The sequence below is a fragment of the Papaver somniferum genome, chromosome 3 (assembly GCF_003573695.1).
Source record: "Papaver somniferum cultivar HN1 chromosome 3, ASM357369v1, whole genome shotgun sequence".
Taxonomy (NCBI): Eukaryota; Viridiplantae; Streptophyta; class Magnoliopsida; order Ranunculales; family Papaveraceae; genus Papaver; species Papaver somniferum.
The window spans coordinates 92425585-92478304 of NC_039360.1; the positions used below are offsets into that span (position 1 = coordinate 92425585).

Genomic DNA, 52720 nt, shown 5'->3' on the forward strand with positions numbered 1-52720 from the left:
CAACCAAGTGTACACGTTTAAGTACGGTTACTCAAACCTAAATGAAACACATTTCATTTGTGTATGACAAGCTAAGTTTCGATCTAACGGTTGAAAGATATTAGCTTGGAGACATCAGGTTTTTCATCTAATGGTGAATTTTTAATGCTTTGTTACCAAGGTAACTTAGATTGCAAACCCTGATTTGAAAACTATATAAAGGAGACATCTAGAAACTGGAAAAACTAATCCCCACACCTCCTGTGTGATACTAGTTGGTTTTGCTAGAGTCGGTTCTCCTTTAACCTTAGGTTTCTTCCGAGACTCTGTAGGTTAAGGACTGAAAGACTTCATTGGGATTGTGAAGCCAGACGAAACTACATCTCTTGTAGTTGAGCGATCTGATCGCCATTTTCTATCATACGAGTTCAATTGAATAATTGGCTTGAGATTTATCTCCGATAGGGCAAGATAAAAAGAAATCACAAACATCTTCGTCTCATCGTTTGTGATTCCGCAACATCTTGTTTCGCTACCATACTATTAAGATTGTTGCGAGGTGATTGATATTTATAGGCTGTTCTTTGGGAATATAAGTCGGGATTATCAATTAGTTCCTGTTCACCTTGATTTATTAAAATACGAAACAAAAACTCTTAGGTCTATCTGTGGAAGAAAGATTTACCTATCATAGAATTTTCTGTGTGATACAAATTTGTTTATTAAAGTTTTCGACTTTGGGTCGTAGCAACTCTTGGTTGTGAGTGAGATCAGCTAAGGGAATTAAGTGCGTAGTATCCTGCTAGGATCAGGGACGTAAGGAGCGCAACTGTACCTTGAATCAGTGTGATATTTATTAGCATTCAACTACAGTCCAGAAAGAAGTTAGTTTTTAGTAGGCTAGTGTCTGTAGCGGCTTAATACAGTGTGGTGTTCAATCTGGACTAGGTCCCGGGGTTTTTCCTGCATTTGTGGTTTCCTGGTTATACAAAATTGTGGTGTCTGTGTTATTTTTATTCCGCATTATATTTTGTTATATAATTGAAATATCACAGGTTGTGCGTTAAGATCAATCAATTAGAATATTCAACCTTTGGTTGTTCATTTAAATTGATTGACACTTGGATATTGGTCTTTGGTAGCATCCAAGTTATTATCCTTGTATTTGATAAAGACTCGCAGATTTCTATTTGCTTGAGTAAAGATCAAATCAAGTGAGAGAGATATTAACTCCTTGATATATTTTTTCTCTAGATTGAGTCTAACTATCTAGTTGATTCTCTAGAAAGTATATTGGAGTTAGTCCATACAGATTGCTAATCGAAATATTGGGTGTGGTTGTTATACCCCGACTTTTTCAAAACGCTTAGTGGATTTTTCAAACAAAGAAAGGGCTTTTGCTAAGCAGAATTCAGATGGTTTGAATGCTATTATTCATGCTGTAAGCCGTGGATTTACAACATCATGTATCAACATGTCAAACTTCGAAAGAAGCTTGGGATAATCTTCAGATCGTATTCGAAGGAAACACATCAGAGAAATAAGCTAGACTTAAAACTCTTATGTCCGACTGGGAAAATCTTCAAATGGATGACAACGACACTTTTGAGGAGTTTCATATTAAACTCTCTGAGATAATCAATGCTTCTTCTCTCTTGGAAAGACTATTTCTGAAAAGTATATAGTATGCAAAATTCTCAGATTGTTGCCATCTAGATACGATTCTAAAATGATGCAATGATAGAAGCTAATGATCTTTCTTATCTATCTAAAAGTTCCCTAGTTGGAAAACTGAAGATATTTGATCAGGAGAATCTGTCTAAACAAAGAGACTATCTGGCCTACAAAGCCATAAAAGGGGTTCCAACTCAATATTCTTAAAACTTCAAAGATCAGGAAGATCGAACCGCTGAAGATGAAGCTGAACTAAATCAGCATTTGTCTCTTATTACTCAACCATTCAATAAACTGTTGAGACATCGAAAAATAAATCGCTTGTGTCAAAAGGAAAAAAATGTTCCTTCACAAAAACGTGAAGAAACCTAGGATGATGACGACATTGTTCCTCAATGCTACAAGTGCAGAGGGTTTGGTCATATTTCTCCAGATTGTCCAACTAAGGATACACAGTGGAAAATAAATGCTTACACTACGATACTTGATTATTGTCCCAATGAGAATGGTCAAGTCGATGTGATAGATCATGTTGCAACCATTGCAAAAGTCTATGAATCTAAAAGTCTTCCAAGTCTAGATACTCAAGAGGAGTTTACCCCTTCGTTTTTCAAAGAAATATTTCCATGTAAAGATAAAAGAACTCACCTTCTTGAATCTGACAACATTGAAATAAAATTATCGCTTGATCAACTCGAACAGAGTTTTTTGAATGATAAAGAAAAATTTAACAAGAGACTGAAGAAAATCGAGGTTACTCAATGTGCCGAAAATGTACAAATATTTAAACTCATTCTCGACATTAAATGTTGTCAAGATGAGATAAGGAAGTTAAAGGCAGAAAATCAGAAACTGAGAGATAGACTCAATTACTTTGAAAAGTCATCACCTGGTATGAATGTATCAAGTGACAAGGGTAAGGCTAAATAAATTTGTGGAATATAGATCCAGAAAGCGTAATACTTCTGGTGTTTTCTTCTTGTGCAAACAAAGAGGTCATTATCAAAGGCAATGCCCTGATACTAAACAGAGAGAGAGACTGTATAAAACCGGGAAATCAAGATCTAAGTATCGATCAAAGATCTCTTCTAAAAAGGAGAATAAGTTGTTCGAATATCAAGATCTTACATCTAAAGGCTGAACCTAAAAATGTAAGAATGTTGAAATCTTCAAAGGAAGAAAATTCAACAACCAAAAAGGTGACAACCTAACTGATTATCATGGATCCTTACTTGTTACCCTCAAAAGTTTACAGTAAGGATATAAATATAAATATTTGGATAAAAATATTCCTAAAAAATTGATTTTTCGGTTAAGAATTTAATCGAAATAATATTCTCAAAGATTTTGAGAAAAAGTTCTAGAACTTATAAGAAGGAAGATCTCTTACTTTATTTCCATAGAGATTTGACAGAATGTCTACCTCTAGATGCAACTCTCGCAAAACCGAAAAACTCTGGACTATATTGTTTCCTAATAAGAAACTTCTTCTCGAGTCTTCTGATGGCGATTCTGATTCTTCTCCAGAACTTCAGCAAGATGTTCCTAATGAATAGATCTTTTCTCTCAACGATAATCTTCTCAAGAATCTTTCACTGAAATTATATCTAATCTCTTGTGAAGTAAGGAACATGTAAAGGGATTTGCGAAAGGAAGTTAAGGAAGTCAATGACAATGTTGTTAGTCTTGAATCAAGACTAGTAATCATAGAAGATGATTGGAATCCGGTAAAATATTCTGATCCGGCTTCAACATTGAAGTAAACTCTATAAGGTTGAAATTGGAGTTTCAAAAATGAGAAAATAGACTTCAATTTTTGATTTCTTTCAATAATTGTATTAGGTATATTATGAATAAAACTATCTTATTATTATGAATAAAATTATTTGATTTATAACTTTTCTTGTGATAGATTTTGATTTACATAGCATGTGCTTGAATGCTTTATGTTATTGCTATGTATGTTTATGGGATGTTTGTTTTCGATTTTACTACCTTGATATTCGATCTCATAATGTTGTGAACCCTTATGGTTCGGGTGACTTTTTGGTTTAGCAGGATTAAGTTCTAGCCCATATTGGTAGGATTTATCAAAAGATCATGAGGAGTCTGATAGAAACTGAAAAAAGCGGGGGTCTAACAACACCACCCAATAATTCGATTAGCAATATGTATGTACTAATTCCGAAATACTTTGCTAGAGAATCAACTAGACAGTCAGACTCAATCTAGATAAAAAGTATCTCAAGGAGTTATTATCTCTCACTTGTTTTAATTTACTCAAGCTAAAACAATAGTGAGTCTTTTAATCAAACACAAGGAATACATGGACGGTACCAAAGACCAATTTCCAAGGATGAATCAATATCAATCAACAACCAAAGGTTGGATTTCCAATTGATGATCTTAACGCACAACCTATATTATTTCAATTATATAAAATATAATGAGGAAAAGAAATAACACAGACACCAGAATTTTGTTAACGAGGAAAACCACAAATGCAGAAAAACCCCGGGACCTAGTCCAGATTGAATTCACACTATATTAAGCCGCTACATACACTAGCCTACTACAAGCTAACTTCGAACTGGACCGTAGTTGAACCCCTATCAGTCTCCCACCAATTCAAGGTACAGTTGCACTCCTACGCCTCTGATCCTTGCAGGATACTACACACTTGATTCCCTTAGCTGATCTCACACACAACTAAGAGTTGCTACGACCCAAAATCGCAGGCTTAAACAATAAACAAATCTGTCTCACACAGACAAGTATATCAAAGGATAAATCTGTCTCCCATAGATAAACCCTAAAAGAGTTTGTTCCGTCTTTTGATAATAATCAAGGTGAACATGAACCAATTGATAATCCGGTCTTATATTCCCGGAGAACAGCCTAAATTAATTAATCACCTCACAACAATCTTAATCGTATTGTAGCGAAACAAGATGTCGTGGAATCAAAAACAATGAGACGAAGGTGTTTGCGATTACTTTTAATATCTTGCCTATCGGAGAACTCACGATCTCAAGCCAATCAATAAGATTTTACTCGAACGATAGAAGATGCAAGATCAGATCACACAACTACGATAAAAGTAGTATCAGTCTGGATTCACAATCCCAATGAAGTCTTTAAGTCGTTAACCTGGTTTTAGAAGAAGAAAACCAAAGGTTAAAGGAGAATCGACTCTAGCGAGCGCACTAGTATCACACAGACGTGTGGGGATTAGTTTTGCCCAATGCTAGATGTCTCCTATATATAGTCTTCAAATCAGGGTTTTGCCTTAGTTACAAAGCAATCCATATTCACCGTTAGATGAAAACCTGATTTAGATTCAAACTAATATTTCTCAACCGTTAGATCGAAAACTTAGCTTGTCACACACACTTGAGGTATACGTTTACTTGGTTTGTGAAAACCGTGCCCAAACGTGTACGTGTATGTTGGTTCAACATAGTAACCCAAAAGGTTAACCATATGATCATTTAATATTAACCTTGTTCTTCTTCACCATAACTAGTTCAATTGACTTCAATATGAACTAGTTAGATAGTTGTTCAAGTGCTATGAGATCTTATGTAACTACACAATACACAATTGAAACAAAGATGATTCGATTGAATCGGCTCATGAACTTTAGCCATGGTTTGCATAAAGCATTCCTTAGTAATTTAAGTTTCATGTTCAGAGCACATCTTTAGATCATTACCACTTAAGCTCACAAACAAGTTCGCAGACTTAAGATAACCGGTAGAGTTTTCCAAACTCAGCAGAAAATCTCGGCAAGGAGACTTTTGCCAGTTCGTGGACTAGGTTCACCGACTGAGTTCGCGGACTAAACACGCAAACGAGTTTTTGGAAATCCCAGCAGAAATTCTCGGTAAGAGAACTTCCGACAGTTCGCGGACTTGGCAAAGCCAATTCCTCCGGTTTCTCTCAATTAACAAAGTTCGAAAACTTCGGATTAAGGAATACATGGTTATGTAATCTAAACTCTAATTCCAACCATTGAGACATTCTCAGAGGACGTTATATAGCCGTTATTCACAGACCGTTTCCCGTCAGAGAAATTCTCAAAGTGATTGAAACTTTTTATGACTTTCGTCACTAGGTGAAGATAAACTTGATCAAAGCGAAACGCTTTACCAACACATGATTTCGAGATATAGATATGCGAGATATACTCAGCTCGATATATCAAATGTGTATGATCCAGTCTATATAGCATACGAATTTTTGTCTCATAAGAAGTAGGAGATAGAGTAGATAGACTTTTGAGTGACAAATAAGATTCAAGTCTCCACATACCTTTTTGTTGATGAAATTCCACGGTTCCTTGAGTAGATCTTCGTCGTTGTATGATGAATCTCCATGAAGTCCTTGAGCTCAACTACACTTTTATATCCTAGTCCGAGACTTAGCTATAATAGACTAGAAATCAAGACTTACAGTTTTGATCACTAACATTGACAAACATGCTTGATATAGCAACGCATGCGAGGTCGACCGAGTTATGCTCTAACAATACCCCCCTTTGTCAATTTTAGTGACAAAACTATTAATACATATGGAATACAAAAAAGATAAACTTTAGTGGCTCCTATTCCATGGTCTAATCTTCAGCGTTCCTTGAAATCTTCGTCCTTCCAAGTACTCCAATGATCCCAAAGGTTGTAAATTTAGCACCATCGTTGTCGAAGATCCGTAGCTATAACAATGAGATAAATCGAGATTCTCGATCATTATTATACACTGTCATAATATCAAAGTCCAATTGCATCACGACTTTAACAACAATACTATGGTGATATGTATCACTCCCCCTTAGTCAATACTCCATCTCGATCATGGAAACCACTTCCCCTTACACAATGATCCGAAAACCATATGTATTTGTAGTGTGAACTACATTATTTCTCCCCCTTTTTGTCAATAAAATTGGCAAAGGTAAAAGAACGGGATCATAGTGAAATTTCCACAAGAGACATTTCATAGACTTAGAATAAAAATACATACCAACTTAATTTAGATGCAATCTTATATCCGAAGCTAAGAGCATTCATCAAGGAGTTTTAAGATACAAGATAACCGCTATAAAATTCCACAGCCACACACCCCGCTAGATATTACCATTAAGCACAAGTTCAAAAGAACTCTCCCCCATTTGATGTCATTCTCGAGAGAACAACAAGAGCGACCTTAATTTCGAAAGAAAAGAAGGATTTTTAATTGGACACCAAAAACCATAGGAATGATTTTCTATATCCAAAGTTCAACCAAATTAATCACAAGTAAACCCATGATTAATTTAATTGGAATATGCAACTAAATCAAACCACAAAAGTGGTCAATTTAATTGATTGTGCTCAACATAAGTAAACTTACATAGCTACGACTAAGCTAATCACACGGAGATAATTAACTTAACCGTTCATATACTCAACATAAGGAAAACCTTACGCAATATACGACTACATTAACCAATAGAACATGATTAGTATATCCGTTCATATACTCAACACAAGAACTTGTGGAATATATGAAAACTCAATTAGATTAATTACAAGAGAACCTATAATTAATCTAATTGGAATACACAACCAAACTAATCACCAGAGTAATCAATTTAATTGTCAATTGTTTTGCTCGAAAAAAGAAGACTTTCGGAGCAAATAACTAAATAACCAAGAAAGATGATTAATTTAGTTCAAGATTGCTCAACATATAGCATCTCACGGAACAACCAAAAAAGCCAAAATTAATCGACTTAGTTGTATCGTGCTTAACATGAGACACATAATGGAGCCTTCATGGTAAAAAAGAAAGAAAGGATCAATGAAGATCAATACCGTGGATAACATACAAGGATCTATTATATATTTCCATCACTATATGTATAATGACATAATAGACTTTATCCTTGCCAACAAAAGATTTCATCCTATTTTCCATCAAATAAATGACTGCATAGGCATAACTTTTGTATTTGTCAAAAGTCCATTCGTCCTTTCATCAATACGAATACCAATTCATGAACGACTTTACTTTTGACAATATATGGGACCTTCAAGTTCACGGACGCAAACAATACATATCCCATAAAAATATTGCAATACTTCAAAATCAAACAGATTAATACTGCAATAACCATCATCCTCCAAATATTTGTAGAATTTAAAACAAATAAACCTAATAAATCACATAAGAAGATGAACACAAAAATAGCTATGTGTAGTCACAATCATCGCTATTCAAAGAACTAGTTATTCTTCCAACTAAACCAAAAGGAAGACATACTATGAAACAAGCTAAGGAAAACAGTTCCAGCCCTAGTCTGAACACGAACAACAATTAAGAGGACGGTTCAGGAACATCATGAGGCATAGTGTCTTCGAACTTTTGATCAACAACTTCCATTGCATCATCGGAGAGATGATTCTCTTTACGAAGATCCTTGATTTGAGATTTTATGAGACCAAGGTCAGACACAACCTTTTCCAACTCAGTTTTCACCTTATCAAGACCTTTTAGAGTATCGACAAGCTGTTTTTTTGCTTCCCCAAAGTATTTAAGAAAGTCATGAACAACTTCAGCAGAGATCATATCATTCTTCTCAATATCTTCATGAGTATAAGCAAAGAAACATGAAGCATTGGGATGATCTTCATCTACAAGTGTTTTCTTCCTCTTAGATCAACCTCAACACCTTTGTCAAGAAATCTTTTTGCGAAACCACCATAGCAAGAATAGGAGGAAGACATTCTTGAAAAACCAAAACCACCAGGAGTACACATACGTGACTTGTAACCCTAAGAAGGTTGGATATTTATTCTTGGGGACAACTATTTAGGGTTTTCTTTAAAAAAGTTGACTCGGGTCAGAACAAAATCCTTTCAAGTACAACAAATACCCATTAAAAGTAAAGTCCTTAAAGCAATTGAAAACAAGACCTAAAAATAAATTTTAAAACCATATGCAACATTTTCTTTTAACTTAATCAATACTTGATCTTAGTGAATCTGTCAACACAAGTTTAGCTATGGACGATAAGAAGATAGCTCCACTTTAACAGATACAAGCAACAAGTATACCTGTTTTTAACACAACTTACTCAACATGACTTTTCATGAGTAAGTTCTCGAACCTTGTGATTAATTAGCACAAGTACGAGCCACAGGCTCATTAAGAGGTTTGTATTTTTGGTGAAGTTTGTTTTTCCTCTTAGTTTTAGAGAGGGATCCTGTTTGACATGAGAAATTATCATAAAATTTACTGTCATCAAAATAAGAGACATAGTTAGAGTTCTTACCAGAAGTGCCTTGACATGAGGAAGAAGATAATCTGTTGACAAGCTCTTTGTACCTTATAATTATCTCTTTAATATCTTTTCTCATATCATCAATTTTACTTTCTTCTGGGATGACTTTCTCAACATGAACAATGTTGCTTTTTGAGACAAGACGTTGAACTTCCTTTGGACGATGTTTATTAAGACGTCTATTCTGCCCTTCAACATTGAAGGAACTCACTGTACTGACTTTCCTGGTTGCATACACATGATAGGTACGAAAACCAATTGGCTCAATCATATGGATGTCAGTCACACCTTTGAGAATCAAATCTAGGGTGTGTTTCAGTTGAACTAAGGAGTATTTATTCAACTTAGAGTTTTTCTTTTGTATACCAGAACTCTTGGTCTCACAAAAAAGACATACCTTTTGATCATCGGAATGATTGGAGGATGTTGTCTTAATATCATCATCAGGAGATTTGTCTCTATTACAGAATGTCCCAAGTTCATTATTGGTGGAAACAATAGGAACATCTGTATTACTTCTGAATGTAAAGCATCAGAAGTTCTTGGCACATTAGATTGCTTTGAACATCCTTGAATGGAGAGTTTATTCAAACGACATTCAATATCCAAGGCATCCTTTCTGAGGATGACCTCAAGAGTCAAGCATGAAGGCTGATCTTCAGCGTTTCCATGGACTTTGCAATCTCTTACAATACCAAGAAGAACATTGACATGGTGTTTTAACTGATTCAATCTAACATCTTGAATTCTAACAAGATTTAGAATCAATTTACTCTCTTCAGTTGTATCCCATTCATGAGAAGATAAGGTTTCTTTTGAAGGGTAATCATGAACACACATGCCATTGTTTGTCTGTCTCGTCGAACCACAAGGTTTCTCTATATATAAGATTGAATAGCTTTTCTCTTTAATAGATTTAGACGAGAGGGACTCTTTATCACTGGTGACGCGTTTATCAGAGATAGTACTCTTGTCCATAGAGTCAGATCGCCACAAACACGGACTTGTTAGGTCTTAAACGTGTTTGCCTGATATGATACCAATTGAAAAGCGGGGGTCTAACAACACCACCCAATAATTTGATTATCAATATTTATGGACTAACTCTGAAATACTTTGCTAGAGAATCAACTAGACAGTCAGACTCAATCGAGATAAAAAGTATCTCAAGGAGTTATTATCTCTCACTTGTTTTGATTTACTCAAGCTAAAACAATAGCGAGTCTTTTAATCAAACACAAGGACAGTACTAAAGACCAATGTCCAAGGATCAATCAATATCAATCAACAACTAAAGGTTGGATTTCCAATTGATGATCTTAACGCACAACCTATATTATTTCAATTATATAAAATATAATGAGGAAAAGAAATAACACAGACACCAGAATTTTGTTAACGAGGAAAACCACAAATGCAGAAAAACCCCGGGACCTAGTCCAGATTGAATTCACACTATATTAATCCGCTACATACACTAGCCTACTACAAGCTAACTTCGAACTGGACCGTAGTTGAACCCCTATCAGTCTCCCACCAATTCAAGGTACAGTTGCACTCTTACGCCTCTGATCCTTGCAGGATACTACACACTTGATTCCCTTAGCTGATCTCACACACAACTAAGAGTTGCTACGACCCAAAATCGCAGGCTTAAACAATAAACAAATCTGTCTCACACAGACAAGTCTATCAAAGGATAAATCTGTCTCCCACAGATAAACCCTAAAAGAGTTTGTTCCGTCTTTTGATAATAATCAAGGTGAACATGAACCAATTGATAATACGGTCTTATATTCCCTAAGAACAGCCTAGATTAATCAATCACCTCACAAAACTCTTAATCATATGGTAGCGAAACAAGATGTCGTGGAATCACAAACAATGAGACGAAGGTGTTTGCGATTACTTTTTATATCTTGCTTATCGGAGAACTCTCACGATCTCAAGCCAATCAATAAGATTGTACTCGTACGATGGAAGATGCAAGATCTGATCACACAACTACGATAAAAGTAGTATCGGTCTGGCTTCACAATACCAATGAAGTCTTTAAGTCATTAACCTGCTTTTAGAAGAAGAAAACAAAAGGTTAAAGGAGAATTGACTCTAGCGAGCGCACTAGTATCACACAGACGTGTGGGGATTATTTTTTCCCGATGCTAGATATCTCTTATATATAGTCTTCAAGTCAGGGTTTTGCCTTAGTTACAAAGCAATCCATATTCAGCGTTAGATGAAAACCTGATTTAGGTTCAAGCTAATATTTCTCAACCGTTAGATCAAAAACTTAGCTTGTCACACACACTTGAGGTATACGTTTACTGGGTTTGTGAAAACCGTGCCCAAACGTGTACGTGTATGTTGGTTCAACATAGTAACCCAAAAGGTTAACCATATGAGCATTTCATATTAACCTTGTTCTTCTTCACCATAACTAGTTCAATTGACTTCAATATGAACTAGTTAGAGAGTTTGAAAAAGCGGGGGGTCTAACAACACCACCCAATATTTCGATTAGCAATCTGTATGGACAAACTCCGAAACACTTTACTAGAGAAACAACTAGACAGTTAGACTCAATCTAGATAAGAAGTATCTCAAGGAGTTATTATCTCAATCTCTCGATATGATTTTCACTCAAGCTAAAAACAATAGCGAGTCTTTATCAAAGAGAGATAACTTGGACGGTATCAACAACCAATATCCAAGTGTTAATCAATGAAATCAACAATCACAAGATTGGATCTCCAATTGATTAAGCTTCAACGCACAACCTGTATTATTTCAATTATATAAAATATAATGTGTAAAAGAAATAACACAGACACCAGAAATTTTGTTAATGAGGAAACCGCAAATGCAGAAAAACCCCAGGACCTAGTCCATATTAGATACACACTGTATTAAGCCGCTACAGATACTAGCCTACTACCAATTAACTTCGGACTGGAATATAGTTGAACCCCTATCAGTCTCTCGCTGATAAAAGGTAAAGTTGCACCCCTCCGCCTCTGATCCCAGCAGGATACTACGTGCTTGATTCCCTTTGCTGATCTCACCCACAACAAAGAGTTGCTACGACCCAAAATCGCAGGCTTTGATAATAAACAAATATGTATCACACAGAAAAGTCTATCAAAGAATAAATCTGTCTCCCACAGATAAACCCTAGTTTTGTTCCGGTTTTTGATATGATCAAGGTGGCACAGGAACCAATTGATTAATCCGGTCTTATATTCCCGAAGAACAACCTAGATAAATCAATCACCTCTCGATACTCAATTCCTGAATACACAAGAAGAATATCGAGGAATCACGAACGATGAGACGAAGAACGTTCGTGACTTCTTTATCTTACCTATCGGAGAACTCAAACGTTCTCAAGCCAATCAATTGATTGTACTCGTACGATAGAAAAGTAAGATCAGATCACACAACTACGATAAAAGTAGTATCGGTCTGGCTTCACAATCCCAATGAAGTCTATAAGTCGTTAACCCGAATTTAGAGAAGAAACTCAAGGGTTGATGGAGATCGACTCTAGCGAGCGCACTAGTATCACACAAGAAAGGTGTGTGGGGATTAAGTTTTGCACTAGCTAGATGTCTCATATATATAGCCTTTCAAATCAGGGTTTTTTCTTAGATATATAGATGTCTCACCGTTAGATGAAACCTTATTTAGATTCAAGCTAATATTTCTCAACCGTTAGATCGAAAAACAAAGCTTGTCAAACACACATGGTAAATGTGAACTAGGTGTGTGAAACACAAGCTCAAACGTGTATGTGCACGTTGGTTCAATACATTCACCAAAAGGCAAACCATATGAGCTTCTCATATTGACCTGGTCCCTCATTCATCATAACTAGTTCACTTGACTTCAAACAAACTAGTTAGAGATTCATTCAATTTCTATGAGATCTTATGTAACTACACAAGACACAATTGAACTCAAGATGATTTCGATTCGATTGAATCGGCTCAATGAACATTATAGCCACGGTTTGCATTAAGCATTCCTTAGTAATTTAATGTTTATGTTCAGAGCACATCTTTAGATCATAACTTCTTAAGTACACAAACAAGTTCGCGGACTTAAGCATCGGTTTGAGTTTTCCAAAACTCAGCAGAAATTCTCGGGTCGAGAAATTCCGCCATCTCGCGGACTGGGTCTGCGGACTGAGTTCGCGGACTTGGTCACACAAACGAGTTTAGGAAATCCCAGCAGAATTTCTCGGTCGAGAATTTCCAACAGTTCGCGGACTGAGTCTGCGGATTGGGTTCGCGGACTTGGCAAGACAATTCCACAATCCTACCGATTTCTCTTGCTCAACAAAGTTCAAAGAACTTCGGATCAAGGAATACATGGTTATGTAATATAACTCTCATTTCAATCATTGAGACTTTCTCAGAGGGCGCTATCCCAACCGTTATTCACGGATTATATTCACGTCAGAGCAATTCTCAACTTAGTGATTGAAAGATGAAGATAAACCTGATCAAAGCAAAAAGCTTTACCAACACATGAATTTCGAGAAAAAGATAAGCATTGAATACCCAGATCGAAATATCAAATGTGTTTGATTTAGTCTATATAACATACAACTTTTGTCTCATAAGAAGTAGGAGATAGAATAAATAGACTTTTGAGTGATAAATAAGTTCAAGTCTTCACATACCTTTTTGTTGATAAAGTTCAACGGTTCCTTGTGTAAATCTTCGTCCTTGTCGTTGAATCGCCATGAAGTTCTTGAGCTCAACTACACTTTTCCTATTCTAGTCTGAGACTTAGCTAATAGGCTAGAAATCAAGACTTTATAGTTTTGATCACTAACATTGACAAACATGCTTGATATAGCAACGCATGCGAGGTTGACCGAGCTATGCTCTAACATAGTTGTTCAATTGCTATGAGATCTTATGTAACTACACAAGACACAATTGAAACAAAGATGATTTGATTTGATTGAATCGGCTCATGAACTTTAGCCACGGTTTGTATAAAGCATTCCTTAGTAATTTAAGTTTCATGTTCAGAGCACATCTTTAGATCATAACCACTTAATTTCACAAACAAGTTCGCGGACTTAAGATAACCGGTAGAGTTTTCCAAACTCAGCAGAAAATCTCGGCAAGGAGACTTTCGCCAGTTCGCAGACTAGGATCGCGGACTGAGTTCCCGGACGAGTTTTTGGAAATCCCAGAAGAAATCCTCGGTAAGAGAACTTCCGACAGTTCGCGGACTGGGTTCGCGGACTTGGCAAAGCCAATTCCTCCGGTTTCTCTCAATCAACAAAGTTCGAAAACTTCGGATTAAGGAATACATGGTTATGTAATCTAAACTCTAATTCCAACCATTGAGACATTCTCAGAGGACGTTATATAGCCGTTATCACAGACCGTTTCCCGTCGGAGCAATTCTCAAAGTGATTGAAACTTTTCATGACTTTCGTCACTAGGTGAAGATAAACTTGATCAAAGCGAAACGCTTTACCAAAACATGATTTCGAGATATAGATATGCGAGATATACTCGGCTCGAAATATCGAATGTGTATGATCCAGTCTATATATTATACGACTTTTTGTCTCATAAGAAGTAAGAGATAGAGTAGATAGACTTTTGAGTGACAAATAAGATTCAAGTCTCCACATACCTTTTTGTTGATGAAATTCCACGGTTCCTTGAGTAGATCTTCGTCGTTGTATGATGAATCGCCATGAAGTCCTTGAGCTCAACTACACTTTTTTATCCTAGTCCGAGACTTATCTATAATAGACTAGAAATCAAGACTTACAGTTTTGATCACTAACATTGACAAACATGCTTGATATAGCAACGCATGCGAGGTCGACCGAGCTATGCTCTAACAGAAACAATATGTGAAAAAGTCACAATATGTTGAATCGTTTGGTTTACCATAAAAGCATATGTGTTTCGGGGTTTTTAACTTTTACTTGCAATAGTTAAAAACCGGTTTTCAACCTTTCTCTGGTAAAGGTTGGTTGTTGTTATTATTTTGTTTTGCACAAGGATGACAACATAATGATATTTCGATATCAATTCTCCCTGGAAGAAGATGCAAACATATTGGAGAAGAGGATGCAAAATTTGAGGTAACGAGTTTGTTAGTTAATCGTTTTCCTATTTAAGAAAAGCCTGATTTTATTCGTATATTTATTGCTTTTGCTTAACAAAATTTCGGTGCAATTGATGTTTTATTCCATTATTTGTGTATGGATGTGTGTGTGATTCAATTGGTTCCGGTTAAGAAAAACTATTGTTATCTTACTTTATTTTTTGGTATCAATCGTTTAGGCTTACAAAATTTCGGTGCAATTGCGGAGCTTTAATGTCTATGTTGTTTCAATTACTTCCAGTTGAGGTGAATAATTATGCAAGTTGATTTATTTGGTTTGTATGAATTGTTTATGGCTTAACGAAAGAAAAGGTTTACGGGATGAATTGTTTAGTCCAATTCGATTCCGGATAAGAGAAACTAAGTTAATTCTGATCTTAGTTAAACTTATCAAAGTGGAGGTTTCGGTTATTCAAGTCTAATCGAATATCTTAACAAGAAATGCTAGTTAACTAACCTAGTACCTGTCTTGTTTAAAATTTAAAGGTCTAAGTTATATGGATAATTAGAACCTGATGAGAAAAATAGAGTTATCTTTATTTTGGTCTTATCGAATAAGCGATTGTATTTGTACAACCGGTTTAGCAAAGGAACTAAGGTTTTAGTCGATTTTTGATTTGCTAAAATACTAGGGAAAATTGCTTCGGGCAATTTTTTTCTTGGTAACATATCAAAATAAAATTACTTTGTAGTTTCGGTTTTGATATTGGTTATCAAAAATGGTGTGTGGAACCCTCGTGCTTAACTCTATAGGTTGCAAGTCTATTAAGATTTGTAATATCCTTTCGGTTTGTCCTTTATTTTTTCGTTTCTTTGTCATTTTGTGACAAAAAGGGGGAGAAATATATGCAGTAAACAAGTGATACTGTTATTGATTTATATTGATTGGTATCACTAAGGGAAAGGACATTGGTGCTTAAACGTTTATCTAACGAGAGAGTAAAAGCATAGACTAAGGGGGAGTAGCATATCATATGATACTTGTAGTTATATGGACTACAAAGGGAATAATAAAGACGTGCGGATTGATAAAATCTACATATCTTACCTTTAGGGGGAGTATTAGCTTTGTTATTATAATGTCAACAACGGCATTTATGGATTGAATGTATACAGATTATTGTGTTGTTGAATTCGGGAATCAAGTGTATGTGTAATGAATTCTTGTAATTTGTTTATCCATATGATGTAAGAGTTTTGTCAATAAAATTGACAAAGGTGGAGATTGTTAGAGCATAGATCGGTTAAACCCACCAAGCGTTGGTATGTCAAGTTTGGTTGCCATATTTTAGTGAGCCAAAACTCGTTTAAAGAGTCGCTTGATTATGTACTAGAGTCAATTTCGTATAGGTTAGCTTGAAAGTATTAGGATATGAGACATTACAAGTATTGCGAATACTTGAAGAAGTGAAGAATCAAGGAGCTACAACGACAACATCATCCTTCCACTTGAGGTTAGTGATATTTTACTTGAATTGTTTCATTCCCTAACGTATCTTTCAAGTTGTGCATATTGAAAACAAAACTGCGAAGCATGAATGATTATACTCTAGTTAGACATAGTATTAAGGAATACAATACGAGGTTTATTGCCTAACCATTAAACTTTGTAGATAAGACATCGACATAATCGTTTGAATGCTATTGTAATTATGTATAGGTATAAGGTGAAGATTTCATCCTAGGAAACAAGGTTTTACATTTGTTTTAAGGAAGTAAATTCATGAACTTGTTTTGTGAATCGAAAGAGAAATCGCCATGAATTATTGGTATTGTTATTCATTGCATATCTTTTGAACTACCAATATCTGTGATTAGTATAACCGCTCATGACTTGTTTATGTTCTTGGTAAAACTATTCACAAAGGCCTGACTTTTGTATTTGTATGACTTTTATTAGTGAAACCGATCTTAAGTAATCACCTGAGATGGTATGATCGATTTAGTGTTATTGGTATGACCGGCTCTGGGTAAAGGGGAACCGATCCTAGTAAGAGGTTCAACCTATCACAAAGGGGAATCGATCCTTGTATGAGGTGCATCAAGTATTTAGCATAAAGGGGAACCGATCCTATGGACATGTGCAACACGTTTTTAGGCAAAGGGGAACCAATCATATGGAAATGTGCAACAAGTACAAGTTAGATAACATATATATATATGGGGAACCGATCCTAGTACCTAGTCAACCGAATTATGGTAACTAGCGTGACTATGCAAAGTACTCACATGGAGGTAGAACCGAAACTTTTTTTGGTAGAACCGTGAAACCCATGTTTGGTGATTGAGTGTTCTTGATCAATCACGTAGTTCTTGAAAGTCAGATGAACCAATTCTAAACTTGTTTGGAAGTGTGGCAAATCGGTTTCAAGATTGTAAGTACGAAAGAGGACTTACAAAGTAAATATGTCGACATACTTTGAACATGTGCAGTAATGCTTATCTTTAATTGTTCAAAGTTATTCCTTAATAGCTAAAGGAAGAAAATCCCGGATCGAATAAAATAAATTGAGAATATTTTATTTAAGGTTTTTAATTTTATTTTTGGAAAATGAAAAATTAGTAATGTGCATTTGCTAGTTGGAGATTTTCTAAGAGATTTTCGGTCATTATCTGGACAAAGCATTTCCAGGAATTATGAAAACCGAATCTGGAATATATTGCATATCTTGAGAGCATTTCCGGTTTTGGAAACTCCTTGGTGTCCAAACTTCTTTGGTCTATAAATATCAAAGTTCGCATTTTGAGAAAACTGATCCTCAGAGACATCAAAACTATCTCAGTTGTGCTGTTACTGGTGAAGCCGCCTATTCAGAGAGGAGTGTAACCTAATTAGGCGAAATCTCTTACGACCGCTCAGTTTAAAGACTTCTTTGGGATTGAGAAGCTCTATTAGTATTGTTGGCGGAAAACTAGATAATTGCGGTTTATCTTTTTTTTTCGATTGATTTGATTGACTAACGGTGGTTGAACTTTGATTGCACCTAGTGTGTTTATGCTTGGGAATCTTCTCTTCTGATATAAGATTCACTCAAACTAGATCAAAGTTTCGACGGGGATCTTTAAAATGTTTGTAGATCTAAAGACATCTTGTGATAATCCATTGTTAACAGACTCCGTTCTGTGCGTGACTGGCCACAAGAGATTCAAGTTGATTGTGTGCAGGTGTTTATTGAAGATCTAAGAAGAGTTGAAGACAAAGAAGACTTTGAAGATTTCTGATTTGGGTTCATAATCTTTGGTGTGCACAATACTTGTTTGATTAAAAGAGGATCCAACTATAATCGGTTTATCCTTGTGGTAGATTAGATTGATTAGTTGTGTAGATCGGCATCAATACAATTCTTTGTGATTAAAATTAGTGATTGCAAGATATTAACAATTACTTTGGTAGTTGATAATAAGATAAATCTAAGAACCTGACAAAGGAGTTTATTGAGATAAACAGAAGAGCCTTTTGTCGAACTCACATCACTTGGTTGAAAAGAGTTGATACCAAATAGATTTGTTGTTCCTTTACTGTTTGGAATACGAACCAAAGGAATTGTTCCAACTACGTGACTTATTACAGGTCGAAGGCGTGGGAATACAGACGGAACTAGGTGAACTGTAGGTTTAGTTGCTTGGTATCAACTATACGAAGTTGGTTTGATTTTGTATAGCGGCTTAATCCTGAGAGTATTCAGTTCTGGACAAGGTCCCAGGGTTTTTCTGCATTTGCAGTTTCCTCGTTAACAAAACCTTACTGTGTCATTTACTTTTATTTTCCCTAATTATAATTGTTTTTATTATAATTTAAAGTAAATTACACAAACGTTAATTCCTATTTACTTGATAGTAATCCTATTTGTGTTTGGTTAAGCCCGAACCATTTATCAAGTAAACATACTTCGTTGTTGCATTGTCTCGATCTTGTATCCATAGTCAATCACACAAGTTATCTTGTTGTCGTATTGTCTCGATCTCGTATCCATAGACGATCACACGAAGTGTGAATCGGTTAGTTGTATTGTATTGACTCAGTCCATAGACAATCACTTTCGGAGAAAGGACTTATAGGTGGAAAAGTTTTAGTTTGAGGTATATTTGGGTACCCTCGTCTTTTCAACACCAATAGAGAAAACGGAGTGAACATCACTAGGGATAACGCATGGTTTCAAAGATATTAAACCGTATGATCTCCTTAACAAATTCCATAGTGAGTGTACCACTATCAACATCAATCTTCGTCTTTGCAGTTTTCATAAACGGTCTCCCAAGAAGTAACAAAGTAGATGAAAAACTATCTCCATAGTGCATATCCATAATGTAGAAATCAACCAGAAAATTAACTGATTCACTTGAACTAACACGTCCTCCACGACTCCCTTAGGATATATATTGGACTTGTTAGCCAATTGAATAATGATTTTTGCCTCTTTTAGAGGTCCGAGATTCAAAGAATCATAAACATCGGCTGACATAACACTTATGGAAGCTCTTAAATCAAGCAAAGAACGCTCACATCGTCGGTTACCAATGGTAACGGGAACTGTGAAGCCGCCAGGATCTTCACACTTTGTAGGCATCTTCTTTAGTAACATAGTTGTAGCACTTTCGCCACCTGAGTAATGTTATTAGCAATCAACCTATCCTTCCTTGTACACAAATCCTTCAAAACCTTGGCATACCTGGGCACGGTTCTGATGGCCTCAATAAATGGAATGTTGATATGTATCTTGCTGAAAATGTCCATGATCTCCTTGTCTTAAGCTTGCTTATTTTACTTGGCAAAACGACTAGGGAAAGGAGGTGGTACGGTAAAAGTGGGAACTGTGTCCTTAGGTTGGCCGTTTGAGGTTGGCTTTTCCTTTGGGACGGCTTCCTCCTCTACTTCCTTTTCTATGTCGTTACTAACCTATTTTTATTGATGTGGCTATTCAGTTTGTCTCCCACTTCTTAGAGTGACTGCATTAACTTGCTCTCTTGGGTTCACAAAAGGTTGAGATGGTAGTTTCCCAGCCGCCCGTGCTTCTAACTTACCTATGGAAGTGGCTAATTGACCCATTTGTGTCTTAATGTTCTTAATCGCCATATCCTGTCTTTGCAAAATTGTATCTTGTTTCTGTATGTAGGTTTTTAGAAAATCTTCAAAATTGGATCTTTGATTTCGAGGTTATTGAGGCTGCTGGGATTGTTGTTGTTGAAATCCATTTTGTCTCGCATAAGGATTAGGAACTGCAGCTTGCTTGTTAGCATAACTAAAATTTGGGTGGTCTTTCCAACCCGGATTATAAGTATTAGAGTAGGGATCATACCTTGTCCTCTGATTAAGAAATATGGCATTTACCTCGGCTTCATCTTTGTATGATGGAATAATCACTGCTGTCATCCTTTGTACTACCTTCTCTATATTGTTCATCCGTTGCTCTGACTGTGAAGTTTACCCCATATTGCTAACTCTTCTAACATTTGAGTCATTTCTGGTATAAAATTGTTGAGCATTCGAAGCCATGCTCTCAATCAAAGTGGTTGCCTGCGAGATTGTCTTTTCAGTAAGTGAACCACCAGCGGCTGCATCAATCAAGTTCGTTTGCTCTGGAAGTAACCCTTTATAGAAGTATTTTGGGATATGTTGTGATGGGGGCAGCTTGCCACTAACTTTCTGTACCTATCCCAGTATTCATAGAGAGACTCCCCAGTAATCTGAAGAACACCACTAATCTCCTTACAAACAGAGGCTGCTTTTGAAGCAGAAAAATATGTCTCTAAAAATAGCCTTTTCATCTCATTCCATGTTGTAATACTCCCTGGAGGAAGGTAATACAACCATTCTTCCGCTAAATCTATTAAAGAGAATTGAAAAGCTTGTAGCATTGTCGTATCACTGTCTTCGGTACTTTTCCTAAGACTTGTCATCTTCTGTTGAAATTTTCGGAAATGACGATTCGGATCTTCACCTGGAAGTCCCTTGAACTTTGGTAGATGATGAAGTAGATTCAATTTCATCTCTATTGGGTTAGTGATTGTAATACACAGTGGTTGCGAATCTAAGCATGGAGATGTCAAATCTCGCAACTTCCTCTCCTCAGGCGGAGGAGGAGGTGGATTTGTACCGTCATCTCTTCTGAAGGAGGTTCTTGTTGCGTTTGTTGACGTGCCTGTAGTATTTGAATACCACACCTATGATAATCTCAATCTTTCGGTGCCAGAGATTAAGTACCTGAAAATAAAAATATAGAAAACGAAATTAAAAACTAACAAGAAATTCTAAAAACAATAATAAAAATAATAAAAATAATAACTAAAGCTACCGACTGCTCCCGCCAGCGGCGCCAAATTTTGATGGCTGTCGTAAGTGCAATCAAATTAATAATCTTATTTTCACACAATTAACTGGTAATATAATGGAAGTAAGGATCTTTCCCACGAAGATCAGTGAGTTTTAGTTGTCAAAGTGTCACAAAGGGGGTTTTGTTTTAGATTTTCAAGCAAATAAAATAATCAAAGCAAATAAAGTTGAATTGTAATCAAGAGAGAGAGAGAGAGATGATCGAGGAATCCTTCTTCGTTAGTGAACCGTCAATGAGTTATTATAGTTTCCTACTTGTCGTTAATCATAGATTATCACCAACCGTAGAATAACAACTAGATCCTCGCTATCCCCTAATTCCTTATATCACTGGATACAAAAGTTCTCGCCTACCAGATTCTATTCAATGAACAACCAAGTAGTAGATCACTCAAGGTGTAATGCAATCGAATACTTTATCTTTTGTGAATTTATTGATTGATCATACTAGTTAGACTCTTAGATCAAGGTCCACTTTTTAATGTTGTTTATACACACAATCGCTCCACGGAATCCCTTTGCAAGGTTTTGTGTTTTCTACTTGTGTACAAGTTATTCGACGATTACTTATTTCCTAACTCAATACTAGCAATAGATTGAATCAACAAATCAATTTAGTTGGCCACCTAAACATATGAAGAACTTCAAAGTAGATTAATATAATAACTCAAATCTTGTTTACAACTTAGAATTCATCCCCCCCAATCATTAGGTGTTTAGCTACTCATGGATGTAGAAACATCCATGATATACATATGAGAAAGTTTAGAGATATCGTTAAGATTGAAGAACCGCTCTGAAACCCTAACTTTCGATCCGTGTGATGTTTCTCCTCTACAAGACTTACAATTTCGTGATCTTATGATGATGTTTCATTCATGACCTATTACCTCCTTTTATAGGTTTACATTGCCTGGCCTTCACATATTTAGTTCGGTTCAAGAACCCGACCCAAAAATATGAAATAACGACCCCAAACGTGACTTAGGCCTTCCAAGGTGTGAATACACGTTTTCCTACTTGGTAAGTATGCGTACCAGTACGCATACTAAAAAATCCAGCAGAAATTTTCGGAATTAAAGTATGCGTACCCGTTTGCATACTTTATTGTCTTTGGTATTCGATGAAAAGCTTGTTTTGTCCACAATTTCTTCATCCAAACTCGGAATGACCTCATTCTTTTTGAATTTTTTTCCTCTTTCAATTATCTTCAAGATGATGATGAGAAATCCTTAATTTGAACCAGTTAAGATCGGTCTTTGGCCCTTCTCTTGATTTTGAGTGTTTTGCTCTTTTTCGTCGCACTTCTGCCACTTCTCTTGGACTTGGGCACTTGGATACTTGGAATACGTCTCTTCCTATCTCTTTTCAGCACTTTGTAGCTCCTTTTTGGATGATTCACCTAATAGAGGCAAATAAGAGCAAACAAGAGTAATAATGCAATAATATGCAAGAATAATAGCTAAAACAAGTATGGAATGGACACTAAAATTATATGAATTATGCACTTATCAACATGCAAGTGGGCTTTAATATAGTGACATTTAAACCCATATCATTCATAGGCATAAAGGGTTAGCAAGCAGAGAACCCCAACTTACTTATTGCACATACTCAGTATCCTTACCATTCAACAAGTCTTATGATGGAAGAATTCCATCTTCCATGCCACCTTAGCATTTGGAATTGTTCATGAAATCTCAATTCTTGTGATGAAATCATCGAAAAGCTAAAAAGAACAGTGTTTGACTTGGTCAATGGTACTTGACTAGAATATATTTGCATGGTTGAAATTAAAAGTGGCTTTTATGTGTTTGACTTAACTAAAAGACAAAAAAAAAACTATTTTGAGTAGCGTTTTTTTTACGCTATTCAGAATAGTATTTCTCGTCTTTTAACATGTTATTCAGAATAGTGTTTCTTTGGATTCCACATACCATTACAAAACCATGAAACATATCCTGGAAAAAGTGTGGATGACACCAACTTGGAATCCATTAGAATTGACATTCCAAACTTTTTCCAAGCTTGGATTCCACCAGAAGACTAGCTCTAATTGACTTTTGTTAATCGTTCAATCCAAACTCGAATTTATACGTGTTTGAATTGTGCTTGATTTGAAATCGTTCTTGCAGATGCATTATTTTCCGTTCGGTCTCGTATATATTTTCTTCATATCCTTTTATTTGTTCTTTAGATGCATGGTTTGGTAAAAGTTTTCTTGATCTTCATTCTCGATATAGTTTTTCGGGTTTAGTGTCTTCTGACCCACTAAACCCGACACTCTTCTGTTCGACCATATAAACCTATCCCTACCTGAATCTTCTTAAACAGTTTCCTAATATAATTAAACCCCTAACCCAACTGTCTAACTCTACCACTGTCAATTAAACAAGAGAAAATTGGATATGGATGTCAAGCTATTCTGGGGTGATTCCGTGCTCTCCATATGATTTTATTTATCTTGCGGTCTCTTGCTTTCTTTCTTCTCATGGACACACCGCCGACTTTATTCTTTCTCATGGATACACCACCGAAATTGGGGATATTCTATTGCCTCCATGATCCCATTCTTGTTTGTTCCCATTGAACCCTTGTTCAATTGTTGTTGGTGAATTTAGGTCATGCATATAAGAACATCGTATAAAGAGAAAATTATACATGTATATTTGACCGTCCTGATGAAAACAAATGTTTGAAACTTTAATTCATGCAAAAGGAAATCAAATTAATGTTTTAAGGATTTCCCCATGGTACTCTAAAAAAAATTTTTCCATGAAATTTGAAATTTCAGTCGTAGCGATAAAAAAAAGGTTTGTATATATATTTGTGCTTCTAAAATTTGTCCAACAATCCATATATACGTATGATTGCGGACAATCTTCTCTATAGTCTTGCACCTCTTTTGAGACGGTCACAATATTCCACACGCCATCAAGGATGTGTTCATCCAAGATGTAACTTTTAACTTTTATATTTTTTTGCATAGCTTCTTATTTACTGTTATTTCAGGATTTAATCAATATGATTCATGGATAACGTCCAAGAAGTTAATGTATGAATGAATATTCTTCTCTTTAGTATCTGTCATTGAAATTTACAAGTAAAAGGAAAAATACTCATATCAGTAATGCAAAGATTAAAAATAAAAATAAAATTGTTGAAATTCTCACATCATGGAAATCTTAATAAAATATGTTTTTAATATTTTTACGTAACCCAAAATGTCATCAGTTGTTGTTTTTTTTTTTTTTTCCATTGGTAAAGAAAAGATTGTATTAATCAAAAACAGGGGTACAAAAAGATTATACCACTCGAAAAACATGGGAAAAGGGAAGAAAAAAAGAAGGAAAAAGATATCAGGTAACATGCTACATGAATCCCTAAGAAAACAGTAGTTGCAAATTACTACAGAGGATCAAAATAAACTTAGACCCAGTTCTGAACTACAACACTATGAGAAACATCTTCAAACTCCTTGAAGCTAAGACACCATCGAAACAACTGATATTTGACCATGTTTATAATATCTTCATCAACTATTATATACTTATTTTTTTTTCTAATATCTTCTCATGATAATCAATTGAAAATTTTATATATAAAGTTAACGTACATTAAATTTTTAACTGCATCCAATGCGCGACAACAAAAACTACGAGAAAGTAGAAAAAAAGTAACATTCAAAGATGATACATGAATTTACTAACCTAAACATAACTTACATGTGTCTGCAAGTTATTGATGAGGTAGAAAAAAATAATGGAAACATAATGAAGGGTAATGACGAAATGATCCTACTGAGATTGTTAAAGGAGGTGATGTAGAAAAAAATAGTGAAAACATATTGAAGATGAAGATGAAACTAATGAAAATAATGACGAAATGCTCTTATTGAGGTTTCTTAAGGAGGTAAATCCGAGTAAAAAGATTCCAGATTGAGGCCAAAGGGAATTGCTTATATTGCTTATTAACGAGTATGATTAATTAATGTAAAATGAACAACGATTTGAAATTTGGTGCCCTTAAACCTACTTATGCAATTAATATGAATATACAAATGGGATTATAGTACGAAGTTACACATTGAATAAGATAATATCCAACGCAAAAATATATGCTCCATATATATCACCACCAAAAGAAATTTAAACATCATAAAGTGAAATATAAGGTTGAGTCCCTGTCGTAGGCCAGGGTGATACCTAGTTTCATGTTATTAATTTGTTGATTCATTCTTCCAAGATGGGTTTTTAAACACCACTCGGCTCCACATTAAGAGGGCTCACTATGTGACATTTGTTTAGTTGTATTGCTTCAAGTTTGAGATCAGTGTTTGAGCTTCTTCGTTTATTCAAAAGTTGCATTTGAAACATGTGGAATGACACACCTAGCGAGCTCTACCTTTGGATGTTCAGTGAAAGGTATTAATGAATTTTACGCACCAACAACTTAAGAATTTCTACATCATCTACCCAAATATTTTATGTTTACTTCTACTATATACGAGTTCATTGATAGAGCATGGCTGTATCGACCTGTAATATTGCTTTATTTTGTTGGATACCAAAATGAAATTTTACTGTGATTTGTCGAAGAAACAAAAAATATTTCATCGCTTGAATAATTCCGGATAAAAAAAGCTATAAACCGAGTCTTGAGAAAAAACTTTAATCGATATGTGTCTGACCTCATACTTTCATCAATCTTCCCAGTTGTATAATGTGTTGTATTAAAGCTATAATTGATGAATGAATCAACTTGTTTTCAATTATTTATTTATTTTAAAAAGAAGAATCTCTATGATTGTTGCTCATTTTGAAAAATACAACAAATATAAGAGAAGAAGTACAACTTTATAAATTAAATCACAAAGAAAAAGTTATTTAAGCATTGGTATAATACTGGTTTTCTCTTGAAACTTCAAGAAAATCGAAGGTTTTATGAAAACTGAGTTAACTCATCTGGTTTTCTCTTTCTTTTATGATCATTATTACTTATTTCATTAGAAATGTATATTTTAGTTGCATCGTCTATGCTCTTGCAGAAAAATCATATTCGCTAAAGTTAACTTTATATTCTGGTGTTACTCAAAGATGGGCGCAAATGCTTGGAAAAAAGTAAAATTCTTCATGTAAGTAAATGATTTTTCAAATACTATTTTTCATAAGTTTTTTATATTTCTATGTTACTACTTTTCTTCTGAGTTTTTGAGTGATTTTCAGGAATTTGAGTTGCCTTAAGACACTGACAGATTCAAATAGAAAATAGGAAACTTTGGTATTGGCGTAGTACCAATCTGTCAAAATCTTATACCTAAGCAAAGGCATACAGTTGAATTTTTGAATGAGGGACGAAATTGCTTCTTAGGGAATGAAATAGAGTATCTTATGATTCAGTTTGATATTTCCCTTCAACATAGTGGAGGAAGAAACAGGTCAAAGGTAGGGATGAGTAACTTTCAGGTAACTCTCAAGCTTTGGGTAGATGATAGTATGCAATTGTGCATTCGGGTATCCATCAGAATTTTCCAAGTGGTTGCAGTAAAAAAAGAAAAAGCAAAGTAAAGAAAAGGGTGGAATTCCATTTTATGAGTAGATGCGAAAGTGGAAAAGCAGTAATAGTAGGTACAAAAATTTAGTCGAGCTTATCTTGGAACAATGCAATGACCCTACAAAGCGAAGGGTACTACTTTTGAATTTCTAGCAACTTGTATCTGATACCTCAAGGTACTTAATTATGCAAAGAATAAGAACTTACAGAGTTCAAGTGGACATACTATTTTTGCTAAAGGAAATCTCATAAAAGGAAATTTTAACAAAGTTACTTATAAAGGATAGCAAAATGAGCAACAATCATAGAGATTCTTCTTTTTTTTTTTTTAAATAATTGAAAAATTCATTCATCAATTATAGTTTTAATAAAACACATTATACGACCGCAAAGATTGATAAAAGTATGAGATCAGACACACATCGATCTAAAATACAGAACTGTATTGAAAGTTTTTTCTTAAGACTCAGTTTATAGTTTTTTTTTCCAGGAATTATTCAGGCGATGAAACATTTTTTTTTGTTTCATCGACAAATTACAGTAAAATTTCATTTTGGTATCCAACAAACTAAAGCAATATTACAGGTCGATACAACCTTGCTTTATCGATGAACTCGTATACAGTAGAAGTAAACATAAAATATTTGGGTAGATGTTGTAGAAACTCGTAAGTTGTTGGAGCGGGAAATTCATCAATACCTTTCACCGAACATCCAAAGGTAGAGCTCGCTAGGTGTGTCCCTCCACATGTTTCAAATGTAGCTTTTAAATAAACGAAGAAGCTCAAATACTGAACTCAAAGTTGAAGTAATACAAGTAAAGAAATGTCACATATTGAGCCGAGTGGTGTTCAAAAACCCATCGTGGAAAAATTAATAAACAAATTAATAACACGAGACTAGGTATTACCCCATCCTACGATTGGGGCTCAACCTTATATTTCACTTCATGATGTTAAAATTTCTTTTGGTGCTGACATATATGGAGAACGTATTATTGCATTAGATATTATCTTATTTAGTGTGTAATTTCTTAATACGATCACATTTGTACTCATATCAATTATGTAAGTAGGTTTATGGGCACCAATTTCAAATCATTGTTCTAATTAATTATACTCATCAATAAGCAATATAAGCAATTCCCTCTAGCCTCAATCTTAAATATTTTTCCTCGGATTCACCTCCTTCAGAAAAATCAATAAGAGCATTTCGTCATTACTCTCATTAGTTTCATCTTCATCTTCATCTTCGATATGTCTCCACTATTTTTTTCTACATCACCTCCTTTAACAATCTCAATAAGGACATTTCGTCATTACCCTTCAGTATGTTTCCATTATTTTTTCCTACCTCATCGATAACTTGCAGACATATGTAATTTATGTTTAGGTTAGTAAATTCATGTATCATCTTTGGATGTTATTATTTTATACTTGCTCGTAGTTTTTGTTGTTGCGCACTGGATGCAGTTGAATTCTTAAATTTTTTATGTGCGTTAACTTGTTACATAAAATTTTTAATTGATTATCATGAGAAGATATTAGGAAAAATTATCAGTATATAACAGCTGATTAAGATATTATAAACATGGTCAAATATGAGTTGTTTCGATAGTGTCTTAGCTTCAAGGAATTTGAAGATGTTTCTCATAGTGTTGTAGTTCAGAACTGGGTCCAAGTTTATTTCGATCATCCATAGTTACTTAGGGATTCAGGTAGCGTGTTACCTGATTTCTTTTTCCCTTTTTTCCCCTTCCCTTTTCCCATGTTTTTCGGGTGGTATAATCTTTATGTATCTCTCCTTTTGATTAATACAATATTTTCTTTACCGATCAAAACAACAACAACAACAACTGATGATATTTTGGGTTACATAAAAATATATTTTATTAAGAATTCCATGATATGAGAATTTCAACCATTTTATTTTTAATTTGTGCATCACTAGTATGAGTATTTTTCTTTTTTTTTCCTTGTAAATTTCAATGAAAAGTACCGAAGAGAAGAATATCCATTCATACATTAACTTCTTGGATGTTATCCATGAATTATATTGATTAAATCTTGAATAGCAGTAAATAAGAAGCTATGCAAAAAATATAAAAATTAAAAGTTACATCTTGGATGAACATGTCCTCGATGCGTGTGGAATATTGTGATCGTCCTAAAAGAGGTGCAAGACTATAAAGAAGATTGTCCGCAATCATTCGTATATATGGATTGCTGGACAGATTTTAGAAGCACAAATATATACAAACCTTTTTCATCGTTACGGCTGAACTTTCATGGAAACAAGATTGTTAAAAGTTTATCCTCAATAAAACCCTCTTGAATCTTGATCTATGCACATATATAATATAATGGATTATTCGTAATTTTGCCCATCTAGGATGGCTACATTCACCTGATCAGTTGATATTTTCAAACATTAGGTTATATATATGTCTCAAAGTTGGCTGGTTCATAAATTACATTATTATATGAATCACACATGAAAAGAAAATCAACTTTTTTGAGATCATTAGAGTACCATGGGAAATCCATAAAACATTAATTTGATTTCCTTCTGCATGAGTTAAAGTTTCAAACATTTGTTTTGATCGGCACGGTCAAATATACATGTATAATTTTCTCTTTATACGATGTTCCTATATGCATGACCTAACTTCACTAACAACAATGCAACAAGGGTTCAATGGGAACAAATAAGAATGGGATCATGTAGGCAAGAGAATATCCCCAATTTCGGTGGTGTATCCATGAGAAAGAAGAAAGTTGGTGGTGTATCCATGAGAAGAAGAAAAGCAAGAGAATACAACAAGAAAAATAAAATCAGAGGAGAGCACAGAATCCAAGGCTGCTAACGGGGGGGGGGGGGGGGGGGGGCCAGGTTTAATGGGGGTGTACCAAGTCAAGGCAAAAACTGTTTTGTCCTATATGAAAATCTAGGGTGTAAATAATACCCGAAAATACTCGGCCTGCTTGTATCCGCCCGAGCCCGCCTGTACCCGAAGTAGCCCAAAGCCTGTTATGGCCCGTCATGGACCACCCGGCCCGGCCTGGATTAAATTATTGGGCAGTTTCGGGCTTTGCGATTAATTATGATGCCCGGCCTGATACCCGGCCTGGTGCCCGGCCTGGAAGCCTTCTATGTGTCATTAATCATTTAATATCCTCTTAAAAAGACTTAAAAGTTACAGTTTTATAATTGTCAATTTTATGTCAAGAAAAATAAAATATATAATTGTTTTTACTTATAATTAACCTTTCAAAACATTAATGGTAATATATTTTCTTATTAGAAAGTTTATTGTACTCTAATTAATTATTTATTATAGGCTAAAATTAAAAATTTGTCAGTGTAATTTAAATATAAAATAATACTATCACTTACGATATGCGATATTGAAAAGGAAAGGATATTGTATTTAATACCGTTCATTTGAAAATTTAAACTTAAAAAAAATAAAAAAAAATAGTGGCTTGTCCGGCCCGATCTGGCCTGCCCGTATAAAAAGCGGGCTTTGGGCGGTCTTTGGGTAGCAAATTATCTACTTGTGCCCGACCTGTCCGGCCTGAATTTGTTTACGGGCTCACAAATATTAAGCCTGGCCTGCCCGGCCTGTCTTAGATTTTGGGTCGGGCGGCCCGGCCTGCCCGAATTTACACCCCTATGAAAATCTGTTTTGTCTTATTATAATTTTGGTACACCCCCATTTAATTTGGTACCCCTATTAGCAACCACGGAATCACCCTAGAATAGCTTAACATTCAAATTCATTTTTTCTCTTGTTTAATTGACAACAGTAGAGCTATCCAGTTAGGCTAGGAGTTTAACTAGATTAGGAAACTGTTTAAGAAGAGTCGAGTAGAGATGAGTTTATATGATTAACAGAAGAGTGCGGGTTTAATGATCTTGACCGTTCTTTGACCCACGTACATACACACCACCTTCCCTTATACTCCACCTTTTCTTAGACTATTCTTTTGTAGGATACTTTTTATTATTCCAAATCCGAAGACATGGTACTCGTGCCGTGTCAGCGTTGGACACGCAATTGTCCCGAGTTGTGACAAAACCAGTTTTCCGGCTCCTAATTGACTCCAGTAAGTAACAACTCGGTAAAACTCGTGTCAATTTAAAAGGGTTAAAATATAAAAGGTCTAAGTAAATATATTCCCACCACGTAAGCAGGAACCCTGAAAATTGATGATGATGATATAAATATTAATCATCTGAGGAAGACTCTTTAGGAAGGGGCACGTTTTGGTTTTCTTCTTTCTTCTTCTCTTTTCTCTCTATAATTCTTCTTCTCCAACTGAAACCAACTCTTGTCTTCTTTCATGGAAATTGAAATTTCAACAACAAGAAACAAATCATTACGCCCAAATCTCGAAAACCCTAGCCCTAGAAAAAACAATCAACACAAAAAATAAATACAATGTTTCCGTGGTACATCACCAAATCTGCTGAGGCGATGATTCCTCGATGGGCAATTAAACATGTTTTGAAATTCGTGTTTAAGAAGAAACTAGGCAAGTTTATAATTGGTGATATTGATTTAGATCAACTTGAGGTGCAAATTGGTGCTGGTACTGTTCAGCTTAGTGATCTCGCTCTTAACGTCGGTTATCTCAATCAAAAGGTAATTTCTATGAATTCTTAAGCTATTTGTTATACCTTTTTATATGAATTTTCAGCTACCTCAATTTGAATTTACTAGATGTGCATGAATTATTAGCTTCTTTCAATATGGTCTAAAGTTGTATGGAGATAGTTGAGGATAACAATAGATAAGCTGTGTGGATATGCAGTTATAATTTCAACTAGACTGATGAACTACAGTTGTTAGGAATTTCAGCCTAAAATCCACGTCACATGATAAAATTATGCTATTCGCACTATTTAGTGATGTTTAGGGTTTGACACTTTATTGGAGGAGCCACTCAAAATTAGGCAGGGGTGCAATAGTATCATATCATTTAGGATAACATCTAAGTCAACTAGAGGTGGCACCTCTGTACATCATTCTAACAACTCTCAAACATTTTGCAATGAAACTTTAATAGTGTAGTTGCAAGATGTAATATGGCAACAAACAACATAGGTCAGTTACATACTTTATGTAATTCATCCAGCTGTATTAGAATTAAAATTTCAGATAATAAGCTATTTATCTTTTACTAATAATAAACAACATGTCACTAGATTAAGTTTTTGATGCTTGAAGGACCCATCGAATTGAACCTTTTGATTATGCTTATCAAGTAGCAGGTGGTCTTAGAGTGCACCAGAAATCATGTTTTATACTTATCAGTGTCTATGCAATTGCAAAATACCTCATTTATTTATGTTTTTCTTTTATTTTATGACTTATTCTGAAATAAAATGTCTGTTGTCTTTTCTAGTTGGGTGCCACACCAGTCATTGTAAAGGAAGGATCAATTGGTTCTTTACTAGTGAAATTTCCCTGGAAGCTTAGAAATTGTGAGATTGAAATAGAAGATCTTGAGCTTATCCTTGCTCCACGTGTGGGGCATGATATACCAGCTGCAGCTGAAACTTGTAGTTCTAGTCAAGACTGTAAACAGTCTGTTCACAATTCCTCAGACAATGTCGAGAACCAAACGGCAAATAATGCTGCAGCATCTATTTCCCTGGATGTTCACGAAGGAGTTAAAACGATTGCCAAGTTGGTCAGATGGTTGCTTGCAAGTTTCCATGTAAAGATAAAAAACCTAATTGTTGCATATGAGCCTTGTTCAGAGAAGGATGAGAAAAGATCAGGATCACATAGAGCTTTGGTTCTTCGTATTACTGAGACAGAATATGGAACATGTGTCTCTGAAGAAGCCAATGCAAGTTCAGCTGCAAAATTTGACAGTTTTCTTGGAATTTCAAGATTGACAAACTCTCTGAAGTTCGAAGGAGCAGTAATTGAACTTCTTCATATGGATGATATTGACAACCAGACACAAAGTCCAAGTGCTTCAGGAGCAGCCTTCAGTGAATGTTATACGGGAAGGTCCACTTCAGATGTAAATGCTCCTATTTTGACTGGGGAAGGTGGTGGTTTCTCAGGGAATATGAAATTAAGTATACCTTGGAAAAATGGTACCCTGGATATTCAGAAATTGGATGCAGACATCTGTATTGATCCTGTAGAAATAAGACTTCATCCAAGCACCATAATGTGGATGATATGTTTGTGGGAATCTCTCAAGAATTTGGACAAAGATGAAGGTCTTGCATACAGTAAGGGTACAAATTCTGTTTATCACAATTCGGCATCTCAGTTCCATCCTTCTACCATCAGTTCTGCTGTAATAGCTGCAGATAAGGTGACACAATGGAGTGAAGGTGGTTTCCCGCTGGACTTTTTCCCACAAACAGGTTTTGAAACGACAATTGATCCATTATTACAAGGGTCACATGTTATACCGGATTGGGTACCACTTTACGCCCACAAAAACCTAAATGACAGAACAGAAGCAGCACCAGATTTTGGAGCAAGGTTTGTTTCTCTTAGTTTTGTGCTTTGAAAAGTTCGCTTCATCTGTACATTCAAGAAGACTGATTCATATTGGCCTTTGAACTTTTTAGAATCTTACCTCTTACCTCTCCTAGTTGCTTAGGGCCAAGAGTTGTCGAGACCGCTAAAACACATCTCATTTTTTAGTGCAGTATTTATAATCATATTCGCTTTAGTCGTTTCCACATGTGTTCTACTCATTTTCCCAAATTTACCTTTTAGTGTATACCATAATCCCAATGTTTTTGCTTATCACCGCAAAATAAAATTTGACTATTTAGGAAGGTTGAATACTGTATTTACAGATGGTTCTTCGATAATCATCATTGTATCAAACATATGCTAATTGTTTTTTATGCTCTCATGCTTTGGGTTATCTGCAGTGTAGATCAGTTTTTCGAGTGTTTTGATGAACTGCGACATTCCCAATCAGCTTTAGGCAGCAGTGGTGTATGGAACTGGACTTGTTCTGTATTTAGTGCAATTACTGCTGCATCCTCCCTTGCTTCTGGATCATTGAATATTCCTTGTGGTATGTAATCCTTAGCATCGGTATCTCTTAGTTGTAAGTGTACCAATCGGATACATTTCATATCATAAATTTTGTTATCGAGTTGGTTAGAAGTTTCCTATCAGAATCGCATCATTGTTTTGCACAGCTCTTTGCTCGTCTTCCTCCTGGTTCAGTAAACAATGGTTTTTGTTGTTCTTGTTTAAGAGCTTCCTCTCAAGTTCATTTCTCCCTTGCTTTTCAGAACAGCAACGTGTCAGAACAAATCTTAAGGCAACCATTGCTGGGGTTGCCGTTGTGCTTTCTTTGAATGATGAAGACCAGAAGTATTCATGTGATAAAATTGGCAACCCTGGAAATGTTGGTCGAAATGTACATTTTCTTGGTATGAACTGTCAAGACATACTTCTTGATTTGCAGGTGATTATTGTGTTTTAAGAGATGCAATTCATATTCTTTATTCTGTTGTACTACTCTCTTCACCTCCTCTATATTGCTTACATGTGTTTTTTATTAGACTAATTTTAAAATTTTGACAAGGTCAACAGATTTGTTCTCACGAAATGAAGTTTGAAGCGATTGTAAAGCATATCGAACTTGATGATTACTTCTATTTTGGAAATAATGCTGATAGTAGTCAGAATAGTGCTCGAAGTCAGGCTCTTTTAATCCAGCATTTGCAGGCTGAGCTTGAAGGTGCTCTCCCTGCGTTCACTTTGCCCCAAGATCCTGAGTCAGAAAAATCCGAAAGAAAAGGGTTTAGGCATCAAACCTTCCAGGAGGATGATTTAGTCAAAATCAAATTGCTGAGGACTTCAAGTGTCAGTCACTGCCAATTCAGTATGACTTCAAGTTATGGGGATGATAGGTCGATGCCTTCATCATCTTTTTCTGTGAAGCTGCCACCATTTGTTTTCTGGGTGAACCTCAATCTGCTAAGCATGCTTTTGGATCTGTCAAAGGAAGTCAGCGAGTCTTTCGATACAAAGAATATCAATAAATTCAGTGATATGCACAACTCAACATGTTCCGGGAATCTGAAAAGAAGTGACCCTGGTGTTAAAACATTGGCTTCAAAAGGATCTTTGCAGGGAAATATAGTTCTCTCTAATGCGAGGTTCATTTTGTGTTTTCCCTGTCATGAGGGAGATGGTAGTCACTATACATCCTGGGATCAATTCGTTGGTCTGGATATATCCCTACCGTTGAGCCAAGAAAAAGTTGCTGATGCAAAAGCTCAACGTGGTCATTCTTCTAAATCCTCCAGCTCCATCCATTTCAATGTAGGAAACCTTGGTATTTACTTGATCAGTAAATCTCATTATGATAATAGGGACAACTCTCTGCCATTGAAGCCCACTTATTCTGTTCACAAGGTTCTTAATGTCACCAGCAAAATGAGCTCTTTATCTGGCCTTAGTATAATTTGGCAGGATGGACCTGTAACTGGACCTTGGATAGTAAAGCGAGCTCGAAACCTAGCTACTTCACAGGATTCCGGGAGCAGAAATAAAGTGAGAGGTAAAGGTTATGAGTTTGCATCTGTGACAGCAGTAGGAGATCTGGATGATATAAATTCTCGCACCCGACAAGAGATAATTTTGAGCTCTTCAGTTTTTGTGCACATTTGTCTCTCTTCTGCTTCAATTGATCTTGGTAGTTTGCAGTATCAGATTTTAAACCGGCTTCTAAATCAAGTCGTGGATGTGTTATCTTTTAAAGTAAGTTCAAATATGGCACCAAGAGATAACAACATTTCAACGAAAGCAGATTCTGCATCTCAAACATCAATTCTTGTGGAATGTGATGCTTTGGAGATTTTGGTTAAGTTGAACAAGGTAGAGGATATAAAATGCTCAACACAGAAGGAACTTTCAGGTTCCTGGCATTCTGCTAAACTGAGAATTCAAAAGTTTGAGTTGCTATCTGTGTCAGATCTTGGAGGAATCAAGGGTTCCAGTTTCACTTGCCTAGGCCATGGTGAAGGTGAGTTGTGGGGGTCCGTTGATAGTTCCCCTGGGCACGAGTTTCTCCTGATCTCTTGTAGCAACTCCACTAGGCGACGAGGTGATGGAGAAGGTGCTAATGCATTGTCTTTAGGTTCTGCTGGCACTACAGTTTTTCTTCTGAAGGAACCAAATATCTTTCACAGTTTCACATCAATTACTGTTAGATGTGGCACATTAATTGCTCCTGGCAGCCGAGTGGATTGGTTGGATGCAGTATGCTCTTTTTTCAGTTTGCCTTCACCTGAGAGGGAACAAGGGAGAACTGATAGTGCCCAAGAGGGTTACTCTGAAAATACTGCTGCTTATGGAGAATCTTTTGTTCTAAACCTGGTGGATGTTGGGCTAGTTTATGAACCTCACATCAACAATTTGGTGGGCAGTGGTTCTACTAGTTCTATTGAAGAATCAGTGGAACAGTATGTAGGATGTCTCCTAGCTGCATCATCTGTAAATATTTCTAGTCAAACGCTAGCAAGTGCTGTGGAGAATGACCACAAAATTAGAGTGCAAGATCTAGGACTTCTTATTTGTAAATTGTCTGGTCAGAAAAATCCTAAACGGATCAATGATGTTAAATATCTTCGCCAGGCAGGCTATGTTAAGGTAGCGGGCGAGGCCCTTGTGGAAGCAGTTCTGCGAACAAACTGCAAGACTGGTCGTCAATGGGAACTAGATGTCTCCGATTCTCACATTAACTTGGATACCTGCCATGATACCACATCTGGTTTGATCCGATTGGTTGCTCAACTCCAGCAGCTTTTTGCACCTGATATGGAGGAGTCAGTAGCGCATTTGCAAACCAGGTGGAATACTGTTCAGCAGGCATTAAATCGGCATGATAGCACTACTGATTCGAAGGACTGTGATGTCTCTCTCTCTTCATCTTCTGATACGCTTTCAGTGAACAAAGATGCAATGTGTAGCGGAAAAAATGGTGTGGTTGGACTAATGGATGAGATATGCGAAGATGCTTTTAATCTGCATGGAAATGGTGCCAGTTCATCTGTTCAACGCGACCTGCAGTGTCAAGATTCATTTGATGGAGCTCTTCTTGTGGGGATGTGCAACTTAAACGTCAGCGAACCTGAGTTTTTCTCTCAAAACTTTCCCGTCAATGAGGCAAATCCCAGAGGGCTAGAAAATACTCAAGCATCATCTCAGCAGAAAGATTGTTTTCCTGACCTAATAGAGGGTTATTACTTTGCTGGGTTATGTCCTCTTCCAGAGATATCTGACAGAAACAATTCACCAGTTACAGGTATTAAGTCTCTCTCAAGCAATAAAAATCATGAAAAAAATCGGTCTGGGAATAATGGATGGTATCAGAACACCTCTCTGAGAATCGTCGAGGATCATATTCCGGATATCGTTGAAAATCTAACACGGGAACAATCTAAAGGAGTAGACAAGATTTCTACTACAAGTTGTAAAATTTCTGATGAGTTTGGCATTTCAAGGGGACGAGTGCATCTTATGAAAATCGACGTCAGATGGAGAATGTTCGCAGGATCTGACTGGCACATCACAAGGAAAGATAATATGCATACTACGAAAACGGGTGGAAGAGATGCAACCACCTGTCTAGAGCTTTCGTTATCTGGATTGAACGTTCAATATGACATGTTTCCTGATGGGGACATATGCGTATCAAAGCTTTCTATATCAGTTCGCGACTTTAGTCTTTACGATAGAAGCAAAGATGCACCTTGGATCACGGTAGTACTCTTAAGTTTTAGTACCTTTCCTTACATTCATTTTGTCACGTTTATATGGATGCGTGAATGTACTCAACGGTATTTGGTTTATTTCATTAGGTGTTGGGATACTATCATTCAAAAGATCATCCTAGAGAATCCTCAGCAAAAGCGTTCAAGTTGGACCTAGAATGTGTCAGACCCGATCCTTTGACCCCTCTTGAGGAGTATCGGTAAGGGTGTTGTACTTCAGATTTACTTAACGGTCGGCAGTTAGATGCTCATCTGTTTTGCTATTAACATCAGGTTACGCCTTGCTTTTCTACCTATGCTATTGCATCTTGATCAAGACCAACTGGATTTCCTCATCAGCTTCTTTGGAAACTCATCAGCTGAGCAGCTTCCAAATCTCCCTCATGATTTGCAAAGGTCAAGTACTCTGCCAAATTATAAGAATGATTTTGAGGTGAATACAGTTGCAGAGGAAGCGCTGCTTCCTTACTTCCAGGCAAGTACTCTAATGCATTTAATATTCTTTTTAAGTTCATGTCATTTGTTCTGCATCTCTTCGCTAATACTCCTTGAAGCTGAACATGTGCATCCGTTTCCCCCATTTTAACATTTCCCTGTTTACCATCATAGATTTTTATGTGAGAAATGCAGGACTAACTGTGACTTTTATATTTCAGAAATTTGACATATGGCCTGTTGTTTTTCGAGTCGACTATAATCCTCGCCGTGTTGATCTAGCAGCTTTAGGAGGAGGGAATTATGTGCACCTGGTTAATCTAGTTCCGTGGAAGGTATTTTCCAACACCCATTATGACATTTATTCTTGTGGAACTTGACTTCGGAATTTGTGAAAGCTAGTGGTGATTCGCCATACTTGGCTCAGAGTTGTAGTAGTTTTCAGACTTAAGTTCATTTGTGTGGTGCTGTTTTCTGGCAATGAGTGTTCGGCGATTTTTTTTCTTTTCATATCTTCTTTTTAGAATATTGTTGTGCGTAGTTCACTTGATACGAATTTCCAAAAATCTTTTCATCTTTTCTCTTGTCAAATTCTTGACGCAGGGGATTGAGCTAGAGCTCAAACACGTACATGCTGTTGGGATATATGGCTGGGGTAGTGTATGTGAGACGATTGCCGGCGAATGGTTAGAAGATATTTCACATAATCAGGTTTCAAACTGAGTCTATTTGTCGTACACTAAAGAGTTTATACTGTAGTTGTACTCTCCACTGATATTAATGAATCCTGTGTCATATCTGTAGATCCATAAGCTTTTGAAAGGCCTTCCTCCTATTCGATCATTAGTCACTGTTGGTTCTGGTGCTGCTAAGCTGGTTTCCTTACCAGTTAAGAATTATAAGAAAGATCATAGGTTACTCAGTGGAATCCAAAGAGGTAAATCGCACTACTCTAACTACTTATTCATTAATGACTTCATGTGCGACATTTTTATTTGTCTGTGCACTGCATGATTGTACGTCTTCTATGTTCTATCACCCTTCTGAGTTTGAAGCTTTAAAATATTGGCTATATAAGATGCCCTTAGTGAATGACAAAATATTAGGGAAGTTGCAGTAGGCAGTAGCACGTATCCCCATTATCCAATTCTTTGGGTTGGCCTTTCTGATAGCTCCTTATACTTTACTACATTTTCAGTTGTTGACCAACTGTTTTCATTTCCTTGTTTGTTTTTTGTTTCTGGATTAAATGGTATCTTTACACGCAGAAGCACAATTTTTGGTTAATGTAACATTTTTCGTGGATCTTCATGAACTACACTTAACATACTCGTATCCATATAATACCACCAGGGGCTCTAGCGTTTTTGAGAAGTATTTCACTTGAAGCTGTTGGACTAGGAGTACATTTGACTGGTGGAGCTCATGACATCCTTCTCCAAACCGAATATATTCTTACAAGAACACCGCCATCTGTTCCCTCTTCGGGCAGAAGTAAAACAAAGACAAGTGTGAGATCTAATCAACCTAAAGACGCACAACAAGGGATCCAACAGGTAAGACATTTCCAATGTGCTTTAGCTGGTTATATCGCTTTCTTATTTTAGATAATTTGGTGTCTAATGCTTCCTACTTTCTAGTAATACCAATCTTTAGTTTTCTGCTTCCTTTTGTTAGTATCAAATGTGTTGGTATTCTTTTTTCTCGTCATGGGATCATGTGGTTGTGACATGGATCAGGCACTTTATTTTTATTTTTTCAATGCGATATACTTGGCTACTTTATCCCGGTGCTGCACATTTAACATTGTTAGATCATATTCATCATCTGCTTTCTTTTTTCTCATTATGATCAACAGGCTTATGAGAGTCTCAGTGATGGCCTAGGGAAAACAGCATCTGCTCTGGTTGGAACTCCATTGAAGACTTATCAGCGCGGTGGTGGGGCAGGATCCGCATTGGCAAGTGCTGTTTGTGCAGCTCCTGCTGCTGCCATAGCTCCTGCCTCTGCTGCTATGCGTGCTGTACATTGTGCTCTTCTTGGTTTCAGAAATAGGTATGTCCACTTCTCTTCTCCGCAGACATCATGGTAGCCTTGTCGGTCACAGTCAATTTCTTGGATTAATTAGATACTAAAAAGGTTGTGGTTTCATCTGTAGCCTGGATCCTGAACGGAAGAAAGAATCCCTGGAGAAATACTTAGGTCCTAATCATCCTCAAGGAAACAGTTGACAGTAAGTTATCTCTGCATGTCTATTAATAACGCGCCTAGTTTAAACAGTTGACTTTAGGCTACTTCTAACGTGTGTTGATAGCATTTATAGGAATTCTATGGTTTTGGAAGCATCTGGATCTTCGAAAAACTCTTGATTATTCCAGTAACATCTTGTATATTGTAAGCTTACATCGACTTTTCATTCGATTGTCACCTCTTACTCTTTTTTAGTGACCATTGGTTAATTGTTCAAGTTTTGTTTGCGTTGGTTGCAGGTGTACAGTCGAATTTGAGAAGATTCTTTCTTATATAGTGAAATATATATTACAGGTGTAAATATGTTAATAGGTAAATCGCGATTAGATTTTCGTCTTGCAGAGTGCGAGTCTTTTGTAGTTTGGTGGGTAAGAGAGGTTTGTATAAATCATAATCAATGTATATATCTTAGAAGTGCCGCTGATTGATTGCATTCTTTTCAAACTTAAGTGTTCACAAATTTAACTACTTCCATCTTTCTTCCAAGTAGAGTATTAGGCTTCAGAGAGATCAGATCCATTCACCATTCTGCATCTCTGGAAATCACAAGAAACTATAGTAACTTGGCGACAAGTTTGGTCATCGCAGAAATCTTAGTTTATAGTCCTTCTGGGAATTCTCTTATTCTCAAGTGTGAAGACACGTGTAGGATACTGACACGTCTGTATAAGATATGGCCCGTCCTGAACTTTTTAAATTAATAATTCTTCCATTTTACCAGAGGCTGAAGCTTTGGTTTGACAGTATGTAGTGTCAGTGGATGTTTATTTGAGAAAGAGAGCTTTGTCTTACATTGTTGTATGTTTATAAGTGAAGAACTTCCCCACGATGCTCTTTGTGCGGCGAAGTAGACATGAGATTATTTGAATGGTTCTCTCTTTTTTGGGTGGAGATTAAAAAAAGAGGTGGGAGTAGAAATTAATTGTCCCCACAGGCAAAGCGTTCGTGTGGTTGTCGTGAAGGCGAAGTTTTGTTGCATCCCATGTTTGTTCTTTCTTCAATCTTTCAATATTTTGGAATCCCTTTTTCCACGTGTATCCAAGCATGTGATGTTTGGAGATCCTGTGGGTTGGGTTCTGCGAGTGATTGTGATCGTGATCTTTCTCCCCTAGGAAAAATGAGGTTAAATGCGATGTTTATGCAAAAGAAATTAGCCTACCAATCTCTCGGAACTCCAAATGAACGCCCTTCGGCTCTTGGAAGAAACGGAGCACTATCGACTACTTGAAGTCGGCTGTCATACACTGCATATAATACCATACCTTTTTTTTATGATTTTTGTTCTGATTAGGGACTTAACCAAAAAGCACTAGATTGGAGAATTTTCAATTCTAAAAATGGATGGTGTCAATAGCTGGAACCACCATCGGGTTTATGAATGAACATATGTCGCAGTAGTAAGTGTCTTCATTTTTGCTGACTAGCTTTTGTAAAACAAATCCTATCGAACTGATACAACAGCTTGGTTGAAGTTGTGGAAACCGTGACTTGTGAAGAAGTGTGGGGGAGAGGAAAAAAGTGTCAATTTTTTTTTTAAAAAGAGGACAACTATTTTGGTAGAAGAGCCTTGTATCTCCCCACCCTTGGCGGGGGTGCTCAATAAACCTCCTTGCAAATGATCAGTTCTTATCCGTACATTAAACTATATTAATGAAGTCTTCTTCATGTTTCCCTACACTGCTTTCGAACTATCATCAACATTCAAATAATCTACTAACAGTTTCAGTCAGGAAATGAACATATCATTAGAAACGCGTGTATCACTTAAACTAGTATGATAATAATGCATCTATGATTGACGGAGATGTTGACCATAAGAATACGAACAAACAAATTAAACACCAAACTTATGAAGACCATTTGGAAGGAATTGGACCAGCATGCACGTGTTTGTGGGACTTCATTTACGTACCATTTGATCATATCATCACCAACCGAATCTTCTTCTCTCGTTCCCTACTTTTTAATTACCTCGCCGCATGCAGTAAGTGTCTCACAGTTAAGTTGGTCGCACACTTGGTGGTTGTATCAAGAGGTCTGGTAAAGATTTTCCCATGATATTCATATGCTCTTATTATCCAGCCAACCCATTATGATCTCTCTTTTCGAATGAATGAGTCTGGTGGGATCACCTCACCAGAATGTATGGACACAATATATATTTACACTCCGGTGATCAAACGACCAGAAGTCAATATTTCGATAATCATTTAAGTTTGTACTCTGTGTCTCTGTACCCATAATCTCTCTGAATCAAGCATTTAATACTTCTGTTGGTTGTTATAATCAAATCTTCTAATCTAATAACAGAATGTGCTGGATATGGGAGAAATGAAAAAACAAACTAAAAAATCAAGGGGGTTAAGAGTTGGGTCTTTGAACAGCTTTCAATAACAAAGACATAAAGAGAGATGTGTTTCTTTCTTGGAAGGTGATTGGGTTGTTGTATATGTGTAACGTTATGAACCCTCGAAGTCTTTACCTCCTCAGGCCTCAGCTTTCAAATTTTGAAACCTTATCGGTTTCTAATAATCTATCTCATTAAAAGTGACATCAACTCTTTTGTTTGGTTCCATTCTTCTAGCTCCCATGTCCCATGCTTGGTATATACTCTATTCATTATCTCATCAAATACAGTGTAAACTACTAGCAACAACATTCATTTCCCCAACCAAATTTTGTGTGCAAATCAATATTTTTTTGAAACTTGTAAAGTATTCTTATCATTTTTAAGATTCTTTTTGTAAACTGTGATTTTGTTGGGTATGTTATCTTTTTCTAACTTGTAACTACCAACCATTAGATAGAAAAATCTAGTTTAATTTGGTAAACTTTAGTTAGTTTATTCATGAAAGGTTTTGTAAGTCCATGTCTTAAGCAACACATAATATCATCTATCTTTTCCAAGAAATATATCTTTCATAATAATGAATTTAGTGTAAAGTTGGATATCATATTTCTATTCAAAGTCTAATATTTGGTACATAATATAGTTGAGGAGAAAAAGGGTTTCATTCATGGAAGGACATTGAATAAGACAGAGTACACCATGTGCTATGTTTTGATACTTAGAGTATTATTTAGAAGTAGGCAATTGGAATTTGGAACCCTGCACCTTGAAGCATTGTATTGTATCTCTATAATATGAACTTAGTAGGAAGAACACACAGTAAATAAAAAATCACCGAAAAAATTCGGATTTCTATATGTCATTTGCATTCACTTAACGGTCGAGTTGCCCATATATTTAAGATTTCATTCCTCTATCTATCCAGAATCTAGTATACGACATGGGCCATGCATAACTAACAATAAGGAAATGTTTTACTCAAAGAATGTGCAGCTACAACACTCTCTTCTAAGTTCCAACCTTTAAATAGAATAGTCCTACATGTTATTTTTCTTTCTGTCTGTCTCTCCTGATTTCATATCCACACCCTGCATTTGGTGCTTCCTTCTCTCTCTCTCTCTTTAAGACTAAAAACTGAAAAAGAGAGGGAAATATTCTAGCAAGATATAACTCTTATAGTGTTGTGTACAGAAACAACAACCTAGTCATAGATATTCTTGTTAACAGAAAAGATCTTTGATACCATGAACAGCAATCAACAAAAGAAGAAAAATTATGAAGGTGGTGGTGGAGGAGGAGGTGGTGGAGAGAAAGAGATGTTACAATCAACAAAAAAAGGGCAGCAATTATCAACCATAACTTCTTCACCACCCTCATCAACTACATGTTCTCCTTCTCATGAATTTTCATTCACAATATCTCTTCATTCATCATCAAATGAAAAAACTATTACCAAATCCAAATCCAAAACCCCTACAGCTACACTGTCACCACCACATAATTCATTTGCAATAGACTTATCTCCAGCAGATGATATATTCTTTCATGGACATCTATTACCTCTTCATCTCCTTTCTCATTTACCTATCTCTCCTCGCTCTTCCACCAATTCATTGGATAGTTTCACTCTTCCTATCAAAGAATTACAAGATGATAGTAATAAAAGAGCCACCACCACCACCACCACCAATACCAACACCACGGTCACTACCAGCAATACTTACACTATGAGCAGCAATAACATCTACAACAATGCAAGAGAGATCAATGGAAGAATCAAAGCGAAATCCTTCTCTTTTTTGAAGTTTCCAAGACGGGCAAAAGGCAGTGAATTTGAAGAAAGAGAGAAAGAAATGGAGAAAAAGAAGAAGAAGACTGGTGGTTTTAATATGATTCAGATTATAAGGAGGTACGCTAAAATGGTTCGGCCTCTTTTGTTTTACAAAAATGGCAGTGGGAAGACGTCTGCTACTACCACTACTAGAAGGGAAACTGCTGCAGGTGCAGGGCACTTTGATTTTGAGAGAGAACCTTATTCATCGTTTTCAGGTAATTTAAGTTTAAGAGGAACTGATAGTAATAATAAGAAGAGAGAATCAAGAGGAAGAAGAGGAGAATTTTCTGCGCCGGCATCGATGTGGACGTCTCCGACTAATAGTGGTCTTCTACTTACAACTCCATTAGGTGTTCATTCTTCTTCAAGTGAAAGTAATATGGAGGAATTGCAAAGTGCAATTCAAGCTGCCATTGCACATTGTAAGAACTCATCCACTCCAATCAAGGAGGGTGACAATAAACTTCAATCCTAATCTCTTTATCTCTTAGTTTTATGTAAATTTGGAGTACATTGTATGGTATATAAATATAGAAAAATGAGTTTGGTTTATTTAGAAGTTTGGTTTATGATGATGCAAATCAGAGGCCATTCTTTTTGTGTCTTCTTGTGTTTTGTAATTAGCATGTTCATATTCATTGCTGACTTTACCAGGAAATCATTTAACATAACCGAAAAAAAACAAAGTTGTGCAAATGCAACGAGCGGCACCATATCCGTTAAGCGCATACACCCACATGTTTGTGATTTCATCCTTTAAATTTCTTTCGGAATAATCCAGTATAAATTTTCCGGTTCGTTACACGACGAATAAACGGTATTTCATGATGGTTGTGTAATGTTTTTCTTTTCCGGCATGGGCGTTGCTGAATTTCAGCAAAGTAAGCCTTACCACCATCACACACGCACGCACAAAAACAAGAAGTTTGAGCAAATCAAGGATGCTGCGAATGTCGGAAATAATGTATGGGCATATCATATGGACAATACAAAGAGGATATATTGAACCTGAACCCTGATGCATGAATGTTCCTGTCTTCTTTTTGTGATTTTTCAAATTTCAACTGCCTTTTCTTTATCTACACAGTTCAATGTAGTGATTCTCTAAAGTTAAGTTGCAGCATGAAAGGAAAAAGGAATTTAAGAATAAAAGGAAGTTCATTTGCAGTGAAGTAGAGTTATTATGGTTATCAATGATTTTCATGTAACTGTATATGATGCAAAAGGTAATGGTGACTGATTCTGGCAGTGGGGACTGTGATGGGGCATTTGAAAGAGTTATATCCTTGCGATCTGCATGTCTGTGGGTCTATTGAATTAGATGGTAATGGTATTCATAAAGGTAGGTACTGACCATAATCACAATTATAAGAACAATAATACAAGAGATGGTCTGTCTAATTTGAGTCACAGATTAGAATGGATGATTATGAGCAGGACAAGCCGACCCGACATCGAGGAAATGAAATCGTCGGTGAGGCTGTCTATGGGTCGTCTACAGCTTGGATAATATCAATTTACTGAGAACCATGCAAAAATCTCAAGATTTTAGTCTTCAAACAGGTAAACCAACTTATGGGGTCTAGTTAAATGAATTTTTCTGGTGTAGGTAGAGACTATAATTTGTAAAAGGTCTCACTGTAAGCTGTTTCTAAAAGCCACCACACAAAGGACTAAATGGTGTGCTCAAGGAAGATGTCGAAACCATGGTCATTTTTTCTCTATAAATGATTTAAACATGGAGTTAAAGTTAGATTATTTTGGCAAAACAAGAAGGAAAAAGAGCAATGTTGCGTGAAGCACATAAGGAAAAAAAAAGGGAATAATTACAGAAAGAGGGGAAAGTGAAGCAGACACAAAAGATCATTTTTAAGGAATAGACGTTTCCACAAAGAAAGTTTAATTGTACATAGTACTGTTGTTCTCTACTGATTGTTGAATGTTGTGTTTAATAGTTTAAGGTACCATCTTGAGGGAAGCATTAGGATTAATCAGTGTAGAAATGTAAATAGAAAACGGAACGCTTATTTCCTAAGAATTACATAACTATGTAATGTTTCTTGCAATATGTCAAAACAGTCAATCATAGGTATGGAATTGTGTTAGAACTTTGACGTAATACAAAATAATATAAAAAAGAATCAGAAAACTAAGTTGCTGATCGTTTCTACACATCCAAATATATTTGCATCCACACCCTGCGAAAAATACTTACTGATTCTTGATCTCCTTCCAAGGCTTTAATATCTCTGTGCTGCAGAGCTGCTCGCTTTAAGACTGATGATAAACAGATTGGTATCACAGTTGCAGGAGGTCCATCTGTCACTGAGTGACTTCCGTAGTTCCATCGCTTTTGAAGCTGCTGTATTGAACAAATTAAAATTCTCAATTAATTGCTGCAATTATCATGATAACCAGACTTGCCAATGCACCTAAAAGAATCTTCCCACCAAAACAAATAAAAAGAGAAGGATGAGGTTTTTGGAGAACCATTGTCCAGTCTTATACTAAAACAGGATTCATTGATGTATCTGCTCAAATTAGCGAGCGAAACGTAATTGGCTACACTCAAATTCAACTTACCAGTAGAATCACCAAAGCATTGGCTGTAATCAAGTTTGCTCCCTAAGCATATCCAGTATCTGCTTGAAACCAGCATCCCTCTTTTTCTCAACTGAACCATCTTCTGAGCTTTGGTTACTCTCGTTGTCATTATACCTATTAGACTGTGACCCTCTAGATTTTGCAAAAGGAATACTCATCGAGTCCGAAATCCGTGAGTAATCATTTGATCTGGAGTTCTCAATACCTCCAAAGCGATCTTCTGACGGTCTGGACCCTCTGGATTCCTGGCTTCTAGTTCCATAGGCATCTCCTCGACTGCCTGAATAACCTCCAGATTGACGTTCACTGGAGCTCCCTCGAGACCCACCGTAACCACCGAATTGACGTTCACTGGAGCTGCCTCTTGAGCCCCCATAACCACCGAATTGACGTTCACTGGAGCTCCCTCTTGAACCTCCATAACCACCGAATTGACGTTCACTAGAGTTTCCTCTTGACCCCGAGTAACCTCCAGGTTGGCGTTCACTAGAGTTTCCTCGAGACCCTGAGTAACCTCCATATTGACGTTCGCTGGAGTTCCCTCGAGACCCTGAGTAACCTCCATACTGACGTTCACCTGAGTTTCCTCGAGACTCGGAGTAATTTCCAAATTGGCGGTTCATTCCTGATCCTGAGTCACTATACCTTCCATAACTTCTCTCATTCCCATCCATGCTACCTATACTACCTGCGATGCTTGGAAGCTGGTAATAGAAGTATAAACTAGTTAGAGAATTATCGCTCTCATTTTGCAGAATCCATGCAAATTACAAGTTCAGTTTTAATGCACTTCTTAAGATACAGTGGTATTTATCAGCCACTACAGTAGCTAATTCAGTTCCATTTTGTAAATCCACGACAAGCCCTTGAGACAATCAGATGTTGTGATGTATGGAACTCGCCAAGTTGACTCAACAAGAAAAGGAAGCATACCTCCTTAAATTTACAGCCAAGGTCACGTTCTATAGTGGTGACGGAACGGCGCTGGGCCTTTGTATACATAAGAATTGCAGTACCCTTCTTTCCTGCACGACCAGTCCGACCAGATCTGTGAACAAAAATTTCGGAGGTATTGGGGATTTCAAAGTGAATGACCTGCACATATTTGTTTAGTATGAATAAGCTGAAACACATCAAATACAACTGCAGCTCAAACAAAAAAAACACATTCTGTTTTAGAGAAGGCAAAGACTGGCAGGTACTGCCTTACCAGGTCAACATTAGGGATGTCAAGTCCACGAGCAGCAACATCTGTAGCAACCAATACATTAAACCGTCCATCACGAAAAGCAGCAAGAGTTTTGTCCCTCTGGAACTGCTGCATGTTTCCGTGCAATGCTTTGCTTGAAAGAGCACCCCCCATAGATCTCGAAAGTTCTTCAGCATCTTTTTTAGTCCTCGTGAAGATTATGCTTTTACCTCCTTGCCCGTACGTCTGCCAGTACAAAATTTGTTTGAAATGAATAAACCCAGAAAGTTAAGCAGAAACATTCGTGCTGGTGGAGCTGGTCAACTACATATAAGGTGGGTGATAATCAAGAGGAAAAAGAATAGCTATCCAGTAAATAAACTCACAAAAAAAATTAAGAAAGAAAGAAAGATAGGCTAAACTAATGCATTTTCTACAAGATATTCAAGTTGTGGTATTGTTCAACTGATTAGCTGCATCCTATCGTTTGAACGAAAACTATGTCCGACTTATTTGATATTATGAAACCTCAAATCCTCGTCTTCCATGAAGCTAGCAATTAAGATTGAAATCTTTGAGCAGACAAGGTCAATGTACAGGTCCCATATTACAGATGGCATAATAGGGAGAAATCAATATATGACGCTGATAATGCAATAAACATGCAAAAATAGTAAAATACACAGACCAGAGAATGGAACGTGGAGACGTATCATTTATTCATGACTTTTAGTCGAAGCTATGAACTTACAGATCTCAGTGATGAAAGCTATGAACTTACAGATATCAGTGACGAAAGAGTATTTTCCTTCCCAGAGTTGGATGACACGATAGAGAAGAGGGAGATACCGTCAGCCAACTTTTGATGTGAATCACCCACCTGCATGGAGATACCGTCAGCCAAATTATGTGATTAAAGTCTAAAATTCAAGTGAACTTCAATTCGATGTTATACAAAGTAATGAATATGACCTATGTAGAAGGAACATATTATACAGGGTGTAATAAATAACTTACAAGGTCAACTACTACAGGTTTGTTGAGATATTTCCTTGAAAGCTCATTCACCCATGAAGGCATTGTTGCTGAAAATAACATGCATTGTCTTTCTTCAGGTAAATAATTCAAAATGCGTTCAACATCCTCCTGGAAACCAACAGCTAACATCTGATCAGCTTCGTCCAGCACAACAAACTTCACTTCAGACAGATTGAGGGCACCCCTTTCAACGAGGTCAATAATTCTGCCAGGTGTGCCAACAGCAATGTCTATGCCCATCCCAAGCGACCGAATTTGGTTAGTGATTGGTACCCCACCATAAAGGCAAGCACTACTCAGGTTGGGTGCAGATTCTTTGAACTCTTTCTGCACTTGCCGAGCAAGCTCCCGAGTAGGAGCCAAGACGAGTGCACTAGGAGAACGCCTTTGCCTACAGCATAAAAAAGACAGCAGCTGATGTGAAACAATGTTTACCCATGCCTCGTGATACATTATGCTTATTTCTTAAAACATTCACAGGACGAAAAATAGAGCATTAACGGAAAAATGATAATTAAGGCTTCAACCAACTTTTAAATTTATGGAGAGGCTCTCTAAACTACAGACTGTTATAGGCAATCAGGACGTAACAGTAGGGACAATGAAAATCAATGGCAAATGTAACTATTTTGCTGCAAAAGAAATATGATTTAGACCAAAAACAAACCTGCGAGGAGAACGATTTCGAATAATCTTATCCAAAATGGGAATACCAAAGGCAAGAGTCTTTCCAGACCCAGTAATAGCTCTTCCAATCATATCACGCCCTGCCATGGCTGGTTCCAACACTGCCCTCTGATAGAATTTGACAGAAAAAAGAGTAAGCACACCACATAAACCCTCCAAACTTCCTCCATATTCATGGCCGACACAAACTTACATAAGCAATTCAAAGACCCAGTTCTCCTAAACTTCTTTCTAAGAAACCATTTCTTTGCAGCAGACATCGAGATAACTTTTTTACTACAAAATTATGCATTTCATGCTAAAGGAAACATCTTTCAATTTTTCCATATGCACCAAACAACAATATTTAAATTTCAATGAATTAGGTTTAGTTATAAACATGTCTACTCAATTATACATCGGAAATGCCAAAACTTTTACAAGGAAAGACAAACCTGAATGGGAAAAAGCTGTGTAATTCCACGCCTAGAGAGCGCGGAAACAATCTCATCCGAAATTCCAAGCTGGGCAATATCCAGATTCCCACCACCATCACCACCACCGCTGCTACTACTACTACTTCTACTACCACTACTTCTTGAAGTACCATTACCAGCATCAAAAGAAGCACTAATTTCAGCAGAAATTGGGTATCCAACAACTGAGGAAGAAGAAACATAGAAACAAGTCTTACGTTTGTTGTTGTTACTATTGATGGAAATGGAAATTGAAAGTGGAGAAAAGTTGCAGAGAAGAGACGAAGAAGATGTAGCAGATAGATTAGGGTTTTTATGGAGGAAAGCTGTTGATGGAAGTGGAGAGAATAAGAGGGAAGAAGAAGCCATTGTTTACTTTGGAGGCCAAATAGTGAAGAATGACCTGAAATGAAATTGTGGGTTTAGGATTTGGTTTTAATGGTCGAGAAACCAAAACGGACCCGAATAATCCAAATAAGAGTAAATATCATCTTTTGACTATCTCTCCCGAGTCGCGTGTCTCATCTCCCGCCAATGGAAAAGTATCTGCTATTCTTATTTTTCTAAGCACATGTACAATGCGCCTGCCCTTTCACTCACCTGTATAGTACAATATCGTATTTTTATTTTATAAACAAAGGCCTTGCAAAAGGCTATCGGTCTGTCTGAACCGTTGGGATAATCATTTCAGGTCATTCTTCACTATTCATGCTGAAATAACAATTACAACTATTGAAATGTAAATTTATATAAGAGCAAAGATAAAAAAAACTATTTAAAAGAAACAATAAGATGGAGGCTATTTCTTGAGATTGCAACAAAATAAGAGAGAAAATTATCAAAGACTAAGGAGGTTTCATCTACGACTAGAATGGTTGCCATCACTACAGATAAACTGCATGAGAGCAAACCAACACCATACGATAAATCTATCAAGATAGTTGAATACCCGGACGACTTGGAGGAAGCAATAAATTGCAACCAACAGGAACATCGACTCACAGCACATCGGACCCAAATCCTCCAATGAGTAAAGTGGCTTAAGGAAAGACCGTCACCCTTCTTATATGAAGAATGATGGAAATAATACTACTGAAAATCCACAAAAGTAGCAGTAGAATTGGCCCCAAGAGAAATTGAAGAAAGTACCACAAAATTGCACAAATCAACAAGCAAATAACCTATATAAGAAACCAACAAATCTTCAACAAAATAGTCTTTCTACATCCAAACAGACCCATTGTGACCATCAACAGAATACATCTTATACTTGTACTACATTTATATATACTTACTGCTCAAGCCCTCGCTGAAGGAGTAAAGTGGTTTAAAGGTCTTATGTCAAGGTATATCCATTAGAAATGCGAACTGAAATGCAGCATACCATCCCAAGTGTTCAAGATAACAAACTGATTTAAAAGAAAGATTATAATCAAAATATCCTCAAGAACCTGCCAAGAAGAAAAAAAATACCCTAGAGACATCCAACCATACCAATTGTACCCAGCAACAGAATGTGTCTTATACTCGTACCAGATGTATATACTGACTTCCCAAGCCCCCATGGGTGTAAACTGGCCTAAAGGTCTGACAACGAGGTATTTCCTACTACACTGCAAACCATAAACCATCTTAGGATCCCAAATGCCCAGTGGGATAAAAAAAAATATACTTTGGAAACTTGCAGCACAAAAAGACACATAGACGCTGAATAACCAAAGAGGTTCAGAGAAAAACCTCAAACTGTGGAAAAATAATCCCACTAACATGCTGAGAAGAGACAACGTCATTTTTTTTCAAGATTTATTTCATAATTTAAAGTAAAAAACTAGCCAAAAAAAATTATTGTCCATACTAAAGCAAAGACCGTACCTTCCCCTAAAATAATAATTCTACCAAAGAACCTCATTATTCAAGCCGGTCATACAACTTTCCTCATACTCCCTAAACGCCAGACTAAGGATGCCATTCACTTACGTAGATAACAAATAGAAATCAAGTCCGATTTGTCTAGCAAAAGTGATTCCCATGACCGTTAGTGTATGAAAAATGCTATAAAAGGAAAAAATATTAAGAAAAACGTTATTATTCA

General features: G+C 36.4%; 3 protein-coding genes across 5 annotated transcripts; 2 read left to right on the forward strand and 1 right to left on the reverse strand.

Annotated features, from left to right (window-relative positions):
* The first annotated feature begins 31247 nt into the window (after positions 1-31247).
* On the forward strand, positions 31248-40934 carry LOC113356827 (autophagy-related protein 2-like). Of its 2 annotated transcripts, none has more exons than XM_026600051.1 (15): positions 31248-31652; positions 32416-33521; positions 33923-34071; positions 34295-34470; positions 34599-37775; positions 37874-37986; positions 38060-38261; positions 38443-38556; positions 38825-38932; positions 39026-39158; positions 39575-39777; positions 40080-40276; positions 40380-40454; positions 40536-40615; positions 40711-40934. In XM_026600051.1, exons 1-13 carry the CDS (start codon positions 31449-31451, stop codon positions 40450-40452), a joined length of 5955 nt encoding a protein of 1984 aa, XP_026455836.1. In that variant the 5' UTR covers positions 31248-31448; the 3' UTR covers positions 40453-40454; positions 40536-40615; positions 40711-40934. The 2 variants fall into 2 exon arrangements, with proteins under 2 accessions (XP_026455836.1, XP_026455835.1); XM_026600050.1 differs by having other exon boundaries at positions 40545-40615.
* A 2810-nt stretch (positions 40935-43744) lies between these two features.
* Positions 43745-45261, forward strand: LOC113356828 (BRI1 kinase inhibitor 1-like). The gene has a single exon (XM_026600052.1). The coding sequence runs from the start codon at positions 44066-44068 to the stop codon at positions 45128-45130; it is 1065 nt and encodes a 354-aa protein (XP_026455837.1). The 5' UTR covers positions 43745-44065; the 3' UTR covers positions 45131-45261.
* Positions 45262-46636: 1375 nt separating this feature from the next.
* On the reverse strand, positions 46637-51044 carry LOC113356829 (DEAD-box ATP-dependent RNA helicase 9, mitochondrial-like). 2 transcript variants are annotated; one of them, XM_026600054.1, is made up of 8 exons: positions 50608-51044; positions 50154-50281; positions 49466-49877; positions 49230-49328; positions 48470-48694; positions 48193-48354; positions 47239-47963; positions 46637-47014 (listed from the first exon to the last, which is right to left on the reverse strand). In XM_026600054.1, the coding sequence occupies exons 1-7, from the start codon at positions 50995-50997 to the stop codon at positions 47268-47270; spliced, it is 2112 nt and encodes a 703-aa protein (XP_026455839.1). In that variant the 5' UTR covers positions 50998-51044; the 3' UTR covers positions 46637-47014; positions 47239-47267. The 2 variants fall into 2 exon arrangements, with proteins under 2 accessions (XP_026455839.1, XP_026455838.1); XM_026600053.1 differs by having other exon boundaries at positions 46637-47017; positions 50608-51043.
* Positions 51045-52720: the final 1676 nt, after the last annotated feature.

What these genes read in the sequence shown, in the direction of transcription:
- LOC113356827 (XM_026600051.1), top strand. Translation starts at nt 31,449, where the DNA reads ATGTTTCCGTGGTACATCACCAAATCTGCTGAGGCGATGATTCCTCGA. An exon ending in TCGGTTATCTCAATCAAAAG is followed by an intron (nt 31,653 to 32,415) that starts GTAATTTCTATG and finishes TGTCTTTTCTAG; the next exon opens with TTGGGTGCCACACCAGTCAT. An exon ending in ACATACTTCTTGATTTGCAG is followed by an intron (nt 34,471 to 34,598) that starts GTGATTATTGTG and finishes CAAGGTCAACAG; the next exon opens with ATTTGTTCTCACGAAATGAA.
- LOC113356828 (XM_026600052.1), top strand. Translation starts at nt 44,066, where the DNA reads ATGAACAGCAATCAACAAAAGAAGAAAAATTATGAAGGTGGTGGTGGA.
- LOC113356829 (XM_026600054.1), bottom strand. Translation starts at nt 50,997, where the DNA reads ATGGCTTCTTCTTCCCTCTTATTCTCTCCACTTCCATCAACAGCTTTC. An exon ending in AACCTGTAGTAGTTGACCTT is followed by an intron (nt 49,329 to 49,465) that starts GTAAGTTATTTA and finishes ATCTCCATGCAG; the next exon opens with GTGGGTGATTCACATCAAAA. An exon ending in TTGGCTGTAAATTTAAGGAG is followed by an intron (nt 47,964 to 48,192) that starts GTATGCTTCCTT and finishes TTCTATTACCAG; the next exon opens with CTTCCAAGCATCGCAGGTAG.